This window comes from Necator americanus, chromosome V (genome assembly GCF_031761385.1).
Source record: "Necator americanus strain Aroian chromosome V, whole genome shotgun sequence".
NCBI classification, from domain to species: domain Eukaryota; kingdom Metazoa; phylum Nematoda; class Chromadorea; order Rhabditida; family Ancylostomatidae; genus Necator; species Necator americanus.
The window spans coordinates 30,094,845-30,166,933 of NC_087375.1; the positions used below are offsets into that span (position 1 = coordinate 30,094,845).

The following is a 72,089-nucleotide window of genomic DNA, read 5'->3' on the forward strand; positions in this document are numbered from 1 at the left end:
GCCCGAATTGTGTTCTGACATTTTGCTTGAACCTGTATGTACTTCATAATAGAATCATCGTCTCTCATACACGTCTCATGTGAGGCAACGTTGACGTGAATGAAAAAGTTCGAGCTCGGAACGCAGCCGCGGAAATGTTTCGTGAGACGAATCTTTACATTTCGAGGACGAAGAGCTGTTGCAAAAATTGTGAGCATTTTGAAAAATGATATCTGAGCAACGATATTCCGTCAATTTGTCATCGCTTGTGCTAGAAATTCCAATCAAAAAATTACGTCCTCAAATTCTTTCTCAGCGCTTCCCTTCAAAAACAAAATTTGAGGATGACTGGCCGAAATTCCGAGACGTTTTTTAGGGCTACAAAAAAAAGAGGACTACACTTACATGTACTCCCCAAGAAAACGTCAATCACTGTTGCTCGCCGTTTTCCTGCAGAACTTCCAAATGAAATAACTATTTTTACAGCGATAGAGAATAAAATTATGAAAAAAAGAGAAATAGATAAAAATAGCCGCTGTAGGAATTTTCAGCAAGTTAATAAATTTGATAAATTAGAAACTCTTATCCTAATTTAAGGAAATTCGATAGGGTCTTTCTTTTTCCGGAGAACACAGATTTTTTTTTAATGGGGAGAGCAGCATACGAAGAATTGTAAGGCATAACGGGTGTTTAATGGTTCATGAGTGCTTAACGTCAGCGAAAACCCAGAAGAAAAATTTTTCAACCAGATTCTACTCTCTATAAATTTATGTTCACATGTAGAGCAGTTTTTTTCCTCAAAAAATAGCCCAAAAAATCAGGAAAAGTAGGGCCAAGATAAGTTTATTTTGATTCAAAATCTATCACACCTTTGAAATGTGGCATTTTTAATGTGCAAAGATGAATCGTATCGTAGCATCCTTAATTACGCAACATCATGGGATCCCGGATGATAAACAAGTAAACAATCCAACTATTCAGGAACGTATTTTTCTTATGCTCCTTCTTTATTAGAAAATATTAATTTGAAAAATTTCCAAGCAACTGAGGTTAAAGTCAGATTAGCATCTGCCAATGTACAATCTTCTTTCTATCGAATGAAATAAAAATGACTATGCTCATAAAAAGAGAATATAATTCATCGTTTCCAGAGAAAAGAGAAGAAGAAAAAAGAGAAGGAGAGAAAACTAAAAATTTGGGAATAAAGACAGAAAACAATAAGACATCAGAACCTACTCAACTCAACTAATTTCAGAGAGAACGTCCTCGAAATCCATATTTTTTCCAGAAAATTGAAAAAATTAGAACACGAATCCTTCACGGTGAGTTTCAACAGTTTTTGTAAAGAGATGAAGAAAGTATCGTGTGTGACAATGAAAGTTATACACTTCAAAAAAAAAGAAAAAATGGGAAAATCAACCACTAACTGAAGCTTTAGAAAAATTTCGAGTTCAATTAGGCGTTGGTAAGACTTCATTATCCATGAAATTGGATCAATTTGAAGCCTTCCCTTAATGCCTATGTACATATTTTTGATACAGCCTAGAAATTCCCTCATTCGCATGCAATGAGGGGACGTCTTTATAGATCCTTTAATATTGTTCAAAAGAGGTTCGGTTTGCGATGTGCAGCACGGGAGAGCACGTGAGCGTCACGAAAAAATTCCTATATGCGGAGATTATTAATTCAAAAGCACCTCTTTGGAGGAGGAGGACGACGATCTTACTGTAGTTCGAAAAACGAACGCCACGTAATGCAGCTGGGATGAGTTCTAGGTGTTTTTCGAATCTGCTGCTGCTCTCAATAAAAATTCTGGGAGACACAGAGCAGAGCAGAGTTAGTTAGTGTTAGCAGAGTTGCTTAAAATGGGATCCTAACGCTTTTACGGATTCAAAGTCCTAATTAACTTCGGCGTTAATGGTATTTTTCTAATTTTCTCAGTTCCATCATATCTAAGTATGCCATGAACAAATTTTCAGCTAATCCGCTGCCCTAAAATAATCGATCAAATGGGTAAAATCGATAATCGATGTCAGTAAATCGTTAACAATCCATAACGTAATAGTACAGTGATACAAGTGAGAGACAAATATTTAATTAATGCCAGAAAATATAGAAAAAAACAATCTTCCACCAAAAGTGATTACAGTAGTGCGAGTCGGAAATATTTGCAAAAAAAAGTACAAAATAACTATTGCTCTGCAAATAATGTATTGTATTTATGCAATGTTTCGAAATTTTCACAAGGATTCACTGTAAATTTAGGTTTTTAGCTCGAAATTAACTAAGAATTTTTGTCCGCTTAGACGAATGAATAAACATTTCATTGCTGCAATTTTAAAGTGCAAAAACTCTAAGTTTTCAGCATTAAGAATTCTTCCTAATAATCTGACTCCTTACGAGTTAACTACGCTTTCAAAGCGAAGAGATTCCATGTGAGGAATTCGTGCTGATTTCACACCCAGAAAAGGACATTCACTCTAAAAACATCCATTTCTTTCTTACGCAAAAACGAAATTCTCTTTATTCGAATTTCTCCTTTTTTTCTGATTTTCTGGTATACGGTAACACTTAAATTGCCTCTTTCTGAGTCTGGGAAGAGAAAAAAAATGCAGCTTTAGCCTTGAAGTGCAGGAAAAATCGAACAAACTCGAGCTCATCAATCACCACTCATCGCCCATATTTCCACTCCTCTCTCAGGACGAAAATACTACGTCATTCTAGGAGAGCGTTAGAGGTGCAAACAAGAAAAAATTTCAGTGTCGAAAATAAAAAGCCATGCACATTCAGCATTCGTGTTGTCTAATAGACAAAAAAATCGGAATCGAAGAAGGTTTTTCTCTATTAAAACCCTATATATCAACTCGATCATCATTTTGTTTGGAGGTTGATCCTGAATTTCGGAGCGGCATGGATGAATAGATTGAATTGATCGCAAGCAAAGCTCAGGATTCATAGAATATAACGGCACGTAATCAGAATTTTCGATCAAAAATCATAGCGCACCTCAATCCGTCTGAAAACTTGAAAAAGCGCCCAAATTGAATTTTTTGTTCAGCTACGGGACCATAAGGCCTGTTTTTATAGCAATGATTATGGTTTTTTTTGTTGTTTTCTAAATGTGGGGGAATTTCGCCAACGTGAAATTTACGACTAATTTAAATGTTCAAACAATGTTCCCAAAGTCGTGATTTCTTTTTGTATGGAATGTTGTGCTGGACAAGCGATCCATAATCCCGTAATTGCAAAGATATTCCTTATATTCGTAGATCTCTTATATTTTCTGCCAGAATAACAGATTTTTTTCATAGATTTGATAAAAAGACAGCTTATTTAGGACATACATAACCTTTATCACATGGCTTTCTGTATTTATATATTTAAAAAAAATAAAAATAAAATAAAATAATAATAAATAATGATAAAAATTGTGAGGCCACCTCCACAAACTTCTCAATGTTGTTACACAATGAACGCAATGCCGCAGGCGATGTTCCCTGCTGTGCTGACAACTAATAAATAAACAAGAATGATGTAACGTTCGCAAAAATAACGACAGAAAGCAAAGTGAAAAGTGAAAATGCAGTAAGGAACAATGAAACTTCTTTCGTTCAGTATAACCAACAAGTAAAATTTTGTTTTCCCAAAAAAGTGTTTCTTTGATTTTTTGAATGAGAAGTAAAAGAAAAGAAAGTAAAATAGAAAATGAAAAAATAAAATTAGTTGCTATATTGAAGAAAATTGACCTCAGTTGTCATGATCGCTGCACTCAGGGAAAAGTTGCTTAGCTCGGATTTAACTTCAGCTTAAAGTTATATCTTAAATTCGTGATGCGATAAAAGATTCGTGTGTTTTTAGGAACCTCAAAATATCCCACTACTATTCTAAGTCAAGAGAATCCAGGAATTGTTTGTGAACCGAAATTTCCTCCGGAAAAGACGGGAAGAATCACGTACTCTCTAAAAATTCAACACCATTTTGAAACTTTTGGGCCAAAGCTGATCGGCTAAGATAGACCTAACACGGAGAGTACAAAATGATCGAAATCTAAAACGCTGTTCCACATAACAAATAATACGGTAGCACATTTAAAAAATAAATTAAAATAAAATAAGTGTATAAATATGAATAAATTAAAAGATGAAAAAGTATCGTCACCATTTCAGAGCGGGGGATTTCGGATAAACCGATTGAAAAACCTAGGATATAAAAATTAGAGCCGAAAATTAACGGGGAGTTAATTAGTTAAGTAGGAATTAATCCGTTCTCGACTTTGTCAGTTCCTGAAAAATTCACGAGTTGGCACAACACCTACTTGCCCTTTAAAAATCGCTGCAAATGAAAACACAATGAAGCATCCACAGAGCTAAGAAGCATTTTTCAAAATATGCAAATGTTCTCCTATTTATTGATATAAAATAGAAAAATAAAACAATTGAGTGGTGGAGACATTTCACTTTTAAAGCTTAAAGTTCTCTAAACTCTAAATTCTGCAAAGTTTATTCTGACTCTAAATTCTGTTTTATTTTAGTACAAAGAGGGGGGAAACCACCAAAACCGAAAAATAAATGAGAAAACGAAGTGGGGAAAGAATTTTCGCGTATCTTTCCAATATAACATCCAGACAGTGTAGCGAACGTCGAGCAAAGCTTCGTGAAGCAAAGCGTGAAGTGAGAAAAACCATCGTTGAGAACGAGAGCCGTAAAGTAGCTTCGTAGTACATTAAAATTTCCTCAATCACCATTACAAACCGGTGAAAGAAAAGTGCAGTTCTGTAAGTGCACAACAGCTGTTCGAAGAAAACATGCGATTCGAGTGTTTTCTGGAGTTGAGAGAGTTGAATTGCTTGAATAACCAGGAAAAGCACTTAGGAACAATGGAGATCGGTGGTAGGCGAAATGAAGAGAAGAGGAGATCCGCGCTTTTCACATATGACTCCGCCGCTGTCGGATTCTTTTCTTCTGGAAAACAAGAAGCAGAAGCGTTTTTTTTTGTCTTGTCTTAAAAGTGTAGCTGCCGCGTAGCTGTAGTTTATTTTTCCTTCTCAGAAAACTGCTCTAATCGCATTTAGCGGTAAACAATTTATTTGGAACAACATAAAGTGTGCTTATAGTTGGCATTTCGATTGTCTCGCGCTCAATTATGACTGCCAAAAGGAGTTCAACAAACGACGATGAAATCCATAAGACCAAAAAAAACCAGAAAGGAGATTTGGAGGGGAATTTTAACTTTTTTTTCTGGGATTTTCAAGAAAAGGAAAAGTCAGAGAAACTGTCAATTATTTAATTTAAGGAAACGACAACAAATGAAAAGCAGTGTGAATGAAGTAAAAGGAGCAGGTTCTGGATAATTATTCTGTCGCATTATTGAATTTTTTTTCAAAGAATTTCTTTTCGCCTACACTATTACGATTACACTCTTTCAGATACTTTTCACATTTTATTTACCTTCCTTCTGTTCCGCTCCGTAACATCTATGGACTTCAGTTTTTTGGTACAGATTTGTTTCATCGCATGGAAATAATCGCAAATATTTTCTCAGAATTCGGAATTTTTTAGTGTTCACTAAGCTTTGTTCAGAATAAGTGAGGAAATATCATCGCAAAAAAACGAGTGATTTTTCAAAGCTACCAGATGAGAATTGGCTGAAAAAGCAAATAAGTTTAAAACACAAAATGTGCATTAAGAAAGACAAGAGGAAAGGGGAAAAAAGAAGGAAGAAAAACCTAGAAATTTTTCTCTCACACTCAACAACCAATTTGCTTTGAACAGATATGCACTTTTGTTTTTTTTTATATTTTTTTCCGTTAGAAAGAGAGAGAGAGAGGCCTAAGAGAGAAGGGATGATCCATCAATTCATCATTAGTCAGATAAGAAAAATAAGGTCCCATGTTCGAGCACAAGTGTCACAGTTCGCTACGAACTAATCCATAAAGAGTACCATAAAGTCATGAAGAAAACATATTTTTTCACATGCGCCATTCCACGAATTCTGTTGAAAGGACAATGGAGAGCTTTACGACTGACATCAAAGTAGTTCACTGCTGCGATGTGGGCTACTACTATCCGTGAAATCGACGAAAATCCCAGCTAGGTATGTTTTTCCTCTTCTCGCTCACTCTCGCTATCTCGTTGAAGACGTGCTAAAAACATTCGAAGGAGAGCCTCAACGCAGAGATGAGTGATGAAGTAATGAAGCGCACAGCGACGGCGAGTGTGTACGCTCAGACGAAACATCCTTCACCGACGACGGCATTAGCACACACACGAAATATCATCAGACGGAGGCGCGTCGTGTGAAGCAGCAGGCGCTTTTTCATCAGAATTCGCATACACTTCAGTGAAGATCGCCGCTGAAAGGAAGTCGTTCGGGATCGACACAAACGAAAATGGGATTGAGGATGCGCAAAATGCGACGAGCTCCTGCATAAACAGGATTTGAAAAGCGTGAACTCCTCCCACAACTACGATTTTTCAATATTGAAAGAAGAAGAAGAAAGAAATCTTAACAAAGTGAAAGTGAATAATGTTAAGGAAACAAAAATCTTACTTTCTACAGCTTTTCTTTCATTCTTTTCTCTTTTTTCGATCTAATATCATTAGAATTATGGGTGTTTCCCAGTGCTCAAGACATTCGTAGGAAAGATCACGTACGAAAAACGTCATCCAGACCTCTGGAAGTGCAAGTGGTGGAAAATGCGAAAAGATGTAATCTTGGGAAAAGCTGTGCCATTAATTCATGATATGAATGGATTTTGAGAAAAATTTCTTCGATGTCAAATTCCTTTTAGAATGATGAAGGAGAGAGTTTGACACTTCAAAAAAATCCTAAGAATCCTTATTTTTCCGCTACAGATTGATTAGAATCCGATCTGACCCTGTTTTCTTCGTGGAATCGAAATGAGCAAAACATCGATTATTTAGTTGAGAATGCAAAAAAAGAAGCGATTTTGAAAGTCCCCATTGTTTATACTTTTGATGATTGCTCATCGCCTCATTGGTGAGTCGCACACTTTCCTACGATTATTTTCCAGAATTTTCTAATCTCTCGAAGTTTTTGAACTCAAGGGATATATTATCTCCGAATAATATTACACACAGCATGGATCAGGAAAAAGAGGACATGGCCCGTCCGAGATCTCTGAAAAAAAAACACGCATTCGTCAATGACTTGAAGAGACTTCTTTAAGCAGATGTACATCTTTCACTCTTCCTGGATCAAAACGATCTACAAGTGAGAGACTCGTTCTCTAGAGATGAAGTGGAGTTAGTGAGGGTCCCATCTCGATCACAACCACCAACTTCACTGCTTTGTTTCGAGCACGTCAGCGTACGCAGCTGCACCGAGCTACGAGTGGTTTTCACTCGACTACATTTACATGTATATATTATGTTATTATTACTACATAATACATTTACAATTATAATCCGTGATTCTAATAATTTAGTCAGATATGTGTGTTATCGTACGAGTTTAATCGTCATTTACCAAACTTTTCTGAATTTGTCTTCATTTTTCACAATGGTTCTGCTCACCCGATTTCTTCAATAAAGAAATGGTTGCTGAAGCTGTCCTGATTACACTTTCGCAAACCATTTCTTTCATTTTTTCCATTTTTTCTTTCTTTTTCTTTCTTTCTTTCGTATCTTTCATAAATCTAAAACTTTAAATCAAGGACTAAACGCGCATATTCACTCTGTTCCTCGTCAATAAAAAAATTACACCGACCGAAATTTTGATGGATGATGGCTTGTTACCATCGTAAGCGCACGCAATGTTAACGTACCCATAACTTTTTTTGCGCTATCAGCTGTCCGGTTCTGTGATTAACAGCCCAGACCTCTCACCTCCTCGGAATGATTTCTTGAAAGTCTACTAGTTACTTTTCCTTCCACATCTCAGAGATTTCTAGGAGGATCATTGGCAAAACGGTGCATGTGCCATCGTTTTATTCGTTCGAGTTAGTTTATGTTGATGGGACTTGATGGGACTTTAGTTTTAGCACTAAAAGAAAAAACAACACTAAAAAAACAATAAAGAAACACCAAAAAAAGGACTTCTCAGATATAGATATTTTTCGAAGAAAACAGATATCATCTCAAAGTTATGCTCTTATCCTGCAGTTATGCAGCATCTTTTAATTTCTATACTTACGGGATCGTTCCCTTTGATCCAAAAGTTATTTTCTCTTTTCGATCGATTTTCGTCGATCAGCTGCGGAAACAACTGACAGCTGTAGAAACATGAAGACCGTCAATGCTCACTGAGTGATTTATAGCTGGATGTAAGTTTTCTGTGATTAATAAAGAATTTTCTAAACTACGCCAGCTGTCAAGCATATTCATTTCAATTTCATTATCTCATTTCAAATATGGGTAAAATATCGTCACAAATTTTTTAACTGTCGCAAAAATTCAGCTTTTCAAGTGAAGAGCAATTTGGAATTGATTTATAATGGGATATTGATAATAATACAACACTAATAGTTTATCTACGCTGATGGGATCAAATCTGCAGCTCCTGAAGGATGCCCGTAGCCTCTTTTAGGGATCGTAACTCATCCACCATTTATAGAATAACAGAAATGAAGGAATTTTATAAGACGCAGAGCGCTGTCTCTCGATGATTCTGCTTCTGTGTGATCGGTCCGGGTTAAGGGCGAATTTTTGCGCACACATAGAGACTGTGGCCGCTGTGGCGGTTACGGACAACTTGTTGACATTCACGAAATACGTCTTGGTAGAAAAAAAAACTAGACGTAAATTAATTTAAAATTTAAATTCAAAATTTGATACGGTAATTAAAAGTTTGGAAACTCGGGTTTTCTATCCACAACTGAGACGGTGTTCGAATTGGAATTAAAGGAAGAAAAGTTACACTGGAATGGTAGGTTCTCGGCTACCGAAGTCCTGAAAAAATGTGGAATAAGAAGGAGAAGCAATTTACTGTTAGTTTTCCTGAAGTACAGCGCAGCATGGCCTCGTGTCTTCTTCTAAAACCCCTTTATGTGCACCAAAGTGGACTGCAAAGTTTTCTTGAGTAACGAAGAAGAATATTAAAAGGTATGAGTGTGTATTTATTTTGGTTTCCATATGTTCTTTTCTTATTTCTCGCAGGAAGCGACGAATACATTGGAGAGACGGCTAAACCACTACGTGTTCGAACAAAGAAGTGTCTGAATAAAGGAGACCTGCGTGACTCTACGGAATAAGGTGGAGCACGGCCTCGCAACAGAACTGATTTTGACGTTAAAATAAGCATACCGGGAAACTGGGTATCCGCGGAAACCTCCACGAATAGTGTGCTACTTTTTCGAGCAGAACCAGGATTGTAACTTGTCGATAGTCAAATTGAAGCACGAGTCAAGATTGCTAACAAACTTTATTACGGCTAACGTTTCGTTGTCTCGTCAGAGCCTGGAAACTCAGATCACTTTCGCACTTCAAGAAACGGGATTATCTTCAATCTTTATTCTGGCTAACATTTCGGCGTCGTCGTCTGCTTCAGAGCTTTGGTAGCCGTAAAGCCGTGACAAATCAGCTCTACAGTTCCAAGATTTAAAATTGGGACTTTCGGCACGAATAGACGGAATAATCCACGATTATGAGCACGACCACACTTAATCCTTCTTAATTAATTAATTAATTTATTTATTACTCAATTACCATGAAAAAGGCGCGAGAAAAGTTTTGTCGTGCAGTATTGTCGAACGACACACCCAATAACGTCTGCGAGACTAGACATACGCGCCGCTCCTGTGAGCGAGCGTACTCTGCTGATGTTGTCGCTTGCGCTCGCTAGCAGAAACGGAGTGTATACCTGCTCTCGCTACTAGGTAACTCGTAGGAGGATTCGGTACGGATGCTGTTTTTCTGAAAAATTGTTGGGGGGGGGGAGGAGGGGGCAAGGCGTGATCACGACTACACTGTTGAACTCCGCCCCCAACTTAATTATATTAATCGCCGGGCTGATATTATCCTCAGACGCGATTTTCCGCATCTTTGTTGAGGTGTATCGTCTTTGAACACCTTTTCACTCTCCAACAAGAGCTTGCAAAAAAACGATCCATTAGTCGCTATTTCATTTCCTGGGGTACATGACGTCTGTTCAAGCGCCCAGCAATATCGACAGTGTCCCCAGATCTATTTCTACTATAGCTTACTTCTTTACTAGCTCAGTTCAGACTTTTCGGTTTTCGCCAACGTTGCCGTCTCCACCTTCGACTCGTAAAGGCATCAAATAGTTGATTATCGGATGATGCGCTGTGGTTCCGCTCATCTTTCACTGAACGTCGTAAGAAACGGCGTCTTCCACCTTGTGTTTTTGAAGACGGTTTAAAGGCATCACTCCACGAATCTGGAGTTGTACGGATTTCCGGTGCAGTATTCGTATACGGGGTCGTAGATTATGGGAAGGAGGGTGATTCCGTTCATTTCTCCCTAATTGCCGTAGGAAACGGGCCGGAAGATACGGCTTCGAGCGTTTCGGCGCACTATTTTCTACAAGGAGTTCGATTGGAGCGCGCCAGCCCTGTCCGGCGCCACATCTTCCGAGCCGTTTTTTACGGCAACTGGGAACAACTGGGAACGGTCGTGGTTACGTTACAGACGTGTGAACTACATAGAGAGTAAACTGTTAAACGAGGTGAGCATGGACTAGGTCCCAGTGGGAAAACAGCCACTGCCATTTTTTCGGAGCATTCCATATGAATTTTCAGCGCCATCAAGGCTTCTTTAGTTGAACTGCTTTAAATCTGAAAAATTTCGGTAAAACCTCTTAGCTGCTTGCTTCGGTTTCATATGACGCACATAATTTTATTTTTATGGATGTACATATATAGTCCACAGGTGAACAAATACCACTACATATTTGTGTTTTTTTTCTTCAAAAGTGTTCGAAACACTACTTTCATGAGGATTATGTCGAAATTTGATTTTCAAAGGCAATGCATATTTATTTCTGCAAACTCTGCAGAAAAAATAACAATCCATTGCGCAGGTGTTTCTTCTCAAAGCGAATATTTATTTACTTGATAAATTTTTATTCGCTGAGGTATCCACTACCGCTGATTTTTTCTCTCAACGATGATCACGGAAGTGATTTTGCGGGAACCCGACAAACTAGGGCCGAGAAAAATTATTTAATTGAAAGCTATGAATTCAGTTGATGAAAAGTAGGTTTCTGTGAACAATGATGGAATCAGAGAGTCACGCGTAATTCACAGAAGATTCTAGCAAAAGATTTTTTGAAGCCATTCTCAGCCTGTTAGATCTCTTTCTTTTCAGAATCCTACTAGATTTTACACGATCCAGATATTGAAAAAGTGATCGGCGGATAGAGGGCTATGTAAATACTAGATTGTGTAGAAAATATTTGCACGAAAAATATGAGAATGAATTTCGAATTATTGAAAAAAAAAGAAAAATGAAAGAAGATAGACAAGCGTAATAAAGTTTCAGGAGAGCTCTAAAAGATCCATGAAGACTGTTCTAGACCGATTAAGGAATACTATTACAAGTTATTCAAAAGATTTTCAGTCGTTTGGTGAGGGAATGATTTACCAGTGGTTCTGTTGAGAGATCAAAAAATGTTTGTGAGTTTATGAGTAGTGGTCCATACGCAGGAGCTGTGTACGTCCCAGAAAAGAAGGTCGAGAAGTGGAATAACATTTACTCAGGTGGAGGAGAATGCTGGAAGCAACACAAATGACTCATCTCCGATGAATAAAATTTAAGCCATTTCGGTGGAAGCAAAACAAAACACACATCATATTCTGGAAGAAAACATAAAAATCAATGCTTTTGGACTGCAGCAAAAGCGAAAGAAAACTGGTTTTGTAGTGCTCGGAAAAGTTGAAACGTGAAAGCGGGGTCGGATTGATGGGGGTAATCCGAGCCGTGGCTGCGTTGCGCTCTCGCTTCCCGGGTCGGTCGCTCTCGTTCTGCCGCGCTTTACTTGAGGGCTCATCACGCAGATGAGCAAACATAGCAAACAAACGATTTCTTACATCGATTCGCAGATCTGCATAGCCTACGGGTACGAAATCTTTCAGGAAGTAACCGTATTCATTAAAGGCAGTATAACACCGATGTGCTGAGGATAATCGATCCATTAGTTGTTATTCCATTGTTTGCAAAAGCTGACATCTCTCCTGAGCTGCCCATCAATGTCGACTTTCCTCAGGTGCTTTTTATCAGCTCAGCTCAGAACTTCTCGTTTTTTTAGCTTGAACTCAACACTGCTCGTACCATGTCAATAAGGACGCTGTACCGATCTACTCAGCTTGTGACCGAAGAAGCGGAGACAGCTTTCTGAGGTCACTTTTTCTTGGGGTGCGAGATTTTGATCCGTTCCATGTGTTATGCTCCGGTACATTGCATCAACTTCCGACTTCCGACCACTGCATCGACCTTCATTGTGTCATACGCTAAGTAAAAGTAACTAAGCACCTTACTTGCAAAACATTCGAGCTTCTCCATCACTATAGACGGTGTTGATCACCATCTTTGGTAATCGAGGAACTTCATCGGCGGTGAACTACACCTTGAACCCTATCTCTTCATGAGAAGATTCCAGCACTCTCAACTTCTTCACTTCACTTCTCATTTTGTGGATGAATCGTCGTGAAAAAAGCGGTGTCTTTCACGCTGTTTTTTTACAACAGCTTCAGTTGCAACGCGCCACCCGTGCGCACGCGTCGCTTCCCGTGCGAGCTGTCGACGATTAATGAGGTCGTCTTCACACCAGCCTATTCGGATAAAACCTAAGAATATGTTGCTGAGAGGACCAGAACGTATACATGAAGCAGCGTCCTAACGTTCGTCGCGGGAACTCAAGCGGGTCCCACGCCGTTTTTTTTTACGACGATCAGGGAGAGATGAGCGAAAATACCCTGGATCCCACAATGTACAACCCCGTCTCCAGATTTTTCCGTGGATTCGTGGCACTCCCCCATTGAATTTAATTCTCTCTCGCATAGCGTATAAAAAGCTGCGAAAGCACATACTACAAATAGTCATGAAAAAACGCTGAAGAGATTTACCGTAACCTCAAACCGTGTATACACAACTGCAGCAGATCTTAGTTCTCGATGGTTTCCTAGCATTTGAAGAAACTGGTCATTCCAGAGATTATGCTTGCAATGATGGAGAATTTTAAGTTTTTTTTTGCATGAGTTCGAATGTAGGGTTTGGATGTTGGCGCGCTCTTGGTTGTGCGCGCGATGTGTTTAAATAAATAAATAAAAATGAGTAGTGACCTCTAGGATGAGGTGAACGGAAACTTCATTGACGTAGTTTTTATTTCTAAGCATACACATTGGTGACAGGTTTACTGAGGACGAAAAGAAGGAGGAAGAGAAGATTACCGCAGTTTTTTTTTTTCCTTCGCATTTGGGAGGAACGTACATAAATGTAACATTTGAAAAGCGGATATCCGTGGAAAAAGAGGACATTCCCACAAATGAACTGACGATTCTTTGGCGTCTAAGGAGATCAGGAGTTTAAACAATCCTATTGAATTATGTATGCGCCAGCTTAATTGGTAGAACTCTATAAAATTTTCGAATGAGAAAAAGGATTGGAATTCAAAATTTGACGGATTTCGTCGATTGGAATTCCCAACGAGAATACATGAAAAACATTTTCTTTGGCGGAAAACGTTACTTTTCCTTAGTCTTCAATGAGTAGCGCAAACGTGGTCGGGCAGTATTCCAGTGCCTTCGAATCCTTGAAGAAAATAATATTCCTACATAGATTCTTCACTTACATACCGTAATTATAACCCTATTAAATAATCACCCAACTATCAGTCGATTTTTTTGATTTTATTGGGGTTTCCATGAACCTTTTCACTGTGACTAAAAATATCTTGGTTACGAGGATACTATTATTTGACTTTTCTGAGCAAAGTTTGTCCTGGATTTAAAGCGTTGAACACATTTTTCCGCATTTTTATAAGCATTTTATTTTCTTTCTGCATCGTCTACGGAAATTTTGTCAAAGAATACAATTTAGAAGCTAACTCTTAGAGGCAGCATACCACTAATCTGGTGTGGCACGGATTTCAGGTGGAGTATCCGTATACGGGGTCGTAGATTATGGAGACCGGGCTGGTTTCGCTCATCTCTCCCTGAATCACTGCAAGCAAGCAGCCGCCTCCAGAATGCTGTTTTGTACGATGCCTTCTATTGCAGCGCGCCACCCTTGCGCGCGTAGCGTCACTTTCTGCCTATCGGGGCGGTCCGAATTGATTTTCGACGAATCGCAGGGCGGAGACGGCGCAAGGGGTGGAGCGTTGCAGTAGATGGCGTCGTACGAAACAGCATTCTGGAGGCGGCTTTTTGCAGTGATTCAGGGAGAGATGAGCGGAACTACCCCGTCTCCGTAATCTACGACCCCGTATACGGATACTCCACCTGAAATCCGCACCACCTCAGATTCGTGGTATGCTGCCTTTAACATTATACACTCACTATTGGATTTCTGGAAGTACATAGTGACTGAATTAGAGCTCTGTTTCATGGAAACTTGATTTGCCTCCTCTAAATCTCTGCAGAAAAAGACTAAGGGGTCCTTAATCGTTAGTACTATTAAAGGAAAGGGATTTTCGTGCAGTAATCCACTAATTCTTACGTGATAGGCGTAGCCGTGATGATATTTATGTACATGCTCTCAGAACTCAATCGAGTGCTCTTCTGTGTGCTTTAGCGTTATTCTCACGGACACTTGATTTCGCTGCGGGAAGAATGGCACTAGACGTCAGGGAGCTCCTATAGTCCAGATCAAACACCATAGTCATTATACTCAAACAGGAAGATAGTCCTTCTTAGAAGGAGCGTATCACGAAGCTTTGCGATGTCCGTGAATATAGCAAATAGAAGGGGCCGTAATTCGCAAGTAGAAGTGTAACTAATCTGGCTCAATTCTCCCTAATAATCCAGAAAAAGGGCCGTGGAAAAGTCATCTGTGATCACCATTACCCAGCGATGCAACTTATTTAATTATTTAATTATTCACAAACATGAACATGGTTCAAAGAAGAAAGAAGGAACATACTCTGTCTGAGTCAGAACATTGGAAAAAAAAATCGGAACCCAAATTTATTGTCAATGGGACCTGGCGCAGTCCTTTTCGTGAGGGATAACATGTCGTTCTCCTACTTCAGAAAGTAAAGAATCCTCCGGTAATTTATTCTATTTCCGGTAATCCAGAAAGCTCAGCATTGTACACTTTATCCACATATCAGGGTTCGGATGACCAATTCATCACTCCATGAATCTGGAGTGGTACGGATTTCCGGTGGAGTATTCGCATATGGGGACGTAGATTACGAGGAGGAGGGTGATTCCGTTCATTTCTTCCTAATTGCCGTAGAAAACGGCGCGGAAGACACGGCTTCGAATGTTAAAACGCGCACTATTTTCCACAAGGAGTTCGATTGGAGCGCGCCAGCCCTGTGCACGAGCCGCATCTTCCGGGCCGTTTTTTATGGCAATTAGGAAGAAATGGATGGATGGGATCACCTCTTTCTCCATAATCTACTACTCCATATACGAATACTCCACCTGAAATCCGTACTACCTCAAATTCGTGAGGTGATGCCTTTGCAGAAGGAGCACACTGAGACTCTGGGCGAATCTGACGCGGGAATTTAAGCAGGATTGTTGATTGACAAAACCAGCTAGAATATGTGGAACTCAGCAAAACAAGGCTATTTGGAAACATTTGAGAGAGGAGGTAATATGACGGGACAAACTAAAATCAGATGTATCCGCAAGATACCAGTATCCTTGTAAGTGAATCAGAGAGCGGAATACGCTTCGCGAGAAACGAAGGAAGAGTGGCCACGCAGTTAGTTCAAAAAGGTAACTACTACTGTAAAATTTAAACCCTTACTAGTTAACTTTAACTTAACTTTATATATATATATATATATATATAATTATGTGATAGAATGGGGGAAACTCTCCCAATGCCTCCAGTCCAGCTAATAAGCAGCAGAAGCTTCTGTGAGTCGCAAAACATACGCATTGTGGGCTACCTTCGTTTTATTACCCGTACTAAATTGTATTGTTGTGAGGACGAGATCACCAAGAGCTCTTTCGCACGTTTTTTTTCCTCTGGATTACCAAGAGAAAGAGTTGCGGTTCTATGACCGTTTGCTGCGAGGACCGGCGGGTGTAGGGCAGTCCGTAAGAGGTTCGGCTGTTACTGTACGGTGCATTGATGGTTCAAACTGTCCTAGTGCCGACCAAACTTCTCATCCCTCGGGGTCTATAAACTGATACCAGACCTGTCTCGGAGGATGAAAATGCTGTCTCGGTACGTAAGCCTGTAGGCGTTCATGAACCTCAAGTGATTCTGATATGAGACCGAACTCGTAGATCGATCCCTGTAGCGATTGATGAGCACCGTGCAGATTATCCTTCTATTCTTTTAATTTTTTTCAACTTTTAAAGGAACACATTAAAGGAACGTGGACACATTCATACGCGGGAATCACACCCTAACGCTACTAGGCCGTCACAGTAAACGTAATAAGAAGGGATCAGGAGAAAACAAGTAGGACAACTGCTACTGCTATCTTAAATTTTTACTTGTTATTTCGTTATTTTATTTTTATTTATTATTTAGAGGGCATATTTTTGAGCACTGAAGAATCCTAGGGTGGAACTCACTGTTACAAGGGCAGAAGTGAGCTCTACTGGGTTATCCAGGTGCTCCATCAGTTATGTGCGATTTTGCCAACCTTTTTTTCCGTAAAAAATACGACTCCTCTATGTCACGCATGTTTCTCGAAATTCTAAACTGCTCCCAACTTTTCGGACCAAGCTATAGGAAATCTGTGGTCATAGTCGTCCTATGCGTGCAACTGGTTATAACCGAATTGACCCGATAGGCACAGAGCTCGAAGATTATTTTCTGGAGGTAGTGCGGATCCACGAAAAAGTAGAATGCATTGATTAATCATAGAAGGCATGTGTACTTCGGAAATAGCTAATTGGACGTTGCTAATCATTCCATCCATCCGTGGAGCTGTGACTGCTGCCACTCCCGGACAGAGATCCTCAGACTCGCCGTCTTCCATTACGATCTCTTACGAAATCATTCGTAAATGCGACGGATCTGCAGTAATTTCGTTTCCTGCAGGAGCGCAGATGTGCAAGTTGCTCAGCGCATACATAGATGCCCACATTCTGGCCACTTTCGGAATTAGATGTGATTTTAAAAAATCAGAAGCTTATTTGAGTATATGAGCAGAATTGAAGTTGAGCGAATTTTGAATCGCTAGAAGCAGCAACCATATTTACTAAAATTTTAGAACAAGAAAAATAGTTACTTTTAAAGCAAAATTGAGTTGAAAAATAGAAAATACGGTTGGAGAAATTCTTTAAACTTACTCATCATTTGCAATCAATTATTTTTAATATTTTCCATATTTTAGGATAAGTGACATTATGTGAGCAAGGTATCGTTTTTACTGAATATCCTATCCGTCAACGACTCAGAAACCGGGAGGATTTTCTTGCCAGAACATTCCAGTTTTGTTCTGATATAAAAGGGCTGAGGACCATGTATGGGGAAATTCTCAATTAGTGACAATAAATTAAGGATAAGGTCATCGGCGAATCAATCCGCTTGGGATGCGCCAAGCCGATGATCAAGTCAATTTCATCCGTCAGACAGGTCTGGTACCAATTTATCGACTCCAGATGGAAAAAAGGTTTGGTTGGCACTAGGGCGGTTTCAAACCACCGACAGTATGGCTACAGAGGACCTCTAACCGTCTGCGTCTCATCCGTATTTTTGCATATTTTATTTTTGTACAAAAGATAACCAACCCTTGGAAATGCCACTGAAAAAGCTGGGCTGGCTTCAAAACGCTTAAACCCACTTTTTCTTAATTTTCCGCAATTACGGACAATTTTAATTAAACGAACGAAAAAAAACCTTTATAAAAAACTAAAAACTAAAACTAAAAACATTACTCCCATTGAAACAACCTATTATTTTTAAAACAACTTTAAAAAGCACCAGATTGTTGTACACTAGAAGAAAAATAATAAAAGTTGGATATATTTGTTAAGTTATTTCTAATTATTCCTAATTATCTAATTAATTCCTGTGTAGAACAAATCTTCGACCGTATTTTTACGGTAATAAAAATGGTTTAAAACAATGGTGGAGAAAGTTTTTTGTTTTGAAAGTGTTGGAATATTGTTTTGTAAAATATTGGAAACATTTCCTCGTTAAATTCACAGTGGAGATTATTATCTCGAAATCGCAAGACATTCTCTCAGTTTGAGTTGGATAATTTTTTTTGTGATGACGATATAAACGTTTTTTTATTTGGTAGTTTCTAGAAAGATCGGACCAGAATCAGATAATTATGAAATTCACTCTTTGAAAGCCATTTCATGGATGTTTCGCGTCTTATCTCTACTCCACGTTGGCTGTTTCGGGCACTGCTTTGTGATCCGCAATTTTTCGCGAATTTCTCAGCAAAAAATCCTCGTATGCCTCTTCCAGCATGCATTATATAAAGTTCTGGATTTATTCTACGGTTGGTGACGGGAGAGGTGGCTAACTCGTGCTAAACGTGAATCCTCTAACGTTACAGGATTCATGTTTAGCGTGAAAAGTCATTATAGATATTATCTTATCATTATGCCGCATATAATTAAGAATTTTCTCTTCCTCACACCTCCTTAATTAGTACGGTAATTTTACTCATTCTATTGTATAATTCGTGTGTAATTTATTAACTGGAACTTTTCTATTTTATTCCATTTCACCATGTGCAGCAAAATCGCCAGCTGTTCGACAGAAGACCTTTTTTCCTAACTCTCCTCCTTTGGATCTCCATTAAAATCTGGGCAAGAATGAATTTGTTTGTACGAGCTCTATCTCGATTAAATATAATTAGGTCTCTAAGAACCTATCACTAGAACTTTTTTTTTGAGAAAAATCACCTTTGACTAAAAATTGGAAAGTCTGAGTCTGAGGTAATTGACATTAATATTGGTTATATTGACTTTTGACATTAATATATTGTTTAAAAAGTAAGATAATAGTTATATATTCCTAATGTACAAACTATTTCGAACATTTTGATCCCTCTCGCATCTACATAGAATTCCATGTCCTTAAAAATTTCATTTTGGTAACGTGTTGGAATATTCTTTTGTAAAATACTGGAGGCATTTCTTCCCTAAATTCACAATAAATAAATAATATAAATGGATTTTTCCAGCTCAGAAATAAAGAAACAGAAATATCATCCACGCTTAGTGTGGTTGCATTTGTTTTCTTCCAGAATCTTCTTGCACAGATTGGAGGACCCAATTATGTACATTTGTAATGTATGTAACCTTGTATTATCTCGAAATCGCAAAACATTCTGTTAGTTTGAGTTGGATTTTTTCTATAGTGAAGATATATATTAGTAACGTGAATTGTGCATTTACTTAGGAAATAAATATATAATAAATAAAATAATGTTGTATTACGAGAGGTACTAGATCTTGGCTTCTTTCAGAAGGCCTTCACGAATGTTCTGAGGACGAATTCGTCCATTCCATGATAGAAACGTCTCTCTGTACGCAAATTCGTGAACTTCTGCTGATGGTGTTCAAGCGAAATGCAGTCATATTCTGTAAACGAAGGTAATCCAATCAATACCGATCATAATTGATTTTTTCTTGGATTTTCTGTTTATATCAACAAGATTCGAGCTCTGAATCTTTGAAACAATCTATATGCCTACGATTTCACACAGTCATATATTTTATCGTTATTTTACAGGATTCCTGTACCGGAAAAATTATTCACCATTTCTCTGCTCCCGTTTAATTTCTACTACGATAATAAAATGAAAATCTAAGCGATTCTAATATTTAGCCAGTTTTTGTGAACGAATAACGCTTTCATTTTTGTTGTCATCACACACACGAATACGGTCCTGTAGTCCCCCTATCGTCACTCATCATCTGGTCAATAAACGTCCTAGATGTAGAATTCAGATATGTTTGCGGACATGTGCTGTTTGAAACAACCACTATATGCTGACCCGAATCGCTTCTTTTTAAAATAAATCTGGATTTCTTGTCTGATTGTCTTTTCTAACAAAACTGGTTTTTTCCCATTTACTTCGATAGAATATTCAAAGATTTTCTTCAATCCTTTGCCTACTCGGTCGCTTTTCATGCATAGCCGCTGGAGATTTTCCACTTATTCTGTTTGGATCTTCTTCTTATTGGTATTGCTCCACAATTGCTTCAAGTAAAGTGCATGTTCTGGATGAATGGAATAACTTCTCTAAGTTTGCATTACCTAATTTTAACTCTGACTATTCCACGATCCATTTTCGTCCAGAAATAACCCTTTTGATGGGAGCTATTGGCGTAGTTAGGGAGTTACCAAGAGGACGAGATGAGTTGGGCACTGGAAATCTATTGTTGAAGTATCTGGTATTAGATTTTGAGGTCAAAATAAATTCTCCAACATTGTCCTTGCTAAATTTATCCTTAGTGAATCTATTTCCACATTTAAGGGGATATTTAGCACCTACTGAGTCCGAAGGAACTCAATTTTTGCATCTCTATTAATTTTCTTTTTTCTGTTTATGATGGAGCAGCCAGTTTTTGTAGACCTTCCCAACCTGAATGTCCATGTGCTAGATGATGATCCAAAATTTTGGAACAAATTTTCAAATAATCAAGAAGGTTGAATTGTTCACTAATTGTATATTCGCTCGAAATTGTCAGTTTTCTTCACTATCCTGAGTTTAAGGGATTTAAAGTTTTCCATCGTCATAGGTAGGATTTTGGTTATGAGCAGTGAAAAAATGTAAAGATGTATACATATATGTGTGGGTAGACGTTATACTTTGAAACTAAAAATCCTGGACCATCTTGGAAGGAGATTCATTCTTAAGCGACTTGGTATCTATGTTTCGCCACAATTCTCGACCTGAGTGATAAAGCATGTTGCAAGATGGTTCATGGTTCCCTACGCAGCGTTATCAATCGTAATTCCCCTATGCTGCGATGTGAGTCGTAACACTTCTTCCAGGTGACGTCGGACCGAACAAACAATGTCAGCCATTTATTCTTTTGCTATGCAACTCAGGTTTACTTTTATAATAATAACGTTAACTTCTCGTTTCCAGGAGGTGCTAAATAAATTTCAAAAAAAAACACGGCTGCTTTAGTGTGCTGCAGGATCCTTTTCTTGTGAATTCTATTCTGTAGTGTGGTGTTCCTGGATTAAAATTGATTTTGTTTCTTTTACGAGAATGTTTTTTTGCCATTTTTTCTTCTAATCTAAGCGGAACAGAACCAGTCAAACCACATTTTATTGTAGTTCGCTTTCAGTGCACCCACTCTAAAAGTCACATTGAAATCACTTTTTTCAACCCTGCAAAATTATTGTAAATTTGTTTCCTAATGGATCCACTCATAATTGAGAAAGTAGAATTTTGCGAAAATTTTTTGCACATACGAACATAGACTTACTCGTGTAAATTAATGATCATGAACACAACATTAATTTTCCACCGTAATGTCTTTCCGTGTACTGTAGACAAATGTGAACTTCTAATGTGAACTTAAAGAACATCACCCCACGAATCTGAGGTGGTATGGATTCCAGGTGGAGTATTCGTACACGGGATAGTAGATTATGGAGAGAGGGTGATTCCGTCGATTTCTTCCTAATTGCTGTAAAAAAAACGGCCCGGAATATTCGGTTTCGGGCGTTCTGGCGCACTATTTTCTACAAGGAGTTCGACTGGAGCGCGCCAGCCTCGCGCACGCGCCGCATCCTCCGAACCGTTTTTTTACGGCAATTAGGAAGAAATGGACGGAATCACCCCCTTCTCCATAATCTACTATCCCTTATAAGAATACTCCACCTGAAATCTGCACCACCTCAAATTCGTGGGGTGATGCCTTTAATGTATGTTTGATTGTTCGTGGAAATCTTGAACCCAGGTTCAGTAACGAAAACGAAATCAAATTAAATTGGATTTATGCAAAAATTGAGTCGATTCAACAGTTAGAACTGAGTTACAACAGAATAGGTCACATTCCGCCTAGATATGTAGCTTGCGAGTCCATGGACAGAACCTCATTTAAAAAAAGGTTGAAGCAGAAGATTTGAAGAAAGACTAGCGCAGAGCCGTTCAGAACCTGCTACTGTTCGTGTACGTTCACACATATATGTACTGTATATTGTATTGCAATTTAAGAGAATGGGTGGCTTTACCGAAAAAAAAAACAAAAAAAAAATCAAATATCAATAATACACAGGCATCGTTTTAAATGAGCACAGGTGTGTTGACCCATGTTTGATAGGAATGTCCCATGCGTTTAGTTCGTTAATTTATCGCCGAAGGGCTTTTAGCAGGATAGGGATGATTTTTTTTTCAAAGAAATCACCTACATACATGGTTACCATATCACTGCTTTATAAAATGTTTTCAGGCATCGTATTTCGATTCCACGACGATGGACTCTGCTAGTAGCCTCTGCTGTGATCTTCTACACACTATTTGTAACTGTAATGAAAAGTGAAAAAGTGTAAGTAGTTAGCACTACTGTAGTCGTGGAACTTTCGTGTAACCAAGTGACTGCTGAAATCGTGCCAATTTTTTCTTCGATTATGATCACCTTTTTTTCAATTATTGTTGTGTATTCAGGGGATTGTGCAGCATATTTAAAGGCATCACCCCATCAATCTCAGGCGGTGCGGATTTCACGTGGAGTATTCTTATACGAGATAGTAGATTATGGAGAAGAGGCTGATTCCATCTATTTCTTCCTAATTGCCGTAAAAAACCGCCCCGAAGATGCGGCGTGTGCACAAGGCTGGCGCGCTCCAATCGAACTCGTTGTGGAAAATAGCGCGTCGAGACGCTCAGACGGAATCACCCCCCTTTCCATAATCTTCGATCCTGTATACGAATACTCCACCTGAACTCCGTACCAGCTCAGTGATGCCTTTAACAAATTTTAGATGTTAATTTGTGAACAACGCAGGTGATTACCACCTGCGTTGACGCGAGCGACCGTCATCCCCAAACAATCTGTGGAAATTTCAACTAAAGAGAGAGAGAGAGTAGATGTTTTCTGCTACTGTTCTGCGGATCTAAAATTTTGGAGCCAACTATAATGTGCTATGTTTTGCAAAAAGAATTCTGCCTACTACTACAGAATAGCATGAAGAAAATGCTTTTTTTATTAATAATTTTTCATCAGTAATAAAAAAAAAAACACTAAATCTCATCCAAAGAATAAAGAGCAGTTCTTCTACTGCAAAGTTTCCGACAACTATCGACAACAGGAGAGAAATTAGGAGACAACAATACGGTTCACTTCAGAGTGCCGGTTGTGAAGAGGAGTGCAACAGTGCAGTCGAGTGGGACCCCGCCTGATGAGCACCACGATAGGTTAGCGATAATCAGCATGCGTAGAAATGAGCAGCATGACAGAATACACTAATTCCAGAACTATGTACTCCCACCTTAACACAAAATTCATAACAGTTTTGGTTTTTCTGCATCGCTTCTAATCTTTTGTTTTTCTGTGCACTTAACATGAGTGGTGGACCTTTGTACTGAACTTTCATTTATTTTTGCCAAGTAATTTCAAAAAAAAAAAAATAAAATCCTAAAAATTGGTAGCTTTGAATTTATCGTTGCTCTCCTAAAGCTTACACTTACACTTGCCCTAACTCTTTCTCTCCTTTCCGCCAAAATTCTTAATCAAACTTTCCTATTAACTTAATTTAAACGGAAATAATTTCTGTCTACTTTCAACTTCTTGAATCAGAATTCTCAACACAATTACCATATTTTGCTAAAATAAAGGAAGAAAAAAATTTTAACTGGTTCTTGAATGAGTTCACTCTAGTATAATATTTTCATGAAGCATTTCCATGCGAACAAAGTAGACTTCATATGGCTGAAGGAGTTCGCCAAGAGGAAATTATCCGATCTTACTATTTATTTCCTTATGTGACTGTTTTTATAATACGGTCTGAAAAAAAAAACCAGACACCTTTAGGAGGTTGAAAAAAGTATTTTTTAAAAGTAGTCTTAAGTGAAAGTACTTTTCCCATTCTTAGATACTTAACAACTTCTCTTTATCACAAGCATAGCACTCTTCGTACAGGAATTTAGCACTTGCTGAGCACTTGCCATGCAAAAGTATTACCTACAAGATATAAAGCCAGCATACCATGAATCTGAATCCTGGATCCGCTAATCTCTCCCTAATCGTTGTAAAAAAAAACGGGCGCGGGAACCGCTATAGTTCCTAACGCTTCCCTATGTACACGTTCCGGTCCCATCAGTAGTCTATCGAAGTAAAACCAATGAATAGAGACACCACGATCTTCGACCGCTCACATGTGGATGCGGCGCCTGCACGAAGGTGGCGCTTTGCAACTTAAAAGCATCACCCCACGAATCCGAGGTGGTGCAGATTTCAGGTGGAGTATTCGTATGCGGGATGGGAGACTATGGAGAGTGGGGTGATTCCGTCCATTTCTTCCTAATTGCCGTAAAAAACGGCCCGGAAGATGCGGCGCGTACACAAGGCTGGCGCGCTCCAGTCGAACTCCCTGTAGAAAATAGTGCGCCAAAACGCCTGAAGCCGTATCTTCCGGGCCGTTTTTTACAGGAATTAGGAAGAAATGGACGGAATCACCCTCTTCTCCATAATCTATGATCTCGTATACGAATACTCCACCGGAAATCCGTTCCACCTCAGATTCGTGGAGTGATGCCTTTAAACCGTCTTCAAAAACACAAGGTGGAAGACGCCGTTTCTTACGACGTTCAGTGAAAGATGAGCGGAACCACAGCGCATCATCCGATAATCAACTATTTAAGGCATAGCTTTAACTTTTCCCGCGGATTCCCTCACCAGGTCAGATTCGTGGCACCTGACTTTAGGGGGAAACGACACGAATGTTTGCACTTCTTTTTCTAATCACGACCACTCGCACCAGATCACTTTTTACTTTTGCAGAAATATGAATTTCACTGAGAAGGATGTATTTGTATCGGATGCAGCTCGGCGATTACCCAGAAAGGGCAGACTGTTGTGTTTTGTTATAACCACACCAAAGCATCACAGTACACGTGTAAGTTTCGGGAAAATATATGAGTTTCGCACGATTCGCCGTCATTTACAACCTCTAATCCTATCACTATGCAGGAGATATGAAGAAACTATGAGAAAAAAGATAGTTTCGTTTTGTTTTGGGGAAAGTGATCAAATAGTCACTCTTAAAAACGTTTCTACTTAATACTGTGTGAACTAGGATTTTTGAGATGAGACCTCTATCTTTTTCTTCCTGATTTAGGATTAATCGCACATTGCTACCAATGACCGAGTGTTTTCGCATGGTATCCATTACAACTAGTCCAAAACCCGAAATACAATAAAGATGGGTGCTGCCTTTAAAGACATGATGCTAATGATGTTAGAATCTGTCCACAAATAGAAAGGGTGGAGGTGTAGCTTACAGTTTAATACAATTTTAATACAATTAGCGTAATCGCGCTTACTTCCTACTAGTAATCTGGAAAAAGACCTATAAAACAATCGTCGGTGGTCCGTCTTCTTAACGTTGCAACTCACTACGCGATAGAAATGCGGGCAACTTCACTGTCCTCCTAACACATCCCTTGGCTACGGTACAGGTTATGGTTATTCATTTCCTGGATTAAACGAAACTCCGTGAGAATTTAGGAGAGAACTCCTCGTGTAGGCAGTGATGGGGTGGGGAATGTAGGTGCGTAGTAGATCACGAATGTGACGAATGTGTGCGTGACCACGCTCAGCTCCACCTATTAAGCTATAAAAGGTTGGTGACGCAGTCCTAGCTGTATTAGTGTCTCCAACGACACAACTTATTACGGAGAGTAGAAGGAGGACAGTCAGCAACGCATCAAAGATGCGGCGAATTGCTCTCTTCTGCTGCTTGTTTGAATCATAATGGCACCCTTTCATAATGATCAGGTGTCACAGACGTATAAGTTTTTTTAAAAGAATTTTTCGAAACAATAGTTCTCCTACGTCTTTCGAAGACGAATTTCGCAATCACACATTACTGTCACCACACTTCAAGATTACATTTGACAATTTGAACATGTGGTATTCAAGCCAAAGTGATTTCGATGAAATTACAATGTATCCCGAAAAATCAAAAAGAAAATATATTGTACTTGTCTTTAACGACTTGCTCAGAATAAACATAGCAGGGTAGAGGTTAAGAATGGGAGTTCTTACGATTACGTCATTCAGTCAGTTCACACTGAACAGCAAATCGTCTTTTTGAGCACCATTTTGTTCAAAGCACCTTCTCTGTGGACACCTAACTCTGAAAAAAGTTATTGTTCCTAACTTTCGTTGTTTTTTTTAGGTACCTGCAATAAATGAAACTTGGCTTCCACGTTGTGATCATGGCCAATTTTTTACAAGTCTAGAAATGGATTCCAGCATTCCGCACAGTACAATCTTAGCGAAAATTCCTGATGACTACAATTATTTGTTTCATAAAACACTTCTCTCATTTTATTATGCATATACGGAGATCTCAAGTGAATTCGATTGGTACTACAAGGTAAGGGTTCAATTTACCTTTTTTTTCAAACTGACAACATTCTCAGGTTCAAGAGTATATGAACAAGAAGCTAGGAAATCTCGCCTAGGATCAGTATTGAGGAAATTTGTTAATGATGGATATTTTCAATTAAGCACACTACTTTTCATCATAATCCAGAAATTCATTTCTCCTATTCAGCTATGCGGTCAATCACGATGACAGCAGTGCTAATGCTAACAATAAAAAACCTAGTTTTAGGCTGACGATGACACTTACGTGATTATGGAGCACATGTATGAGTATTTGGCAACGCTTGACCCGAACGAACCCTACTACTTGGGTTACAATCTTAAACCTTATCTGGTAACTGCTAGTTTCTTATATTTAAATAACCTTATTCCATCATACCTAATTCCTCAAAAAGAAAAAAACCACACGAAAACACGTAACGGGCTACTTATTATCCTGTGCTTTTATTCATACTTGGCCAAGAATGTGTTCAAAGAGTTGAGCGTTTACCGGCTTGAATGTGAGGAGATCAGGAGAAAGCGAAGCAGATCTTAAGCATAGAATTAGTGCATGTTGTACGCATGCAGTTGAATAAATTAGGAGCCGAGTAAACATAAAAGGCGCCAGGCGGCGGGAATGAATAACTATTCTCAGTTAACGACTAAGTTCCGTTGTCACACATTAATTACGTGCAAGCGTCTTGTCTACCATTAAAATTGAAAGCTATAAGGAAACGCAAGAAAATTCTTTTAAAAAAAGAGTAGGAACTCTTTTTTATCCCCATTTTCCAGCTTTTTCATTTTCCAGCTCTATTTTATTTGTCAATTTCATCGCACAATTTAATCATCACAATGAAATAAATATGAGTTGCCACACTTCACTTTCACAGTGACACTCTTTTCCGCCCCTGGGCCATATTTCTGAAGTTAAAACTTTTGAATTGACCGAAACTTACCATTTAAAGATCATCGTCACAACATTCATAAACTATAGCCTGAATTTTAAAACCTAAATTGTGCAAGGTTTTTGAGCAGGGCCAACACGGATAATTTGATGAGAATAAATGATTGAGCTACAACTGACTAGACCACCTTATTTAGAATCGATTTCGGGAAACCTAGGGCCAGCGTGTAGAGCTTCGACGCTCGCATAATTTCCGTTAAGGTCTCAACTTGTTTTATTGATTCGGCCACTGTTAGTGTTTGAGTGACTCAGAAATGCTTTAAGACCAGTTTGATGGCAGCCAGTGTTTGCAGGTTAAGTGGAAGTTATAGAGATATTCAAGTCGACATCAGTTGTAACTCAGCTGACACGCTTTTTCGTCCTCAGAAACGTGACCGTGAGAACGAATAAACGTCAAGAGCAAAGGAAATTGAAAGGCATGGGAGGACAAGCACCGCACAAAGGCCTATACTCTGTTAACGTAGTATGGCGGCAAGATGAAGGTGTGTGTTCTTGTCCTGAACACTACCAACGAAGTCGTTGCTGGGAGGCAATCCTGCCCTTCTAAAGGGAACCGATGAGATCTGCCTACCTCTGAACTCGTGCACGCCCAACGACCGATATACACCAGTGTAACTGAGGAACTACCGGCGGTATCGACGTTTCTAGTCTGTAACCAAAAATGAAGGATGGGAAGTCTGGCGAAGATGATGGAATTAGTGCAGAACTGCTGAAATTCCCCCTCTTTTTTTATACGTGAGAGTGCGGAAATCATTTGATATTTGATATAGATAGACGAAACATACCTGACACTTGAACACACGCCATCATAACTCCACTCCACAAGAAGCTATTCGTTATAGAACCCAGGAATTGGAAGGAATTAGAATTGAAAAGGAAAAGGAAAATCGCTGCTGCGTGCAATGCATAAGTTTTTGGAGCGGATCATTCTGGAACATCGCGAAAAAATCACTTGCGACGAAAAGGTCTGCTCTTGCTGTGTTCGATCGACACTTGACCAGCTGTTTATTGCGAGGAGGGTGATAGAAGTGCGACACAGGTATTTGTAGTCCGTGCAGATAGCTTTTACGCACATTCGCTTCCGACTCACCTCATCGAGGCCATATTCTCAACGCGCTTTGCGCCGATGGAGTTCCAAGGAAATTCGTGCGCGCAGTTAACGACTTGAATAGAGGAATAACTGCTGCAGTTCAAAGAGAATAAAAACTAGAGACTGGAGACTAGGAAGAGACAAGGGGCTGTGGAGGGACCCCTTGTGGACCGTCTGCACGTCACTTGGTGGATCTTAACTACGCCGGCGATCTAATAATATTCGCTTCTAGCAGAGCGAAATTGAAACATGTTGTTGGCCTTGTATTCTTGTACTTTGTATGAAACCTACGAATGCGACCTACGAATGCTCGAGACTCTCAAAGAGGAATCAGGATGGACGGACAACGTAATGATCTCGTTGGTGAATTTTTTTATTTGCGTTGTATGCTGAAAAAAATGGGAGAAAATGGAAACGAGGTCAAGCTGCGAGTCTACCTACCTACAATTCGCTCCAACATGATGGGCGTATCGGAGACTTGGGCAGCGCCGTCAATGGAGACGGAGAGGCTCGACTGCATGGAAAGGAAGCTGTTTAGACGGATGCTCGGCTACTTTTGGCCATTGGTATGCCAGAACGGAAAACTTTGCTCGAAAGTGTATATAGTGTACTGGCGAATGACAACATCTTTCCCGGCCTTCTGAAGTAGTCATGGAGAACCGTCTTCACTTCTCTTGTCACGTTCATAACGGAAACCGTCTGACTCGTCTTTTTCACGTTGTCCTGAGAATGCGTGCAGATCCTAACTGAAAAAGCTTCCTGGTCGTAAAAGAGACTCCTGGTCGGAGGTGGTGAGGGGAGATTTGAGGACACTTGACGTTGAAAGGGAGTTCACTCGAGACGTGCAGTATCGCAGATTATGAAATAGTGATGGATGGATAGATTTATATGAGCGCCAGCTGAAGATCGAACAGAATGGCTTCAGATATTTATAAGAACGACACATCCCAGCAAAGATGCGGATAACCGCTTCAGGTCACCCGAATAAGGTAAGTAAGTCACTGTGTATAAAGGTCGGTCATTCTGGGGAATTTGTCTTTCGTTCATATTTTCATCAATAATTTTCGAATTTATACAAAAGAACCTATAGCGATCACACTCGTTGTAATGAAAAAATATCAGCAGAACCCAATGCATTTATGCAAACTCCACGTAAAATAAAAACATTTCAGCCACGCGGCTACAATGGAGGTGGAGCTGGTTACGTTCTCAGTCGAGCAGCACTAAAATTGTTCTTGAAACGTTCGTATGCAGACAGAAAAACATGTCCCTTCGATCCCTATGAAGATCTTGGTATGGGAAGGTAGGCATGAGAGAATTGGCTGTCACCTTTACTCTGGAATTAAAACTGAATCTTATAGATGCCTACAAAATATCGAAATATTTCCGCATGATACAAGAAATGAACATGGACAAGAGCGTTTTCATACATATCGTCCTGATGATATGTATCACGGAAAAATTGCAGACAAATGGCACTATCACCAGCAAATCAACGTATGTCGTAGTTGCTACAGGAGTTATATTGAGAATACATTCAAAAACAGCGTAACACGAAACTGACGACTTTGTAATCTCTCTACGAAATTATAGAGTTGCGGTGTCGATTATGGGTATGAGGACCCAGTTTCCCTTAACTGTTCTGACCAACAGCATGAGAAACTGTCTTCATGCTCGGATTTTGCTACAAGGCATATTATAACGCTATTTTTGTACACACGTCAGCTCTCTTAACACCCTGCTCATTAGTTTTGCTTGAATATACTGCTGATGGTAACCTTACTAATTTTCGTCTGCTCGCCCCCAGACTGAGGACGCGCTGTGCAGAGATGGCGCGTTATGAGGTGCCTCATAGGGAATTCAGACACAGAGACTGTTTCCCAGGCCCTTTTTCAAAAAGATTAGGCGAAATTAAGCGTGATCACACTCATACTTGTGATCACCACTCCTAATCCTATTTTTTCGTAGGGAGATCCCAATATCGAAGACTTCATGGTAATGCTGTTTTTAAGATGTGAAAAAACCCAGATGTGGATTGTCACAGCGCTCCCATTAGGCTCCTGTCCCAATACTTACTTTCCCAGGCATTAACTCTAAGATGACATGATGTCAACAACGATGGAAAATGTGTAGAACGTATTTTGTGTGTAACTAATGGGCAGCTAAGAACCTTCTGGGAAACCAATCTCTAGCAAAAGCATTAAAATAGCAGACAAGGGAAGGAACGTTCATAGTGCAACAATGACCCAACAACTGCATGAAAATAATTCAAGTAAATTCAAACGTGTATGCTTGTCTAGACGAATTGAACGCGGCCAAAGCAACTCACATAACACCTCCTTCTGATGAACTTTTTTGATTTCAGTTCTTTCTCAATCGAACAGCCATGACATTCGCCCGGACAGGCACAAATGTCAGTCTAATATCATTCCACCTGGTTGCTACTATATATAGTGACACTCAGCTATATAAATAGCTGTATAAATGGACAAATATATTGTTTTCTTTTTTATCAGTTTGGTTCAGGGTCACAGGTGGATTGCTCCGGATCTGATTTCTCTGCACCATCTCACACCCGACGAAATTCGTACGTACGATGACTTGTTGTATCGCATGAGATCACCTCAGCTGTCAATTTTTGGGGATTCTCCACCCTCAAATAATAATGAGACCGAACCACATGATCGTCAAAACGAGAGGAAAGAAACGCCAAAGCGAGATCAACTTCGAGGAGATCAAAAGCGTCAAACAAGATAGTGCGCCATATTATTTTAATCCCTCACCTATTGCATAATCCGCGTACTACCGTTAGGGACTTCAGATACAACTAAAGTTTGTTAGGTTTAGTCAATAAGTAGTCTGGTCTGGAATATTCTTCTCGTGTGCTCTTTCTCAAATAGATAACGGGTATTAAAAAAGGGACGGATGTTTTGTTATTGTACTCTTCTAACACTTTTCTCTTGAAGATTTTACAAATAGAAGTGTTGAACATCCGTTTCCTATCCTTTTCTTCAAATGTGCAAACATTATTTATTTGCAGTCTTGGTGCCTTTATTGCCTTTTTTATCATGTGAGTGTACACTTTTACGTATCAGTTTGGCTAATGTAGTGCAAATGTTCGAATGTATATGAATCCTAACATGTTGGATGTATAGCTTCTGATTGATTTGCTTGAGCTGCAACCATAATTGGTATTGATACTTTTTTATTAACTAACAAGTAACATTTTATCGTCAGCATTTAAAGAATTCGAACGATACCGAAACTCAAAGGACAACACATCGGCTAGCGCTTGCCTCATTTGCTGAAATTTGGAGACGTAACAAACCACCACGTACCACAGCTATGGTTAAGGGTTTTTATAGGAGGCGTGACGGCCCGTTCCGTAGATCAGAACTTGCACAAACCAGGATATGGGGCCAGTTCTTTTGTGATCACTCATACTTTTCGTCCATTTTTGGAATTTGGTAGTTGTCAAAAATGCCTCTAGTGTTCTGCGTGCTGTGATTTCAGACTCTATGGATAGTATCACTCTCTCTCTCTCGCAATCTGTCTTACATATGGGCAAACTATGTACGCAGCTGGGAGTCGTGCGGTGTCGGTCATACGCGTGATTGCGTGCTAGGTGACACTTGGGGATCGGTGGTAGTGTAGAGACAACCCTCAGTCGTTCTGCGGAGCCGCTTTGTGATCTGTACCGGTGATCATAGTGGGAAGGAGTGCCTGTCGAGTAACACTTATATACTTTATGTACACATACACACCTGTCAAAATCCAAGGAAATTACTGAGACTTGATACAGCATTTCTTTTTTCACGCTACATAGATAGATAGTTTTAAGATGTAACTATAAAGTGGACTGTCAAATAAATATTATCAAAAATAGACTAGTGCTATTTAGTGCACATGTCGAAGCAAAATTTCGATGTTTCTTAAATGAATTCGTTGCGCAATGTTCAGAAAACCAACAGTGATCATGATTCCGGTGAGGGAGTCGCGGGAGTATCACGTGAATTGATATCGAAGCTTCAGGATACACACGATGTTCTTAATTAGAAGAAGCAGAGGAAAAGTCATGATATCAAATAAAACGTAGTAGAAGAACCTTTAAAGCGTAAATGTAATTCGTTCTGGAGCTACATGGTTGAATTCATTTTATTCGGTTTGTCTCATCACCCCTATGGGTAGAAGGAATTGCGTCGTTTGATGAACTGAGGCTTCTGGCGCTTCTAATCTCCTTAATTCTCGAATTGCTAAAAAGTAACGTGAAGTGTGCTCGAAAATCTTCGTTCACCCAGAGGAGCAGTTAACCCTTTTTTTATGTGTTCCTTCGTTGGTTTCCTATCACTTTCTCTAATAAAACTTTTTCTCTACACGTTTTGCTTTCATTTATTCGCCTGAATCTACTCAGCCCTGTCTTCGTAGTTCTTTCCACATCAGCAAAACGAAATACCCTGTCAGCACATCTCAAGCTAGTTCTCAGATGAAAAGAGACGAGATCGACAATAAATGTTTTTTGTGCTAAAATTACCAACAAGGTTTTGAACTGAAACACTAAGAAAAGATTGTTCTTCTTAAAAGACGAAGATCAAACAAGAAGTGGCTGAGGAAATGAACCGAAAAAAGAGGCTGCAGGATTGTACTCACTGTGTCAGCCGAATGGACTCCCGATAGACCTTTGATGGAAATAAACTCGAAGAAAAAGTGGTCTCGATGCCCTTGAAGCAGACTAAATGCCCGGAAACACACCGCGTTTCATTGAAGTTGTCCTTGCTCGTTTTCATTAACCTAAGACTTTGTCTAGAGCCCACTGACCAATCTCTCGAACATATTTGTAAGCAAAAGCAGGACGGTCGCAGAACGAATGTGGGACTGAAGAGTTGAGGCATGAGGCTTATCTAAGAAATGAACGCCTATAAATGCGCGGGTGGGTTGTTGATAAAGGTGCGCTAACTCATATCTCTCACCCTCTTCCCGAGCCAGTGATGGAGGACTTATGATCTAGGATATTTCTTTAAGCCAAGAGAATTTGGTTTATTTAACACACCATAGTGAGTAAGTTACTTTTTTCTGACTCCTTTATTCTTCAACTCCTTGCGTATCATGAACGCCGTTTGCGAAAAACAGGCATAAAAGCAAAAACTACATGTCTTGAGGAACGACAAGGGAATTCCTATAAATCTGACAAATAGGCTACCGCATTCACTCTTTTTTTGCTTCTAACGATTCATTGGTTTTTTAAGAAAAAAGCCATATTCTTTGATTGTTGAACACATTTTCGCCAGAATTTCACGTTCCTCGTAAGTCTCTCGACCTTTTTAGACGAAGCTCTTACCGTTTTGAAGCGTTTAGAGCATCTTTTTCGTATTATTACAATGGAAACCTCCAGTAGTTTATGAAAAATGTCAAAACCTCAACGATTACGAATTCCATTAAAACGCGTTGGCGCATCCCAAGCGGATTGGTACGCCAGTGACTTTATCCTTTATCCTTTTAATCAAAGTTTTAGGATGTTAATCAATGAAAGCTTAATTATATGGCTGTCAGCAGGAAGTATAATTTTTTTCGAAACCCACTGTTTTCTGTTTGGGTCCTCTACTATGCACTTCCCTATTGTCTCATTCATTTCATGAATAAATGACCGAAGCATGCAGGAGGAAGCCAGTCAGCGCAATGTTACTCGACCTATCTAATGTTTTTCAAATTAAACCACAAAAAGCTAATTTTCAAACTCAAAAATTGTTGAGCTCCGGAACAGCTCCTCAGTCGGGTCAAATCGTATTCAAGAACGACACTTGATTGTAAAGATCCATAACAAATATTCCAAGTGTTATACATTGCAAATTTGAGTTCCGCAAGGCATTTTCACATCTTGTGCTGATCTTTCATCCCAACATTAAAATTTAAAGGGATCACCCCACGAATCTGAGATAGTGCAGATTTGAGGTGGAGTATCCGTAAACGGGATCGTAGATTATTGAGAGAAGAGCGATTCCGTTCATTTCTTCCTAATTGCCGTAAAAAAACGGCCCGGAAGATACGGCTTCGGGCGTTCTGGCGCACTATTTTCCACAAGAAGTTCGACTGGAGCTCTGGACAGCTTGTGCATGCGCCGGATCTTCCGGGGCGTTTTTTACGGCAACTAGGAAGAAATTGACGGAATCACCCTTCTCTCCATAATCTACCATCCCTTATAAGAATACTCCACCTAAAATCTGCACCATCTCAAATTCGTGGGGTGATGCTTTTAAATGTTTGTAGACGACATCACGACGCGAGATATACCTTTCGTATCGACTTAACAAGCACGATTTCCCTAGCAAGTCACAACTTTTTCTCATATTCTAGCCCATAGGACTTACCTTCAAACCTCTCCAAAAACGGTTTTTTTTTGCATTTCGGAAAGTCTCATCAGATTTCCTGCTTTTGCTATACAAAAATTACTGCTACATATTTTTCACGTCACTAATTGGTGTGACCTTGGTCATTTCTTGGCTGTGCACTTTCGAAAAAAAATTCGGTGCAAGACGAGTTTCCATTCACAAAGAATTGAATTGTGATTTTTATATTGAACGCAAGTTTTTCATATGAATTTTTAATACAATCACCATATCTCACACATTGCACACATGTACACCTGACACCAACACAGCAAACATCAGCTCGTTTTATTTTCCTTCTGTTTGTTTTGTTGTTCTTTTTTCCAGTATACAAATTCTTCTCAGTGAAACACTGCTATTCCCTTTGAGGTATGCACCGGCGATAGGCATCTTACTTAAGAACATTCCGACCTATTATATAACTAGTTTTGCTCTAATTTATCTCCGCTTTCTATAACCGCCAGGGAGAACGATTTTCTTTCAAGCAGAATCGACTACTCATTCTATTATTGTTTACTTGAGAGCATTATTTGGATTTTGCTCTCAAAAAACTCCATCATAAAAAATATTGTGCTCTTTACTTCACTCCGGTCTACTCAATGTCATGTGGTTATCTAATCCCAATATCACTATTCGCATTATTAATATACTTCAATTTTTTCAACGATCGCGAAATGACGATGTGAGTGATTATTAATTAAAGTAAAAGGATAAATTCGGTGGCATATTAATCCAGTTGGGACGCCCCATCGCGTTTTACTGCAATTCGTAATTTTTTTGAAGTTTTTGGAACGCGTGTTTGCCCATACAGTGACTGCGAGGGCCAGCCGATGATCAAGTCAGTGTTTTTATCCTCCCAGACTAGTCCGGTACCAATTCATCGACCACGGAAGGATGAAAGGCTTGGCTGGCACTAGACCGGCTCCGAATCATCGACCTTTGTGGCTACAGCGGACCTCTAACCCACTGCGCCACACCTGCCTTGATTATTAATTATGCTGTTTACTGTTGTTTTTGGAGATGCACCAACCTAGACATTTCAAGAGTCTTCTCTTGTTTTCACGACCTTTTCTGCTTTACTTCTTTTATTTTTCTAAACGCAATCAAGTATCTAAGAGTACGGCTTGGGAACGTAAATGGTAGAGCTATAACTCGCACTGTTACAAACGGAATTTTTCCATATATTGCAAGAAGACTTGCCCTACTCATCAGCAGTAAACTCGCTACCCTCGTTCTGTAATCCTTAATAAGTTGCATCGTTGGGGACACAGGTACAGCTGTGAGAGTTTCATATTCTCTTTCCCGGTTATTAGGAGAAATTGAGCCCGATTACGCACTTAGTCGTAAACTATACAGATCTGCTCCTCTATATTCGTAGAAAGAACTGAACGATTTTCTGATACACTGCTTTCGAAAATCTCTGGCGTATTAATTCACTTAGGATTCACCGACACGTTCTACTTCAATGCGGGATCGTTGAGTTTTGGAACACGTGTTGGCCTATACAGTATAGCTGCAGAGTTAACCGATGTATCAAGTCAGCGTTGTTGCCCACTCAAACAAGTCTGGTACCAATTTATCGAGCCCGGAGGGATAAAAGGCTTGATTGGCGCTAGTGCGGATTCAAACCTCCGATCAATCGTGCAAACACAGCGAAACTCCTTACTAACTCCGCTACACCGACACTGCCTTTAAGCTTTAAAGAAAAAATCGAACGTTAAGCGCACAAATAAATTCCCTAAGTATTAAATCTAACAGTGTTCTAAAGTGTTCACTGTTTTTTTCCAGTATTGATCGGGCAGAGAATCATCGAGATCTAGCTTTCGAACGATCAGATTCAACAAGGGCCGTTCCTCTGTTACATGGAAAACACAGGTTGTTGTGTTTGGTGCTGGTGACTTCAGAGCTGACTAACGACCATGTAAGTTTTTGAATTCAATAATTTCATCGGTTCTTCTTAAATCTTTGAAATTTGAGTTTCTGACGTCTGAATTGCAACGTCAATCCAATCGTTCAAATATGAAATTAAGGTGGCAGCGATCAACGAAACGTGGATGTCACATTGTCATAACGGGGAATTTCTCATGAAGGAAGAAATAACTTCAAACGTTCCACGCAGCAAAGTGCTCCCTCATTTATTTGAGAATAGCAGTAATTCAATTTTTGAAGTGTTCCGATATGCCTATTACAATATATCGACCGAATTTGATTGGTACTACGTGGTAAGTGACGTCGACTCGAATATTCCACATTTCCTGAGCATACTTTACAGAAGTTTAGGTCACCGATGACACATATACGATCGTTGAGAATTTGTACCGTCACCTTTCGCTACTAAACGCTAACGAGCCGCATTATTTTCAACTGGTAGGGGAAACAGTAAATTTTTAAAAATTTTCCTTCATTATCCTAAGTTTATTTGATATACTATTTAAATTGGTCTTCAAAATATTCTAAAGGGAATCTAATTTAACGTTAACGAGAAAACTATTTTCACGTTCAAGGAATAAAAAAAGTGGATTAAGTATTTTAACACGCTGACGACAATGTCGCCTAATGGTGCGCGACAGTGTATTATTCTAGTCAAAATGTGCTTTCTGCTCGAATAATCAATTTAGACTTAGAATTATCTTATGTTGCCATCGACCGACTATCCATTGAATTTCAAGTTTTATTTGTATTTATATTTATTTTATTTTTCACCAACAATTACAAACAATCACCAACAACATTCATCACAACAATCAACAACTGTGAGTTGTTTGAAAGCAATCTAAACAGCAAAATTTTGCAAACTCACAGCATTTTGCCTTAGTCCTCTTAGCCATGTCGAGGGGCAGGCGATCTGCCTGAAGTTGCAGAGATCGAGCTGTAGCAGCCAGAGCAAAACCGTCCGTCCTTACCCTTTGCATTTGGATCAGGCGCCAGCTTCCGCTTCCGAGATCTTGAACTGTTGATCGAAAGATGAAAGATTCAGATGAAGTAACTGATTCTGATTTTCTTGACCTTTTCGCAATACAAAAATCAAACGTTGACCAAGGCAATGTTGGTTACGAGATGAAAGAACAGCCGGATATACCATTTGGCTGTCCTCACAAACGGAGTATAGACAGCCATTGAGGTCGTTGAGGTCCACAAATCCCTTCACCCTCGTTATATTCAGCAACAATCAGGTGCTTGCGGTTTGGATGAAAGCTGGCATCATGTTAGGTAGATAGCATATGAATGTTCTTCTACTCCTTCCATTTTAAATAATTTTTTCCTTTTTTTGGATATTTTATTTTTAATATATTCTTTTAATTTTATAACATCTTAATTTTTAAATTATTTTTGTGTGATGTCAATCACAACTTTTTATTATATATTTTTTAATGTTTAATTTAAATTCTTTGGTTTTTAAAATCAATTATTTAATACTTCTGAACTTAACTTTTTTAAATTCTTGATTTTGATGTTTATTTGAACATGTCTGCTGGTCACCCTTGTTCAAGACATTTAGGGTCAATTGTAGACATTTGAGATTTGTGCACTCACCAACTAGTTTTTAAAACCTGGTTTAAAACCTTTTTAGAGGTTGAAAACATTTTTTTAAAAGATAGATTGAAAGTAAACACTTTCGTGAAATTTTTTTCTTACAGATTGGCACTACAGCAAAAACGCATGATAACAGCACTATAGAATACGTGCTAAGTCATACCGGCCTCAAACTCTTTGTGGATCAACTCGAATCGGAAGCAAAGGATTGTACAAATCTAACCAGTGATGAAGTTAACGCAAAGAAGTGGGTTTGTTCGAAAATAATGTTAAGTATTGACAGTGAGGTTAGTCTTATTTTTATTAGAATTATATTCGCTCAGCCCATGCAGGGGACTTTCGGTGACTTAGCTAACTTGATTTTAGTAGTTTGACTTTGAGGAAAGGACAAATTTACGTAACGACCCCACATGAAAGAGAAATTAGCAAAAAAGCATGCAGTGACCAAACTTGATCTTTTTATGCTTTTGATGAGGGATGAGTGAGGCTTGCAGCTGATCCAACTTCGATAAAGCTATGTTTCATATATCTAATGCTGATCAGTCTAAGGATAAAAGAAAATTAGCTACAAAATGAGACATAACACTTATAGCATAAATTCATTTCTGAGGCATGACAACATAAAATAGATCACAAGTAGAGAAGTTGATCTCTACAAGATCAGTGATGAGGGAATTTGAGAGTGATTTTTACGGCATCATATATTTACCGCCTATGAATCATGGTCTTCAACCGGGTGACAGCAAAGAGCGTTCCGCATACAGGGCTTATTTGGGATGGTACAGGTTTCAGGTGGGTTATGCCTATGCGAGCTATTAGGTTGTGGGAAAGAGGATGATTCCGTCTATTTCTTCCTAATTGCCGTAAAAAACGGTCAGGAAGATGCGGAGCGTGCACAAAGCTGGCGCGCTCCAATAGAACTCCTTGTAGAAAATAACGCTCCGGAATGCTCGAAACCGCATATTCCGGGCCGTTTTTTACGGCAATTAGGAAGAAATGAGCGGGATCTCACCGAATCTGCAATCTACGATATAGTCTTTGACAATCGGAAATCCAGGTCACATCAGATTCGGGGGGTGATGCCTCTAAAGGAAAAGAAGCAAGCGGAAAGCGCGCTGCGTACCGCTATGGATGCGCCGCGGTCAAGCGGTTGAATACCTGGTCCCGTTCCCACGTTACCAGGTGTACAGTCCTATAAATTCACTCGTTATTCGACAGAGCCATGAATGAGAAAAAAATTTAGGTGTTTGGGTAGTATCGACAATATTTCTCAAGATAGAACGAATGCACAGGGAAAAAATCGGAGTGAAAGCAATTATCAACAACATCTGAAGGTAGTTCTGTGTAAATATTTGATGAAGGATTTCAATCATAAAACTGAAAAATGATAACCCATACCAATATCCAGCGTTTTAGCCTCAAAAGTGGGTTCTCTCCGATGATGTCTCATTCCATCGTTTAACGTCAGACGAAATACGGATCTACGATGATCTTATTTATCGATTACGTTCACCGCAATTATCAAAGTTCTTTGTAAATAGGATTTATCCAAGATCATCGCCGGCAGGTCAATATTTTCATTTTTGAGTGAATAATGTAATCGTGAGCGAATGGTAGACATGCCAACAGATATTTTAAATGGAACAGATATTTTTCTTTTGAGAATTCTTATGTTTACAAAATTTTTGTTGAAAAGAATTAGAATTTAGAAATTAAGAAGATTTAATCTTGTAAAAAAATCTCTTAAAGAAAAAAATTCAGAAGCGAACATAGTAAACTTCACGAAGGTAATAAAAACAGTCCCTATGCTCATAAACAACCAATCCAGAAGCTTGGCAGCAAAAAGACGACACATCGATGGTAGGTAATAAATAATTTTGAAGAAGATTGGAAGATTCGTAAGAACTAATCCTGTATTTTCATTTGACATATTTGAATTTTTCAAAATTTTTCAACACGAACAATTTAAGAGCTTTCATGATGCTTTCTAACCGCGAGAAAATATTTTCTCGTTTGGGATCTCCTTTTCTAATCCTTAAAAATGGACGAGGGAATCGGAAGAACAAAAAAAATAGGAACAAGACACCATTATGTAACCGTAGTAAGTACTGTAATAATACAATCTTAGTAAGTAGCTCACTCTAGATGTTCAAACATTTACATTAAAATAAAAAATACTGAATTATAATTTTGTGGTCAATTTTTAACTTCTTTTTCTAGAAATTCTAAAAAAAAACTGTTTAGCCATGTTTATTAAATACATGGGGATACTTTTTCGTAACTACCTTTACGCTTAAAAGATTTCTAATGTCTTTTTTTGTTTCCTAGAACTGAAGGTAGTTTTTCTTCTCATCCAAACAGTTTTTCTAAATCAATCCAATGGATAATATTCCTGACGTCTAAGGATAATACCGAAAGTATGGCTCAGGCAGGCACAACATGTTAGCAATCGCAGTGAAAAATACGTCCAACCTTCCAGCCTCAAAATTAGTTGAGCTCCTCAAACCTATGTACTTTTTATACACTTCTGAATAATTTTCTCTCTTGTGTTTGCATCATTTTAAGTTCCTCTCTGGTGTCCGAACTCCACTATGGATGAAGATTTTCGTCATACTGTGCTGGCGATGCATAACAATTTCAGGTAATTTTTGATCTATTATATCAACAAAATTAAGTACCACCGAAAAATTTGTCTAGGTCAAGCATCGCTTTAGGACTTAAAGAAGCAAATGGCCTGATAGGAATAGCTCCCCCAGCCAAGCTCATGTACAATATGGTATGTCCAGTAAGTGAAGGGAGAGTATCTTAGTTGTCAGGTTTTGTCGGAATAGGTAATTAGGAGCTTGGAAGGAGTTAGAGTGAGTGAGTTAAGGGTCTAGAGAGCCCAGAAATATGTGGTTAAATAGAGTTGCGAGCCACACGGACCCTCGATCTCTTAGCAGTTTCCAGACATCAGCAGGTATGTCATCAGGACCGGTTGCCTTGTTCGACTTCATTTTTGCGAGGGCAGCACTGACTTCGACGGCAGTGATTGGTAGAACAGGACCCTCGACGCTGGGAACAGTTGGGATCGGAGGATGACAGAACTCTTCGTTACAAAGTGGTTGTAGTACTCTCGCCACCTCTCCAGGATCTGACCAGGGCGGCGCAGAACGGCTCCATCAGCTCCCTTAACGATCTTGGGGTGTTCCATATCCAACGTTGAGCGATGTCGCGCTCTGACTAAACGATACACTGCCCGCTCGCCTTCTCTAGTATCAAGCATGTCGTACACAGCCTTGTAGCGGTCCGACTTCGCCTTGGAGACTGCCTTCTTAGCCTCCCTCTTCGCCGCTAGGTAAGCATCCCGATCTTCAAACTGACGTGTCCTCCACCAGAGCTTATACTTGGACTTCTTCTCACGAATTGCCGCCTGAACTTCCTCGTTCCAAAACCACGTAGCCTTTTGCACTTTGGGCTTACCTAGAGTCGTCTTTCCCAGAGTGTTCTCCGCGGTCAAGCGTATAACGCTGGAAGTAGACGACCACATTTCCTCCACACTACGAGTAGGGTGGGGAAGTGTTGATGGAGCCACGGATGCGAAAAATACCTCCTTTCGATCCTTCAGATTCCACCATTTGATGCGCTGTGTTTCAGTCCTTGGATGTCTCTTCCTTGGATGGGAGATTTTCAAATCCATAACGAGCAGATGGTGTTGGGCAGCGACATGGTCTGTGGGGATGACTTTTGAATCCTGCAGAAGTCGGCGACCTCGTCGGCGTAACATCCAGAAATCTATTTGTGTTTCGCGACCGCCGCTGGTGTACGTGATCAAATGCGATTTTCTTTCCCGATACTGCGTGTTAGTAATGATCAAGTCACTTGCAACAGCATACTCCAGGATTCGCAACCCGTCGTCGTTACGAGCTCCATAGCCGTATCCACCATGACAACCCTCGAATCCGTCTTTCCGAGAACCGACATGTCCGTTGAAGTCTCCTCCGATTAGAAGTACTTCTTCGCCTTCCAGGGATTGGACGTACTGCTCCAGATCTTCCCAAAAGCACGCCTCCTCTTCTTCACTACAGCCCATATGTGGCGCATAAGCAGAGACGACTCGCAATTCCACTTCTCCTGTATCTACTTTTACAGCCAGAAAGCGATCCGATAGTCGATCCACCGCTGTGACGCTGTTTCTAAACGACTCGTTCAATATGATACCAACGCAATTGCGATTCGATATGCCGTGGTAGATGAGCTTGTAGCCATCGCCTAATTCCCTTGACTTGGAGCCCTTCCAGTGAGTCTCCTGTACACAACATATGTCAACACGGCGTTTTCTGAGACTGTCTGCCAATTCACGACTTCTTCCAGTAAGCGTCCCAACGTTAAATGTTGCTAAGCGCACTGGATGTTGCTGGCGATGGCGGACTAGCTTCTTTGGCCGGCTCCGTCCTCTAGCCGGTAACCCTCGCATATTTGCCACATTGCCCGGGCGAGGACAATGCGCGTCGCTTCTGGGGTACGCCCTAGCTTCTGAAGAACACATAGTAGACATTAGCAGTATGACGCGACGGGGGTGTTGCCCTCGGTCGGCTTGTCGCACTAGCAAGCTAGCAGCCTAGCACCGGAATCGTCGTACTACCCTCTCACTTAGCTAGCCTGTAGCCTTGGCCCAAGGGCCGGGCTACTAGCCGACACCTTTGTGGCATGGTTGAACCTGCCGAGACGAAGTCTCGCCACCATAGCTGCCCGACGGCCAGGGCCACCGCTGTGCCGCTTTGAGGCGTGAGGTAGGATTTGCAGCAGTTATGCGTCAGCATATGATGTGGCGAATTTTGAGCGATTATCTGTCTAGAAATGTGTAATAAAGGCAAAAATTAACGTGGCGCGATGGCCGAGTGGTTAAGGCGTTGGACTTAAGTTCCAATGGACGTAAGTCCTCGTGGGTTCGAACCCCACTCTCGCCAGTACTTTTATTAAATCAGGTCCGTTGCTCAAGACAAATCAAGGAATAACGTTAGAGTTGGACGGCAACACTTTTTTGCGATTTCTGGGTAACTTTCGCACTTTCGCCGTGTAACTGTGCAAGTTATGTAGCTCATCCATGCTCAAGAGAATTCTAGCAATTCTACTATCCTATCGTGAATCACCCGCAAAAAAAAATTCTTAACGTGTGTAGGACTTTCCCCTAATCCTCATCAACATCTTGGCAAGAATCTTCACCCGTCATCTGTCAGAATTCAGGGTTTCTAAGCAGTGAAAGACCAGGAAGGCAGTGCTGCTGTATAAGACAGGACATCGGCAAATTTCGCCCACTCTGCTTACAGTGTGTCGTCTTGACAGATATGAAAGAACAGATGTAGATAGAGGACAGCACTGGAAGCAAGCAGACTTTCCAGCAGTATTCACGACGATTGATCACATGCACACGGTATCGAAACCTATCGAAGTGTTGCGAAAGTGCAGGACACCAGTGAGTCATACTTCCATCAATCTAGAAAAGGCGTTGACTCAGTTGAGGTGGAAGCGGTCATTAAAGTCTTGGACAACCAACCTGTACCTCTCGGTACATATAAATGCACTATACAATAACTTTTTAACCGAAATTCCACCGTTCTACAGGAACACCATAATCTACGTGAAAAGAGGGGCTCGACACAGTGACACAATATATAATACTATCACACAATACACACCCAAAATATTCAATGTCACTAATTGAGAAGGCAATGCAAAAGTTGGAATGGGAGAATATGGAGTTGATGGTGGATGTCCGAAAGCTGCAACATACTTCGTTTCGCTGACGATATCGTTCTGACAATCTGACAACATGTGAATGCACCCAAGTGGATGTGTTGTGTTGACCGAATTCGCTGAATTTGCAAAAGACTATTTTTATGAGGTGTGAATGTGCTTTGATGCCCCATTCATGCTCAACGAAACAAACATGTAAAAATGATCCAATTATGAATATCTAGGTCGGAAAATGAACATGAGAAATGATTTGACCACGAGTTTCGCTGTAGGAAGAGAGCAGCTTAGGAAGCGTGTAAAAGAAGAGAGGATGTAGTAAAAAAAATATCAAGAACACCCATCTCTGTGCTGATCTTCTTTTTTACGACATTCGTGCTTTGATCTATTATTTGGAAACCTAGGCACTTCGAAGAAGAGTAAAATTAGAAGCAATAGAGTATGGTCAGCTTCATTGAACGTTCATGGGTGATAAGAGGGTTCCACTGAAAGAGGTGTTTTAAAACCCTACCCTGCATCAGAGATAGAATATTAAAGACGTTGCCTCATTAGCCATAGAAAAAAAAATAAAGTTGGCTAGGCACGTGTGTTTCACTGACATCCGATGGGCCGTGCTGTAGACAGTTGGGTCCCGCACGATTTTAAACGCACTACAGGAAGACCGTGGACCAACTGGTCAGATCTCATCACAAAGACCTTCAAAAGAAGATACGATGCTCCTCATATCCGTCGCAAAAGAAGCCAAGGGGCGGCTCTTACCTTACAATCGGAAGAGAAAGAAGGGAGAAATTGAAGAGAAGATAAAAAGAAAAGAAAAATGGAGAAGCTATTGGCGCCCGCTCGATTAACTCGAAGAACAACTCGAGTCAGATGACTACAGTGACTCTTAAATCTAAAAATTGGAAGGGGCAAAATGCCTATTTTCCGATTATTTTGTGGAATTTCGGTCAATTCGCTCCAATAGTTTTCCACTCCTCACTTTCGTTTCTCGTTTATGTTACTGGAACTGATTAATGACAGTTCATTTCGTTTGTATATAGTTTTACAGAGTACAAAATACACAGTATTATTAATGTAATATTTTTCCGGATATACGATTGCAAGGCCGAAATGTACGCTCAATTACATGCAAGGAGATGCGATGACAGCGGATCACAGTTTAATGCCGAGAAACGTTCTGTTTCTCTGTTCAAGGAAAATATCCATATTATGAGAGGAACGTCTAGGACCGACTACATGGGCGCTGTTCAATATGTATGAATAACGTATTATTTTTTTTGTGTTTACTTCTCATAATTCTCTATTTTTATACGAGCAGTCAAGGGCAAAATGCGCTTTTACAACAAAGTTCTTCAGCTTTCGGAAGTCTGCAGGAAGATTCACTCATTTGGAAAAAAAAATTTCTCAACTCCCGGTCATTTCTTTGCTGAGGTGGTGAAAATTTAGGAACAATTAGATTGGACGCGGTTGATTTTTCCAATTTAGAACTCATCTTCAGTTGTGATATACATTAGCAGTGAAACTTTATTAGAGAAAAGAGTGTTTTCACGTAGGAAAACCCAGTGCCGGGATAGAAAACTCGCATATTCCTCCTTAAGTTTAAAATTCTTGGTATTTTTCTTTGGAAGATGAATACTGCTACGCGAATACGCAGAGGCGACTGTTCTTCTCCAATAAACGTCATTCGAGCAGCGTTGATCCGTACTTGTAATCAAATCCGAACAGTTTGTTCATTGTGATCATCACTAGCCGCCCTCTATCTAATAATGTCTCGCTCAAAAAAAGTTGCAAATTTTTTTTTGAGTTATTTGGAGTGCCGAAGTGGGCACTTCAAATAACTCAAAATATTTTATTCCAGCGCTTTCTTTTCACTAATCTTTATTATCGATTTTGAAGATGTCGTTGTCGTAGTTTATGAATTTGAGGCTGTCACAGAATGGTGGAATGAGCTCGCCAATCTTGGAATCCGACCAGATATGTTATATTCTCGAAATGTTCAACGGAGAAAGGATATCAATCACTTTATTAAGGTCTGCACAGTTCTTCAAGGAGGCACAGGCCTTAGACGCCAACGCCATCCTTCTACTTATTGTGAACTCCCATAAGGTTACGATCAATGTTCGAGACCACTGTTTAGTTAGTTTTTACGATTATGCTACGGTCGTACCGGCTCCCTCTTTTGAAAAGAGATGAAAAATAGAGGTATGCTCCCTCATGTCGTCAAATGTTGCGATTTCGATAAGCGCAGTGATTTTTTTTTCTGCATTTTCGGTTAGGCGATCAGTTGTTGTGAGCTTTTGTTCCAGATCTGAACTCAGCATAGTGTAAGCTAGACATACCTCTACCATAGCAGCTCTACTCTTTTAAAAAAAATAAAAATATTCGTAGTTGCTTTTCAATGCTCGCTGTGGAACGTACATCCGGAACCGTTTCAGTTGTAAAAAAGGATTTTGTTTCGGTAGATCATCGTATTTGCCCTCATTTCCTACATTCACCTGCTAGGATCTGAGATCTACTAAGATTATTAACATGTTCCTGAAGTAGTTATTCAAGACATTTTTAAATAGTCGTCTTGAATGGAGTTTTTAGGGCAAAAACGGTAAGCGATACGGTAGGTACAAAAGTAATTCAAAAAACACAACAATGAAGTAGACACCTTATAGTTATCATTGATCATGTTTCAGATGGCGTGGTGGAATAACGTTCTTCTTGGTTGTGCGATTGAAAAATGTCCTGATTTTTATTTCACGTCATGCATTTATGGCGGTGGGTACGTAATAGTTTCTAGAAACCCAATATTTGTTTACGAATTGTATTGTACCAGTGATTTCAGCGGTAACGTAGTGGATGCGAACATCTATGAAGTGGGAGCACCGTGCAGTGGATGCGGACCTACTTGTAATTCTAGTGTTGGCCTATGCACTTGGTCTGCATAGTATGACAGAATTCTCGGATCCGGAAATCTTTAACTGTTTCTTCGGCCAAGATTTGTTCTTCCAGAAAAAATAGGTTGTAACATCTCATAGAAATGAATGGTATATAAATAATATAATAATAAATCCAATGATCTACTATAGATACTTCAGATGCAACATTTCGAGGTTGAGAACAAACAACTGAAACATTTATGTACAGATATCCAAAACTATCTCCTTTCAGATAATCCAGAACATAGAATATTTACTAAAAAAAAATTAATAATAAAGTTCAATAAGTTTCGTTGTGAACGCCGATTTCATCGAGAAAGCAAACTGCATCAGTGAGAAAACGAAGAGAAATATGTATACGATCATCTGAAATAAATGTCTACGATAGAATTTTTTTTTAATTCAGTAAAAAAAAAGATTTGATTCATATTTTTTCAGCGCTACGATCTTTCGTTTAATGTGTTTCTGCGGCTGAGTGGTGATTATGCGTAAACTCGTCCAAATCTTGTTTCTTATCGTTTATCACAAGAAGAAATCGCTTTTAAATCTTATTTACATAGATACTTACTATTACGAAACTTAATTGCCTCGTAATGTCTGAATTTCAAAAATTGCCTAAGGAGAACTATTCAAAGGTAAATATTTCGGACAGCGGATAGAATTGGACGAGTTTCTCTCTGCAGGAATTTTCGACCTATCAAAAACTGAAACAAAAAACTAGCAAGACTTCTAGCCTCCTTTCCAGGAGAAAAGCCGAGGAGAATCGCAGTGTTCACATACTTCTGGTGGGCGTATTCTTCACCAATAAAATTTTGAAAATTTTAAAATTTTAAAAAAGGTATTCTAATGTCGTGGTTACCTGTAGTACGGCAATTTCTCGTTCTGTTTCCGGTGGTAGCCATTCGATGTACGGTTGTGAGAAGTGTATCACACGTAAACAATACGCTTCGTTATCCGGTAACCAGTGGCAGTGTCTGGTGAGTGTCTGTGGAGGGAAACCTCTGGAAATTCGGAGCTACGATTCGACGGCAGCTACGATAACAGGAAAGGGACGAATATCGCTTGCGCTTGAGGTCCCCCCACCCGTTCACCCAGGGTCCCTGACGGATTCCTCCGTTCGAGGTTAAGTTGGCCACCCAAACCCTGGTATCCGTTTATCTACCGTAGCGTTCTGGGTCTGGGAAAAGGATCTCGCGTGAGGATTTCTCACCCTCTGTAGCAGGAGAATGACCTGCCAACCCACCACTCCTCATGCTTTAAAGGGCCAGCCTTGTTGTGTAAAATTCAGGCTAAATTCTAGTAAACTCTGTTCCCTCTTGTTCTTTTTCTGTTTTATGGCACGCCTTCAGGTGTTTGAATAAATAAATAAATAAATATCGGAACCAATCGCTTGTGGAATGGTCAATGATCCGAAACCAGCAGGACCCACCTGTGAAACCAACAAAATATTCCGAACGCAGTTGCAGCGAACAACAGCAAAGCCAGTGCAGCTCCTGTTACGTTCATCATTCGGACAATAGAACCATGGCATCGAGATCGCCACGAGACCACCCCTTGAAAGAGAAGAAAATTAGAGAGAAAATATTCTACTATCGCTATCTTCAAATATACCTTGAATAATAGAGTAAACCCCAATGGCAAGCGGTAATCCGAGAAAGAAGAAAGTACAACAGAACCTAAACAATTTTCTCGAAAATTCCATTATTTTTCATTGCGAGAACATTCCTCACCTAAAGTGAAATATACCCGTAATTGTCACCAGTGCACCGATTACAAGTTGGTAATGATATGAATAAAGTCGAACTCTAAAAAAAATAATTTAAATTTTGAGATGTCTAAAATTTATAAAATAAGTCCAGCTATACGCTCTTTATTTCTGTCGCACTGTACAAGGCTAGTGCAGTGGTACAGAATAGATGTATTCCTGAGAGTACCGAAAGCGAGACGGTGATAAAGAAACGAATCGATTCGCGGTCCTGAAACGATGAAGGGTAGCTGGTGCTTATGCTGTGTTTAACGTTATCACAATAAGATTTACGGGTGATTTCTAAATTTGCAACTGTTTTGCACCATCAGAGCGATAATGACCACAAACATATTAAAAATGGATTCCACGAAATGTAGCGTATCACGACATTTACGTGGTAAACCTCAGGGAAAAAAACAATTTTTCCTCGCTCATCCTCTCTGGACAGAAGTCCTAGTCTTCTGGTGGGTTTTCCAATTTTATTTTCCCACAATATCTCACTTGCTTAAATTAACGTTCGTGTTATTTTCCAGTTATGACTTTAATCCCTAGTACCATAAATGCATACTTGACCATTCATACAAGTTTTCTTCTTGTCCCAGAAACAAGGACACATGTCGTAATTTTTATTTTTGATTATTTTGCAGAGAATAGCGCTGCATCGTAGCATATATTCGTAGCATGGCAAAATCTAACAGTGGGTATGTATGAATGGAAAACGAACCCCTTCAGGGGCAATACCATTCGAAAAAATTCCTTTAGAGTTTGGGTTCTAGATTATGAAACGAGCGTGCTTCCGTTTACCTCCAAATTCTTCTCATCATCGTAAAATGAACAGAAGCGGCAAACGTCAACTTCTGCGAGGAACATCAGACGCGTTACCTACTCGTTTCTGGGCAGCCTTTCCATTGGTTTCACATGAATAGGTTGCTGAGTACAGCTCACTGGTTTTCGGACCGCTCGCACGCGGGTGCGGCGCGTGCGCAAGGTTGGCGCGTTGCAACTGATTTTCTGAGAAAGAACACCGTTTTTTTTACGGTTCCCATAATCTACAACCGAAACTTAATTTTTTCCCTGGGGTTTCGGTACTATATCATTTTTGTGGCACGCCGCCTTTTATTCTCTATCGTTTTAATACGAAATTTCTTATTCTATTCTCAAACATCCTCGGAACAGGTAGAAACTCAAACAGAATATTAAAAAATCATCAAAAATCTACTGCTGACATAATATTGGGGGAAGTCGAAAAAGCACAGTAGAATACGTAGAATTCGAAAATTTCGGAGTACCTTTGACGTAACGTACCTTTGACTCCCAACCAATTTTCGATAAGAAGGACATTTGAAGGGTGCCGAGAAAATCGGCACATGATTCTACAGTAGATATTGTACGGTATTTCAATCCATGACAAATTCCATCTCTTGTGTTGGTGGTCATTTCTGAATGCATTCTTGGATTCTGGTGAAATGGTTATTATTTTCTTACTACTAAGATCAATGAACAATAACCATTGAAATCTCCCAGGCAGTAGGTTTCCATAAGTGATGAGAAGAAGAAGAAAAATGATGTAATCGAGCATATAAATTGCATGTGGAAATCACACCTGCAACGGCAACATTTCCGGAAAAGAAAAATCGTTTCAGCTACGCCTCTTCGTGAATCCTTACCTATTCGGATATCGTAAGAAAATCGCATGAAATGATGCCATAAGTCCGAGTACACCATTAATCATTGGAAGGCACAGAAAATATAATGGTAGGCAGAATAACAAATGTACGACACCGCAACAGAATTCACACTGAAACACTGGGCTGAGCGGCTTGGATTTGGAAAATTCCCAAAATTCTTACCAAAGCTATGATGGCAAGAAGCGGATATAAACTCCATAACGGACCAGATTGGCCCATTGGCTCTTGAAATGTGCAAGTGTCCCTCAAAAAATAAATTGACTAACTTTCCTCATTCATATTGAAAGGAAACAAATGAATGACATCACAGAATGGAAAAAATAAAAACAATTCAAGATGGATTTAGAACATCTTTAAACAAATTAGGTTTCTAGCCGATAATCACTCATTATTATTCCTTGTTTCCTTTTTTTGGTGGGATTTTCTTTTCTTTTCACAATTTCCCCAGTCCTCTTCACCTTGACTAAGAATAACACAAAAATATAGTATAATACCAGCACTCTAATAGTATAATACTATAATAATACTGATACTATGATAATACTGATTCTAACGCTACTTTTCATCGTCATATGTTTTTTATTTGCTTATATATTATATTTATCTATTTTGTTTGTTTATGCATCTATGTAGTGTTGTCTATAGAGTCACCATATTGAGAACTGTCGATTTGCCATAGAAAAGCCGCAAAAAAAGAACAAAAAGTTATTCTCTCTTCAGAAAAATCCAAAATTTTCCGAGGAGTTTGAATACGAACCTTTACTTCATTTTCATTTTTCATTTTATTTTTATTTCTAGTTAGAGAAGAAATTCCCGTTACATCGCTGATATTTCCAGTTAAGGAAGGATTTCCACTCATTAGCTGATCATAGTAGTTCTCCATTGGGTTACAAGGATGACGCAGAGGTTTCTTGGTATTTCCAAAGCACGGAGGAAATGCTTCCCGATTTTCTCGCATCAGGCAGCTATTTCAATTCTTTTATATCCAGACTTCTGGAACAATCCAATCCTCATGCACTTGTTATTAGGCGATGAGACTAAAAGCAAGAAATTTTCTTGCGATGACAGCATTCGGCGGTTAAAAAGCCATGTCAGTGGTGTTGAAATCTACAACGGAAAAAACATGGCGCCCAGTTTTCTCGGCTACACTGCAACCAAATCCAGCTGGAAGTCCAAGTCTACGTTAAGGAAATTATGATTGAACAATTGTTTTTTCAATATGGTTAGATAGTGCACTCTGGGTGAAATTATGGGATATTTTGCAAAAGTTTGCGTTGCGCATTAATGGTCAAGTCCATTTGAGTTACGTTGAGGTTCATCCAAAACATGTTCTTCATTTAGGCCTTTTCTTAATGTCAACACAGAGGTTTTTTTTTGAAATTCTCATTTGAAAACTGTTTTTTCCTAGAATCTCTTTCGCATTCAGGCCAAGCATTCGAAATGCAAAGTTCACACCGCCGATTTATTGTGAAAATATTGCAAAAAACAAAAATTAAATATCTCTTCTTTCATCAGAGAACCATAATTTAGTCGAAAACGCAAAACGCAACAACAAAATTCACGCATTCAAAACTATACTAACGGGGCCACAGCCTAGGGCCAAGCGGGGCTTTCAGCATTCCGGGTCGACAAATTAGCACCGGACTCGTGTGGGAGGATGTAAACACTGATTTGAAACATTTCGAGTCATTCTAAAGGGTAGACAGGCGTTCGTAAAAACTTCAACGATTCCTAATTGATGTCGACGCGTTGTCGCTCATTCCAAGCGGATTGATTAACGCCGGCAATTATCCTCTATCCTTTACTCATAGCACATCAAAAAAAGATCTATTTTCGTAGGAAAGTTCGTATTTTTTCCTCAAATAGACAAAAGTTAAATCCGCTAGAGTAAGATATCGCTCAACATAAGCGACCAACAGCTTCATGAACGGGTTCACCAGAACCGTGAATGCAGACATGGTCGCATACCTGTGAAAAAAAAAACAGAATTGTTGTTTTCTTTCAATTTCTTCAGGCCGAATATATTCGTGAGATTCGCACTAACTCAAAAGTAACTAGTCTATTTCCTTGGTAATTTGAAGTCAGAACTTAGGTAACCACATGAATGCTTGAAAAGGAAGCTCTATTACCAGGAATATTACTACTAGTGACCTAGTGGAAAAGCAAAAATCTCTAAGCTTTCGGAAATTTATGAGCAATAAATGATATAGGCTGTGGGAGTGAAGAGAGTAGACGTTGTGTCTAGCGATCACTAACGAGCCTGGTGACATTAAGAGGAAGCGAACGTCGCTGCCGAAATCGCATAGAACAGAAAGAAAAAACGAGGACTGGAGGCGCTTCGAAACACTTTCGGCATTGCTTAAACTAATTGAATTTACAAATCCACTGATGCGGTTCTTTTTTCTCATTCCTTTTTCCTTCGCTATGAAATCACTGTCGAGCATTTTATTGGAGTGAATGGAAAATTTAATTTTGAATTCCACGTTTTCTTGGCGAAGAAGCTCGCAAATCAGACTTTTCTGCAGAAATACTGCTCTGTGAGCTACATATTGTAGCAAGTGAATTGAAGAAATTCTCAGCGTGTGTGCCCAAAACCGAGAGAATGCATTTCAATGATTGTTTCTATTGCATGTTTCTAAAATTTGTTCGAGTGACGATTTCTGAGTCGAAGCTAGAAATCCGAATTTTTAGTAACTCCTGGTTAAGTTATAGCAGTGCTAGGCTTAATCTTACACTTTTGCTGCTACCGTATACTAACAACGATTAACAAAAACGATTCTATTTATTTTATTTCCAAATTATACCTTTTCAAATGAACATTACGCTCAGCAGAAAATGCGAATGGAAATCGCCAAAATTCAAGTGATAACGATTAGTTCAGTTCAGTTAGAAATACATGCACTCCTCTATAGCTACAGCCGAAAAACTGGAATCCACTGAGTTGGTGGTCATTTCCTGAACGTGCGTTTTTTCCCCAACGTGTCCTTATTATCGCTTTTCAGCGTTGAGATATATCCGAATAATTACAGTACAATACAATACAATACTATGATATTATATTATTTAAAGAAAAAAACGCACTTTTGTTCTAGACCCAGGAAAAGCCTTACCGCTTGATGTTCTGGCATTATATATATTATATGAGTTATGTGAGTCATCTATTAGTATTATACGAATATTTTCCATACACTATGGGAAGTTTTTATCGGAAATCAGCGCGGAACTCCCTTTTTTCGCATGGAAGTCAAATATCTTTCAACAATCGCTGCTGTTCATGCTTATCCGATTGTATAAACGCACATCTTTAGATTTTCGACTCGGTGATATGATGTACTCTCGAATAAGCACGTAGGGCAGTTAATCCGAAGTGTGGTCAGGACATCGTTCTCCACGGTAGTTCCAGACCACCTCTTTACGTGGATTTTAGGTCCGAGCTTACCATGGGTTATCTGAGATTTTTTGCACTGCTGCTAACGGATGATGTGATTCTCATTGTGATTTCTTTTTCTGTTAACATTTAGCGTTTACATTTATTAAATAAGGAAGAGCGCCTAGCGAGTGAAATTGAGTCGGAAAAGTGAATTCTCAAGACCGGATGTTGCTTGGATGTGTTCTTTAATCTCAAAAATCTTCCAGAAGTATCCTTCTGTGGCCTGTCACTTCAAATGAATGCAACTGAGATGAATCGTTTTGTTTGTGCCGTTCTTTCACGACTATTCTTATAGAGGTGCTTTGGACTAAATGTACGCAGAGGTCGAGGATAATAATTGCGAGGTGAGATGCGCTGGGTTCCTCTTTCTCCAATTGAGTCGTCAAGTAGTAGAGTAGTAAGTAAGTAAGGAGTAAAATATGAAAAATGTTTGAGGCTTGCGAATCGTGAAACAACTAATCCGTAAAAAGTCTAAAAGAATGAATGGCCGAACATAACACCTAGGATTGCCAAGGTTCTGCGAAATCTAAATCGGTTTGAGATCCACACTGCCCGTCTGATACATAATAACAGACAAATCTCGTGAAACTAAAATCAAGGATTAATTTGAAGAAAGTATTATGATCTCTTCTTTCTCATATTTCCTCCTTATTATCTATCTCTTACTTTCTGTAAGTATAAGTACGAAAGCATAGCTTTGTAAGAAAAAACGACTCCCATCGAAGGCAGTTTGCTACCTGGATTTTTCGCTGCTGAAAACAGCGGCAAGCTCATATTTGGAGCTACATAATTTTCCCTTCTTCAAATATCTCCAAGGCACAATTCTTTATTTTGTGACAGCTTTTCGAACTATCCGCCCTAAAAGGTCGTGTCTCCAACAGCGAAGCGAAAAGAGTTGTTTTTAGTGCAACGGCTAACGGTTGTGCATATGTTGCTAAGGAATAAAATAATGAATAAATAAAAAAATAGGAATTGTTTATAAATGGTTTTTTTCGGTTTATTATTATTTTATCAAAAATATTTTTATCCTCAATTCTGAACAAAGACGATAATGCAAGGATCTACCTGGAATAACATATTTGAATCTTTTTTTCTCTTTTTTTTTAAATTTCACTACTCCTCAGGTAAGGAAGAACTCTTCTGTTGCGGACAACGTGAACGAAACTGGGAATAGGACTTCCATTATGGAAGCGATATGTTAGATGTGAAATGACAACGGAATGCATAAATATCTCGTATTAATAAGAAAGTTGAGATAGGGAAAGGCCATTACCGTAACCTAAGCCGATGACTTGAAAATTAATCTAACGAACACTACGATCAATTGATGCAAAAATTCAACATCTGTTCGAGGCCTAAATTTTCCTTATAACCAAAAAAAGGGTTTTTCTCCGTTTCACTATGCATTTCTATGCACACACATATGCAAGCGCATTTACTTATGTTTGACTTTACAACCGCTCAGCGCGAAGCAGAGATAACTGTGATGATGTACGTCCAGCAGAAATTCTTACGTCCAGCAGCAAATATTGTAAAATATTGTATTATCGTATTGTATCATATAGTAAGGTTATCGTAACATTGTGTTATTTAAATTTAAAAAAATTTTAATTTAAAAAATTATTATTTTTTAAATTAATGGACGACAATATAACACAAAGCATGATAAAAAAAGATATAAGCATGATAGATAGAAGAATGAGTATGATTTTAAAAAAATGATAGCAAATAAATGTCTACAAATAATTACAGACCAAATGTACCTCTTTCAACATCAACACGATCAACATACAATTTGAGTAACCTTTAAAAAAGGAAAAATTAGAAATAATAATAGAAAAGTCGGTTGCCACCGAAAGTTTAATTAATTTTACTTCTACGGAAATTTTTGTATTAAATTTCCTCATTTCGTATTTGTTACTTTCCACATCGTCATAAATGGCACAAACAACATGAAACATGGTAGAAAATGGTTACCGATTAGAACAACGTAAGTCAGGTATGGTTTTTGCCAGAATTGTCATGTCTTCCGAGTAAAGTTTTTGTGAACTCAACAATTTTTTTATAAAAGAAAGATCCTCTTTTCCTGCTTTTCTGGCATCCTCAACGAAATCAATCAAAGGAACAATCGTTAAATGACTGCGAACTTAGGGGAATTTGTAAAATTATTGAGAATAGCTGCAGACAATAACTACGAGTTTTGTAAATTGTAATTTTTAAAGTCGTAATTGAAGCGGATTATTATTCATAGTCGCACCTTCTACGAAATCAAAAAAAAACAAAAACAAAAGTTGGCCTCTGTGTATATCAACGTAGATCATTTCATAAATTTTTGCAGTCTCTACGAATAAGAAGACGTGAGAGGAATGAATCCCAGAAATAAATTTTGAAAAATATAAAGAAAAAAGAAATTCAAAAAATGATAAAGTCACCGGCATATCAATCCACTTGGGATGTGCCAACTCATTTTGCTGGAATTGTTAGGGTATGTTGAGGTATGTTTTGGCCTATACAATAACATGAAGGGGCCAGTCGATGATCAAATTAGTGTTTTTTCCTCTCCCAGACAATTTTGGTGCCCATTTATTGATTCCGGAGGAGTGAAAGGCTTGGTTTCCACTAGGGCGGTTTCGAACCGTCAGCCGTGAGGCTACAACGAACATCTAACCGACTGCGCCACACCCGCCCGATTATTTTTTAAAAAATTAAAAAATTAAATAAGAGGCTATCCTTCCAGTTAAAGCTCACACGCAAACTCAAATATCTCAGTTAAGAGAATGTGTGGTTTCTACATAATACAGTGTAAATATTTTATCGAATCAGTCCTTCGAATTTCTGATCCGCCCGAAGAAAGAAACAGACTTCATTGATTTTCAGATGAAAAATATTGGTATAAGCCAATACTATTTTAGGACACCAAAGTTTCTTGCAAGCAGTATTTTCAAAATGATATTTACATGCATCACACTAGTGCAGATGATATACCTGAAAATAATATTGTTTTTGAATTAGCACATCATTCTTCAATGATATTTCTTAGTATTTTTGTATGCTAACAAGAAATAACTTAATTACTAAGCTTTTTCCTGACTCTGGTCCTTATTAAATCCCGTGTTTTGTATTTGACGCCGTGACAAAACTGGGGTAGAACTTCCGTGCGCTTTATCTCACTTGTCTCAGTTCTTATCAGTTTTGTCTAAGGAGCTTTGAAAGGAAAACGATACAGTTTCTTAAAATTCTCACAGATTTTCATTCAAAAGACTTTTAGAAACTGCTTTATTGAAGAAACTGAGGCTGCTACGCCCAAAAAACATTTAGAGCGTTTTTACAAAATTGGTATGAAAACAACAAAAATAATAAATAAAATTAAAAAAAAAACTCTTATGAGTAAATTTGGGGATATGTTGTGGGATAAACAAGAAAGATATCAGAATCATTTTCCCCCAAAGATAAAAAAAACTGATGGTTTTTTTTCTCAAATAATTGTTCTTTTTTTTCGGAAATGTCGTTAGTTGGTGAATTCCGTGCGGGAAGCGCAGCAGTTATCTTTGCGTTCAGCTGACAGCTGAAACACTGAAAACTCCGGGTAGATGAATCCCCGGAAGTACAATTTGGCTTAGCAAGGGCCTACATTCCTAATGCAATTATCTTCTTTTTATTTTATCATTAGCGTCTTGGATATACTAGTATAAGAGAAAGCAAGGAAAAACTACGCCCACTCCGATAAGGAACAAAGAAGAAAAAAGACTAATAGTGGATTGTAAGTGTACAAGTGACCAAAATCAATGCCGACTTAGCTTCGGAATGACGAGGATTGGATTAGGTGAGTGTGTGGATGGCGTGGAGTCTCATGTGGTGCGATCATCAAATGCACATTCACGAGCTGCCGTCCCCAGAGAGGAACGCGAATTCCCGTACGATGATGTACGAACTTCCTCGCACAATGATTTGACACCAATCGCTTCAAAATCATCCGAAAAAACAGAAGAAAAATTCCAACGTCATCGCATTCATTGCAGTTTTTTCGGCTGTTTTTGAAAATTTTTTAAAAATTCCAGTTCAATAGCCTAGAAATAGGAGGTCTTTATTCAAGAAAAGAACGGCTGCAAGTTGATGATGTTCAAATGGGAAAAATAACTTTTAGTTCTCCTATCTCTTCGTTCAGTAAAATTCAGATAATACCTGCTTAATCGGAACACAAATTTGGAGGACTGCTTCGATAAAATATTGGCACTATAGCATGTGGAAAAAACAAATCCTCTTAATTGAGATTTTTGAGTTTGCGAGTGAGGTTTAATTTGAAAGAAAACCTCTTATTTAATTTCTTAATTTTTTTTTAAATTACCCTTCGAAATTTTGTGAACTGTGTGTGTACTCTCAAAAAAGCGTTTAGGCTCTACGAAAAGTCAAAGTCAGAATACAGATGAAGCTAGGGTGGGGAACTTTTCCAAATTTTGGTAGCTCTAGGACCTATTGGGACATGCTCTGTCTCATGCAAAATCTGCAGAAAAAATGATTTCTTAGAGGTGCTTTCTGGAATTTCTCCAGAAAACATACCTAAAAAAGATAGAAATTTTCATGAATACAAACTGGATTTTTTCCTGAGATTTCTTTCTTCTCCTTCTAGAATACGCCGACGGGTTTTTATTGGGTTTACGCGGTGAACGGCGCCTATACGGTAGAATCATTAATAGAGCTAAAAATTTATGTTAAACATTTTTATTTTATTTTATTTCTATTCAAACATGTCGTACATTATAGGCTGTTAGATCAGGTGAAAAGCACTGAAACATTTTATTTCACTCATCACTGGTCTCAAGATATAGCCCTAACATCTGCTTCAGATATCAAAAAAAAACGAAAATAATAGAAAAAAAGGTGTAGGTGTATTTGTTCCTTGTAATTTATGTAGGTTGAAACATAAAGTGCTCAGCCTTATCACGTGAATTTGAACTTGTTCGTATTATTAAAAATTTACTAGAAAATTTAAAATTTAATTCATTGCAGTTTTAGATCAACTCCTCTTTTGTTTTTCAGTGAAATTATTGTGCGTGTACCAATATATTTTTTGGTCGCCAAAATTCGAAATTTTCCCATAGAAACAAAAAAAACTACTTTTTTAACACTTCAACTGCATTTCAAACTTAAATTTTTAATGCTAATTTAAACAAAGAAAATAACAATAATCATCTGAATTTTGTAAGTGATATCATATTCTGAATGGGTGCTTAATTATTAGATTCCTAGAGCTTGGAGAGAGTTGGAGAATATTCTGAGAACAACTACATGCACACTAAAAAAAATGTAACCAAATATAAGAACCAAGCAATTTTCTGTTTCTTTTTTCTCCTACTTCTTTTAAATCCCTCGTTGCTCTCATTCCTGATACCGAACAAGAGCTGTCTACAGTAGTATGTACATACCTATGTACAGTACATACCTACAGTACTTACCTATGTACATACATAGTTCTTGTACTTGTCGGCGCATAACAGCGCAGTAGAAGAAATCTAAATGTATGTACAAAATAAATCGAGTACAGTACTTTTATTCCATGTCTTAAAGCTAATCTTCCTAAAAACGTCTAAAATATTTCTATAGTATTTTTATTTCTATTGTATAAAAAAGGTTCTCCATAGTATCTTCTTAGAAGGGTCCCATGTGAATCCACTTTCATAAATTACTATGGATTTGGACGAGTTGAAAAATGTAGGAGTAAGAGAGCGCAAATTAATATCTTACAAAACTACGTCATTTACGGTTAATTCGATGCGTGGAAAAATACTCCTCGGAATTATCGAAGTGCGAGTTCCCCAGCACTTTACCGCGGATTCACGCGAAACGATCACGTATGTTTATGCATGTGCAAGTGGAAATGATTAGTCTCGTCGTGCAAACTCGTCCAAACGGCCGAAAATTTCAGGTAGTACGTTGAAATGCATTTAATTAGCCCCAATCCCTTTCAATGTTCCCTTCTTTGACATGGATTTTGCGGCTGATATTTATTCTACCATAACCCCAACAATCGGAATCCATGAAAAATTCACTAGACGTCATTTTCGTCGAGGTTCTTTTTTTATGTGAGGTTTAAATGTTAGTTGTCAAAGATGAAGGATAATAACTGCGAGGATATTCTACAGAATACGACAGTCAATTGAGTACGGTTTGGTTTAAAAGACATCTTATAGTTTGGTCAAGCGGCATCTTACACATCACTTTTCCAACGAGGGAAAAAATTAGGTGGTGTTTTAAACGAGTGTAGATCGAAGATTGGTGAAGCGGCTACTGTTGAGTATTTTATTGAAAAGTTGAAAAAATCCGAAAAAATGAATTTGAAGTTATGTGAAGGTGAATTCTTCAAAAATGCTTTAGAATTCTCCTGAAAACAATTCAAAAATAAGTCCATTTCTGAGACTTGAGCCAAGTAAAAAAATTCGTTCCAATTTTTCTCTCTGTACGATCTCTACGTCTCGTCTAAAAGCTAAAAAGGAGAGGGAGGGGAGGATATTCAATTTTACGACGATATTTTTCCTCTCATCTAATAAGATACAATGAGTAAATTATCATCCATCATTTAATGAAATGTGTATCGTGTCAAGTAAGAAAAATCCTACAGAGAGACAAAAATTTTTCTCTTACCAGTTGAAATAATAGTAATAAGTTAATTCAGTCACTGTTAAAATGTTGCTTCCTGCTTTTTTTCCCCTCGTTTCTGATTTCAGCAAAATCATTCCCTATGCTTAATTCAAAATAACGGCAACATCCTTCCATGAATTGATGTTTTGATCGCGTTCCTGCTGCGCTAATAGGCGGTATCGTTTCCTCGACGGTCGGTAGTACCACATGTCACAATATCTATCCGATTCACATCGTGCAAGAGGGAGTCATGTGCGATTAATATTCGTTGAAGAGCACTCTTGACTCGCTTCCCATACTAATAAGGAGCGAGCATGAAACATGCACCGACAGCATTGCGTAACTCGACGTGGAGGCGAACGACCGCCGACGCGGCCGAACACGATCGTCGACGTTTCCCGTTGAAAAACCTTCATTTTCCACAAACTCCCCCTTGCGTCACGTAAGAACGAAGAAACAGAACATTATCCACACTACTCAATTAACTTCGCAAATAAATTGCTTTATACTCCTATTATCACAAAACACTCAAACACTACAGTATTCATTTCCTACATTCTACCGTATACAGGTGAGAGTAGAAATCAGCGACCCCCGTATACCCCATTATTCACAAAAAAAAGGCTTTTCAGCGTGTAATGCATTTAAAGGGCAGATCTGCTCTGAGCGCAAGCAGTAATGGAAAAGGAACAAAAATGAAGATAAACTCATGGGAGAACAGAAGAAACGTGTTTTTATACCCAAATAAAAAAAAAAATCATTCATAGAGCTCAATCCTGAGAGACAAAAGCAAGGAGAAAAATGAAATTATTGAAAAGGACCCCTTCCTAGAGAAAAAGTTACGTTATGTTGTTATTGTTAAAGAACAATTGAGGGGTGTTTGCTTCTGAAATACTGAAATTACTGAATTACTGAAATTTACAGTAAGAAAATGAAACTCTATTTGAAGGAAGAGCTAAACCTTAGCGGGAAACTTCTCTTGACGTTATCCTGTGACAATAAAGAAGATTTCATGCATATTTTAATTTATTACACTCCAGAAAATCCTGAAAATCCCAGAAAACCGCGCTGCACTTGACACCAAATACTTTGCGAAATTTTTCTTCCAAAAAAACCATAATATAGAGGTACAGGATATATAACGTTGAATGGTTCTGTGGACTTTGGAGGTTTTAGGATCCAGGAACTGACGGAAAATCTTGAGTTCGTTTGTTAATCATAAGCTGTATGTTAATATTTCTCGCCCCTGAAAAACATAAGCAAAACAAAAATAGGTGAGTAAACAAAGAAGAAATAGAGATGTTCCTCCTAAGAGTTATTATTAAGCTAATACTTTCTGCCTTCATTCATTCATGAACAGCGCTTTCAGCAGTCCAGAAAGATCCGGGAAAAATTCGGTAGCTACATATTTATCAAGCTATTAACTTTAGTTAGCTTGATATTATTTGTAACTTGCAATCAACGAGTGATAACAACATAGTTTGGTGAAAAATCACGTAGCGGCAAAATCATCGCAGCATTTCAAATGGTGGAATTTTTCTAGGCTCTAAAAATTTTTTCTAGAAAACGGACGGGTTCAATCCTTTCCTGGTAAGGATTGCGCGACAGTCGAACTTCCAATATACGCGTAAAATTCTTCAAAATCAAGTGACACTATCGCGGAAATTCTCTGGAAAACAAAAAGACAAGAGTTCCTGTTCTCTTTGTTCGCATCGATCAGCTCTGCTGAATCCATAATCGTTCATGACTTTGCCTTGAGATTCTGCACTCTTTGATTCGTCTCTCTTGCTTCTCCAGGTACCCAGCACTTCTAGTGAGCGCTTCTGATTCGCCTTAGTGAACGTTATACGCTTAAACTCATCCACAAACGTGAACTGTACAGAGATCCACGGAAATATGGATTCGAGAAAATAGCCTTACCTGGAACTCATAGCTTTCTCTAATAGGCAGAAGCGTAAAAAAACGATACAGAGACTGAAACAGTTCAAAAGGGAACGTTCAGAATGAATTAGGCGAATAATTAATCCAACAATAATAATAATAATAAATAGTAATAATAATAATGAAAATAAGGACGATAATATTAGTAATAATGCAGCACGATGCTCTTGCTGATGTCATTACCAGTGAAAAAACCGAGAAGAATGGATAAACTGTTAGGTTCTAGTTGGATTAATGGATTAATTATTTCTTACAATTAATTACAAGATTAATTATTTCTTCTTTCTGTTGTGGCGCGGTCGGAATGATGTTTCGCTGCTAAAACACGATCGATCAATGGTTCAAAACCGCCTTGTTGCCTATCGAGCCGTTCATCCTTCCGGAGCCGATAAATTGGTAAGGACAAGACTTGTCAGGGGGATCAAAACGAAACATAGGCTGCCCCCGCGAGTTACTGTATAGGCTAGTTACGCGTTCGTAAACCTCAAACGATTCTGAATAGAAGTGAACGAGGTGGCGCATCCCGAGTTTATTAACGCCAGGTACACTTTTACGCACACCTTACACATTACAATTCCAACTACATACACGAGCTCTATCCGGAAATTTAAGGCAAAATTTGCCCTCTTGAGATTTTTCACTATCCGCAAGTTCCCCCTGAGACTGGCACAGCAACAGACGACCAAAGGTTAGTAAAATTGTTGTTGATTAGGAATACCCCCAAAGTAGAGATGTCTATTATCCATGAAGGACAATGTAGCTTCCACTGCGGAAATCGCTCTGCGTCAATTCAACAGTTTTTAATTACATTTACAATAGGATCAAAATGTTTAGAGAATCCCTGCGCGAATCATCACATACCTGTTACTGTCATTTTCTGATGCAGAACTTCTCCCGCTGGTTCGACGCATGCGACACTGATGACCGTCGAGTAAATTAACGAATGTTTCAAGCTCAGTTGTCGACAGAAGTATCGAGGATCATACTGATGGCGGTTCGAACCAGCACTGTCTGGATTGAGATTTGTTCAGGAGAAGTGGACTAAACAACTCGAACGTAAGCAACGGTTCCCGTAAACATTTCTTCCGATACTGAATCTTGGTCCTCTCGTCTTACTCGGATATAACAACAACAAATCAGTGGATTTCTTGTTTGTGTATTACTTCAAAATCAGTCGAAATCTGATCACAAGAAGGGAAAATCAACATTGTTTCAGTAGAGGTGAAGTGTTTGAGGTTCCGAGTTGTGAAATGGAAGAAAATGCGGCGGTGAGAGAGAAAAACTGGGATTTACCAGCAATTTTCCAAGAAGAGTAGATGAGTCAATCAGATCCTGAACGAGTAAAGTACCAGATTAACTCTCCATATTTCGATTTTAGTAGTTATTCGGGAGGAGTTTTCAACTTGACATAATTCGACTACTACCTCATTTTAAGAAAGATTTGAGTGCAACACTCTTCGCGAGGAAGGCTTTATGCAAAATCTATGCGAGGTGCTGCCTAGGATGAGGAAATTTTATATGTTTAGAGAGGACATCATCCAAGATAGAATGACTACCGAGAGAAGCAAATCAGCAGTAGCCGTTGTCGCCGTCGCAGGAACGAGGTGTGTATATAATCTGATCCCGGCAAGCGTTCTCAGTCACATTATCATAACGATATTCGCGAACAGCCCCCCGTGTCCCTCCCTCTGAAAATCCGATCTACTCGTAGATTAAGCGGCAACACAGCGCGAGTCTAGCGTCCCTATCGACTTCGGTAATCAAATCAGCCCGTTCCAATCAACTCGTCCGCCAATCGTCGCCGAAGAGGCGGTGCTGGCGAGAGAGCACGCGGAACGTGGAGAGCACAGTGCGGCCATCCGCCTCTACCGTAACCTGACATCTGGGCGCGGTTGCGCGACGTGCATTCTCAAGTCGTGCTAGCGCAATGAGCGACGGTCTTAGCTCCAGCTCCTCAACACTATCACAGGTGAGCTGTTATTAATCTCCCTAAGACTAATTGTGATTGTTGGAGTCGATCGGACGCGGACGAGTAGCCGGTGCCGACGTCAGGCGATTCGCCTACAGACTCCTTTTGGAGCGCCGAAATACGATTTGGCCCGCGTCTCCACTCCAATAATTAACTTTTCTCCAATATTTCTTCTCTCATAAACTCATTATGGAAATGTGATTGTGTGGGTTTTCCTCCAGGATGGCAAAGGAAAAGATCTGGGAGCCGCTCTGCACGACTTTACTGCTTATTACGGATCGCCGCTTGACACTGTTTCGGCCAGTCTTCGTCCTTTAGGTGATACATCAAGCTCAGGTTGGTTATCCATAGATTCCAGCCACTAGATCAAAAATGGTGATCCGGAATTTTCTCATTATTTTTCCTCAAAAACTTCGAAAAGGCTCTCAGTGGATGCCGGAGAGTAATGTATGTATTTTTCGACAATGATTTCTAGAATTTCCTCGAGATTTCCATCATTGCCCAGTTTCCACCCGTTATTCTCAGCTTTTATCAGACTAACTGAGGTTCAAATCAATTTTTTTAAAATCATTTCCTCGCCTTCGAAGCTGCAAAAGGTCCAAAAAGCGTTTCGCGTGTGGATTTCGTCCACCTTCTCCTAATCGCATTAAGCAGCAATTAACGAGCACAAGTAATTCAATTGTAACGTTTGCGTCTAAAGTCATTACCAATCCGAAGGCGAGTGTCTCGTTGATCATGTTATTGGGTGAATATTCGATAAATTATTCAAATGAGATTCACTTGAACCACTGGGAAGCGTTACTTCATTGAATGGCGCTCGCTTTTCACAGCTCCTTGATTTACCTTTGGATAATTCTAGTCATGTGCATCTTCTTTGGTCTTCACTAGGCCTTCCTAGGATGTTTCCATTCTAGAACTCACTGAGTTATGAAAATTGGTCGCTCTTAGCTTAGCAACTCATAGAAAATTAAATATTCCTTCGTAATCTATTTATTGAGAAGGGAATTTTAAATATCTTTCAGAGCAAGTGATTAAAATATTATTCTTTAGCCGTACTAACGCGGTAGTTTTAATCACCATTAAATAGGTTTATTTTTTCTTTCTATGTGCCAGAGCAAAATCCATAAATCCTTTAATAAAACGAATCATATCACCATTGCTAAGGGTTGATACATGTAGCAGTATACATAGCCACCTACTGCGTATCTTATAGGTACGCATAAGTATGTTAATCACTGAGGTCCTACCACGAATATTGCTACGAACTGTACTGGGAATATATAGAAGAATAAGTGCAGAAAAGTGAAAAACTATGCATGTATTAAGTTGTCCAATAGTTTCTTTAACATTTTTCTGCTTTTTTTCAAATTTTCCATTCGATAAAAGAGATATTTCAATCGACAATATAGCCAGTAACATAGAAATAATCTTCGTCCATCGAGATGATAAATTGCGGATTCTTTGGTTCTCGAATTTAGCTTGTTGTGAATTAAAATGTTGACAACCGTTTGTTGAAAACTCGTCGGGAAATCTTATACTTGACGATCTTATACTCATCTTATACCCTTATACTTTTTATATCTAGATCTTATGCTTTCTAGATCTAGATCTTATACTTTTTCAGGATTTCGGAAAAGATACATAGCAAGTGTGATAGTGGAAAAAAATAGGGGAAAATGATTTTCGCTTGTTTCTAACACCCTTTACCTTGAACATCATAGCAACTCGCGTAGAAACAGAAGAAAAATAGGAACAGAAGAATAAAAGAAGAAACAAATTCGGAACTCTAAGAATCTATCCTACTTTACTTACTTCTTACTCATCGAGCTGTAAGAAAATGCTCATCATGAAGATAGAAATCATCATCGGATATTTATGTTATGGAAAAACGTAGTACGGTCCTCTAAATTTCAAATGACCGTAATCACGTCAAGCATGGAATCTTTATCCATAAAGGCGATCAACCTCAAAGAACTTTTGGTTGTAAAATGCTGTTTTTCAGTAATAGCGTAAATGTAGGTTCTATTCAGGATATCAGGCTACAGTCCCAATTTGAACATTGTGTTTTTCGTCAAATATCGGCTAAAAATAGCCACAATACCGTTTTCTGAAATCTTTAAGATAAACGCTTCAGATATCCTCATAGAGCCTTGTAACCTACAAGTACTGGTCCCCTCTCAAAAATCTCAGCTTTCATTGAAACCAGCTGCTTCCACTTTTTATCACCGCCCTCGTCAAACATGTCGCTGCCACATGCACCTAATCAAATACCATTGAACTTGTTCCTTGTCGAGGGAAAAACTCCCGTGACTACTGTATCCATTTTTCCAATAACGTCATGAGAGCGAGTAACACGTAAGAGGACCATGATGATGTTGTAGTCGTCGTCGTCGTCGACGACGACAACGACAACGACGGCGAAAGCCCATTTCAATTGCTTCACCTGGCGCGCATAATAACTGGATTACGGTATCGTTGTTGCCGAAGGCAAAACGAGACGCGTGTTTAGCTACGCGCTGGGAAAGTACTACGTCTTGCGTGTACGCCTAATCACAGGAGCGCTGTCGCCGATCCGAATCCCAATTAATTCGCACTTTTCTGGTTGGATAGGGTTATCCGAGATCTTGTAATAAAAACAGGATTATTCGAAGGAAGGCCGCTTTTCTTTGATTTTGGGGCTAAACGAAGAATTTAGAGTTTGATCCTAGTTAAACAGGAAAGTTTTGATCATATTTAGTTTTGCCTATTTAAGGATTTTGTGGTAGCGGAAACTACGGTAAGGGCTCTTTTCCTGCTACTCCCTAAACAGTGAAGATATATTTAAAGAGCCAACTTCATATAAGACTTTCCGTTTTCTGATCAAAACTTAGCGGTCTGTTCAAGAAAATCCATCATTCCAGTGGAATGTCGAAACTTATTGTCAAAATAGGACATTTCCATTTTCTTGACTCTTTTTTAAGATGCTCGCTAATTTGCTTCCATTTGTTGAATAATCCCTTAGGACCGTGTCGAATTAGTTGGGTTTTCAGCTGCAGAACCAGTTCCTTGAGGGGCAGAGAGCTAATCCGAGAGCTGTTCCCTTTCGAAAATCAGGCGGCTCTGATCGGTTATGAAGAACAGAAACCACAATAAATATTAAGCATTCATAGGGTCCCAATGGTAACATTCATGTTGAGATGACTTTTAACACAATCCAAGTAACTAAGAAAGCGAAAAAGTGTTAGTCAGCACGAAATGCTTCATAGTACTTATAAATTGCAGCGCTATTTTCGGGGCCCATATCTATAGAGAAAGGCTTATGCGTATTTGTAATTATTTGAGTTCAAAAAAAGAAGAAATTTCAGAATGGGTGGTTCAACTTTGGCCATAAAGGAATTAGCTAGGGTGGGAGCTAACCTCTGCTCCATAGCCAGACCTCTGAGTTGTACAAAATAATTTCCAGACCATCAGAAGATATCACAATCAGCCGCCGATGTAGTATTGAAAGTTTGAAAAATTTTCGCAAAGTACAGGATGATCCATGTCAGAAATTTCGAGAATCCCGGAAAATTTTTCTACAACTATCGTAGTGTTTCAGTGTGTTCACATGAGCAACAGATTTTCAAGAACCTAATGTCATGTCAGTTGACCTTAGATATCCTCTCCATGTCCACTTACAGTAATCGTGGCCGTGGCCGTCATGACCATTAGGGCCAGCTTTTGTCGCCCTTTAATCCACGCTGCTTATCCACTTGTCTGTGCCCATCTGCGACGAGCGCGCACACACACAATTGTTGCATGCTGTTGTGACAAATTTCGATTTCTTCAAGAAGTGAACGTCAGGAAATGAAAGGGACTGAAAATATGAAAAAGAGTAAATTTCTTTTTCCAGAAGGCGCTTTCAAGAAGATTAAAGCGGAAAGCGTCACCTCGAGCGGCGTATTCTCGTCATCGTTATCAGGAATACCGTCAACGCCTGCTCGGTAGGTTTTTTTTTCATGAATTACTTCGATGAAAAAAATCTGGATAGGATATTATATCACACACACAGTAAAATCAGCAAACAAAATATAATATTTTCTGAATAAAAAATGGGCTCTTAAATGAGCAACTCAAGACACTATTGTTGTAAACTATGCACTTCGTATTACTAATTATTACCACTAATTCTTTCCTAACCATAAGTGGAAATCGATTATTATCATATAAATAGATTTGATTTGATCAAATCTTTCCATTTTGCATTTTTGAGCATTGTCTTTACTTTATTTGTGACCCTAATACGGTACTACGAGCAATAGCTTTACTATAAATTAGACTTATTGTAGAGCCCTTCCGTGTTGATTTTTCCTATGAAAGCTTGAAAATTGATAATGACATCCAATTAATCCAATCCAATCCAATAACTCATCTACCCATAGATTTGTTTTTCAGGCGGAGAAGTAATTGAAATATATCACGTTTTTCAATGATCGGAATAAATAATACTCACATAAATGTATACAAGTGAAAAATTAAGGAAAAAAGAAAAAAAATAACGAGAATGAAAAGCCTTTCTGTGTTTGTTGTTTCTATGAAAGCTTAAAAATGGAAAAATTTGCCAATTTTATTTCAAAACCATTAATCAAACTTTTCGACTAAGCACTATTCAATTGTTTATTTTTCTCATTTCACTACGCCGGGTGTTTCCGGCAATTCCAAAAAAGCATGAGCTCTCCGAATTTTCATGTATTTGAGAAGGGTTGACAGAGTTTACAGTACAGTGTACAGTTTAGAGCACTTTGCGTTACTGTTTCCAAAGTTGCTCTGTACAGATCAAATGTTTTTATTCAGAGCTGCTACCATATGAATAGTTAGGAAATGCACAAACTTCTACCTTTCATTAAGTTTCATAAGATATCCCACAGAATCATAAAATCTACAAAATCAATATATTTTGGACCGATGGTTACTAAATTTGAGATCACTCTATGCTAAAACCTCAGCTGATAGGGTTTTATTTTGCATCTAGAGTAAAGCTGTGCTTAAATAAACAAACGCGGTGCAATCAATCAATATTTCTACGCATAAATTAGCCACTAATCAAATTTCCTCTCCTAAAGTATGTTAGGCCGTGCTTAATTGCTTTCTCATGATGCTTATCCCTCGATCGCTTAAACGATTTCTTCAGAAGGCGTCACCGCACAACGTTCACTCAGGAACAATTGGCAGAGTTGGACTCAGCTTTTCAAGTGAGAGACACTCTTAGAATAAAAATTACCATTTAAAGCACCCTGAGGGCTGAATGTGAATTGGGTATCGAATATCTTCAAAATCGTATTTCAGAAGAGCCACTATCCTGACATTTACGTTCGCGAGGAGCTGGCACGGATCACAAAACTGAACGAGGCCAGGATACAAGTAAGGGGTTCTCCATACTCTCCAAAAATAATCCCACCACCATTCGCGCAGCCGCCACCATAGCAGCCGCGCAGTCTTTCACGCATGACTGCATTGTTACATCTACAAAATCCAATTTGTTGTCACCTGGACAGCAGATCAAGTTGGCTTTACTGTTAGTGACTAACAATCTTCGTAGGACCCACAATTATCGGCCAGAGTTGTTGGCTGGACTGATGATGAACATGTGAGGGGGCAGGCAATTACGGATTAGGCAAGAGTTCATCGAGGGTCGCCATGTGCGCTAATTTTGTGTTGACCACGACTAATTGCCGGTGTCTGTGCTACGCGTTCAGCCGTACACAGTCTGACTCACTGAGCATCTGGATAGAAAAATTCGTGTGACCTCAGATGAATACTGGATCGAAAAGAATTGCGGAAGGGACTCGCAAGGACGGCGTAACTCGCGTGGGGCGACTGTCATTGCACTGCGCCTTCTTCAGGCATTCCCGAGTTTTATTGAGACTATTGCCACATCCTTAGAACCCGTTTCCATTCCTGCAGCGATTGAATTAAAGGACAATAAAATTTGATGCTGAAATCCCAGCAAAGTTGATTTATAAAGTACCCCTTGAGACCTTTTGAAGCAATGAAACCACTAGAAACTATCCAAATCCATGGGAATTTGCAGTCGTAAAGGACTGTCTCAAATTTCAAATCCTGAAATGGTGACGCTAGGCGAAAAACAACAACAGCGCTCTTGAAATTAACATTGGACGAATTTTAAGAAAACCTTAGAAGATTAAACTAAACTTTTAGTAATTTACTTTTACTTTAACTAATTCCTGAGCTCACGTTCAGCGAGTATATTTGAAATCAATGGTACATTTGCTTTTAAATGGTATTTTCAAAACATTTTTTGGACTCTCAGGAATTTCGACGGTTTCCGACAGGGTTACCCGTCGGAGACGGATTTTCCGGCACAGGTTAGCAGCGGCATTGTATGAATTAAGTGATTGTTAGGCGGAACATTCGTTATGCTTCACGGCTTCGCGTATTTGACATCTACGTTTTCTCCAGAGATTCTACATATTTGCACCAATATGATCAAAAAGTATCTTATCTCCTCCTGGGACGATAGTCGACTGACATTTGCTCGAGTTGGTTAAAATTAATTTTCCTCATCGAGTAGGTGCAACTAATTTTTAATCATCGGCTACATACATTTAATGGTCCAAGGTGAATTTGATGGTCAAAATAAAGCGAACAGCACTTTCATGCGTCTATTAAATTCGTAAATATCAACTAAAAAATAATCACGTTCGACGGCAATCGAACATTAAAAATCCTGTGAATTGAAAAGAGCACTGTAGATTCTGACAGTACGTCATTTTCCCATTGAGCACCTCGAAAACTCGCTAGTGAAGAAGACTCGTCGCTCTTCGCCAGCACTATTCCCACGCTCTATGTTCGTTTCCCACGCCCCCTTGTGAATCAAATCCAAGAATAATTCATGCAATAAACGAAATTGCATTTAATATATTGGGTTTCGTCGTCGTCGTCGTCGTCGTCGTCGCGGTTCGCTGTCGTCACCGCCTGCCGCTTTGTACGCTCATGCAATTTTGCGTCGTCGTCCCTCAACACCCAGATCCACAAATCTTTACATCAACTGCTCCTGGAAGAGAAAATGAACGTTGGGAACTTCCGTACAAAGGGACCCTTTCTACTTATGAATTGCTAATTAGTCACCGCTCTCCAATAAAATGCTCTTTTGAGTATCTGAACTGAAGTTTTCTTTTTTAATTTTCGGAAACCTGTTTGAAAACTTCACTTCGAGAGGTTATTTTTTTATTACGGCTTTAATTTAATCGGCTACAAAGAACTGGCTTCAGATACTATTCCAGGTATAACAGTGTAAGTAGTAAAAGTAAAATAACAAAAAAATTATGGATTTCTCATCTCGTCCCATCTGTTGAACAATAAACGTAGTTTTTGACGATTAAATCTTTACGACTAAGACTTTTTTAAAACATTAGGATATTTCAATTTTAAAAAAAAACTGATATTACTCGATAAGGATAAAGGAT

At 39.0% G+C, this 72,089-nt stretch overlaps 3 protein-coding genes across 6 annotated transcripts in view; 2 read left to right on the forward strand and 1 right to left on the reverse strand.

Annotated features, from left to right (window-relative positions):
- Nucleotides 1-19,559: 19,559 nt before the first annotated feature.
- RB195_015668 (uncharacterized protein) lies at nt 19,560-41,382 on the forward strand (the record flags this gene model as incomplete). Of its 2 annotated transcripts, XM_064206479.1 has the most annotated exons (14): nt 19,560-19,645; nt 22,466-22,561; nt 25,016-25,130; nt 26,415-26,615; nt 26,856-26,960; nt 29,832-29,962; nt 30,021-30,156; nt 37,070-37,261; nt 37,320-37,406; nt 38,678-38,820; nt 39,817-39,907; nt 39,990-40,140; nt 41,139-41,214; nt 41,271-41,382. In XM_064206479.1, the coding sequence occupies 14 exons, from the start codon at nt 19,560-19,562 to the stop codon at nt 41,380-41,382; spliced, it is 1,722 nt and encodes a 573-aa protein (XP_064062360.1). The 2 variants fall into 2 exon arrangements, with proteins under 2 accessions (XP_064062360.1, XP_064062361.1); XM_064206480.1 differs by lacking the exons at nt 19,560-19,645; nt 22,466-22,561; nt 37,070-37,261; ... (4 more) ...; nt 41,139-41,214; nt 41,271-41,382 and adding an exon at nt 31,186-31,416 and having other exon boundaries at nt 25,020-25,130.
- A 183-nt stretch (nt 41,383-41,565) lies between these two features.
- RB195_015669 (uncharacterized protein) lies at nt 41,566-50,887 on the reverse strand (the record flags this gene model as incomplete). Of its 2 annotated transcripts, XM_064206481.1 has the most annotated exons (8): nt 41,566-43,088; nt 44,347-44,428; nt 48,093-48,234; nt 48,663-48,786; nt 48,845-48,909; nt 48,964-49,038; nt 50,648-50,778; nt 50,831-50,887. In XM_064206481.1, the coding sequence occupies 8 exons, from the start codon at nt 50,885-50,887 to the stop codon at nt 41,566-41,568; spliced, it is 2,199 nt and encodes a 732-aa protein (XP_064062363.1). The 2 variants fall into 2 exon arrangements, with proteins under 2 accessions (XP_064062363.1, XP_064062362.1); XM_064206482.1 differs by lacking the exon at nt 48,964-49,038 and having other exon boundaries at nt 44,252-44,369.
- Nucleotides 50,888-64,602: 13,715 nt separating this feature from the next.
- RB195_015670 (uncharacterized protein) overlaps nt 64,603-72,089 on the forward strand; it is a gene marked incomplete at both ends in the record, with an annotated part of 11,966 nt that continues 4,479 nt past the window's right edge. For both annotated transcript variants that reach the window (XM_064206483.1, XM_064206484.1), the window contains 5 exons: nt 64,603-64,644; nt 64,866-64,980; nt 68,516-68,606; nt 69,794-69,854; nt 69,949-70,023. In XM_064206483.1, coding sequence (XP_064062364.1) covers nt 64,603-64,644; nt 64,866-64,980; nt 68,516-68,606; nt 69,794-69,854; nt 69,949-70,023 — 384 coding nt within the window. The remainder of the gene's footprint in view (nt 64,645-64,865; nt 64,981-68,515; nt 68,607-69,793; nt 69,855-69,948; nt 70,024-72,089) is intronic.